The sequence below is a fragment of the Chionomys nivalis genome, chromosome 17 (genome assembly GCF_950005125.1).
Source record: "Chionomys nivalis chromosome 17, mChiNiv1.1, whole genome shotgun sequence".
NCBI classification, from domain to species: domain Eukaryota; kingdom Metazoa; phylum Chordata; class Mammalia; order Rodentia; family Cricetidae; genus Chionomys; species Chionomys nivalis.
In genome coordinates, this window is record NC_080102.1 from 61,236,336 (window position 1) to 61,308,424 (window position 72,089).

The 72,089-nt window shown below is 39.3% G+C and overlaps 1 protein-coding gene across 1 annotated transcript; it reads right to left on the reverse strand.

The window, feature by feature from the left end:
• Positions 1 to 34,814: 34,814 nt before the first annotated feature.
• LOC130888457 (mucin-like protein 2) lies at positions 34,815 to 37,936 on the reverse strand. The gene is made up of 4 exons (XM_057791339.1): positions 37,879 to 37,936; positions 37,141 to 37,179; positions 36,129 to 36,332; positions 34,815 to 34,867 (listed from the first exon to the last, which is right to left on the reverse strand). Exons 1-4 carry the CDS (start codon positions 37,934 to 37,936, stop codon positions 34,815 to 34,817), a joined length of 354 nt encoding a protein of 117 aa, XP_057647322.1.
• Between the last annotated feature and the right edge of the window lie 34,153 nt (positions 37,937 to 72,089).

Sequence of the window (72,089 nt, forward strand, 5' to 3'; positions counted from 1 at the left end):
TTTTTTGGTAGTAGAGTTTGTTTGTTTCCCTTCTTTAAGTTGTGCTGGTGAAGGGTCATTAGATGTCTGAGTTAATGTGGGCATTGTTGGACTCCCTGGGTTGTGATTTTCATTCAATTACTTTCTGTAAGGCTGGATTTGTGGCTACGTATTGTTTAAATTTGTTTTTATCCTGGAAATTTTTTTTTCTCCATTTATAGTGAATGAAAGCTTGGCTGGGTATAGTAGTCTGGGCTTGCATCCATGGTCTCTTAGTTTCTGCAGTACATCTATCCAGGACCTTCTGGCTTTCATGGTTTCCATAGAGAAGTCCGGTGTAAGTCTGATAGGTTTACCTTTATAGGTAACTTGACCTTTTTCCTTTGCAGCTCTTAATATTCTTTCTTTATTCTGTATGTTTTGTGTTTTGATGTCATTATTATATTACGAGGATATGTTTTTTTTGATCCAGTCTATTCGGTGTTCTGTATGCTTCTTGGACCTTCAAAGGAATATCTTTCTTAAGGTTGGGAAAGTTTTCTTCTATAATTTTATTAAATATATTTTCTGAACCATTGACCTGTACTTCTTCTCCTTCTTCTATCCCTATTATTCTTAGGTTTGGTCTTTTTATTGTGTCCCAGATTTCCCAAATGTTTTGTGATGAGAATTTGTTGGTTTTGCTGTTTTCTTTGTTCAATGTGTTTATTTTCTCTATGGTATCTTCAGTGTCTGAGATTCTTTTTTCTATCTCTTGTAATCTGTTGGTAGTACTTGTCTCTGTAGTTCCTGTTCGTTTATCCAAATTTTCCATCTCTATCCTTCTCTTGGTTTGTGTTTTCTTCATTACTTCCACTTCATTCTTCAAGTCTTGAACCGTTTCCCTTACCTGTTTGATTGCTTTTTCTTGTTTCTCTTGGTTTTCTTGGATATCTTTGAGAGATTTATTCATTTCCTCTATCTTTTTGTTTGTAATCTTTGATATGCCAGTTTTTCACCTCCTGTTTAAGGTCCTCTATTATTTTCATATAATTCACTTTTGAGTCAAATTCTTCTAATTCTTCTGGAATAGGGTGTACAATTCTTCTTATTTCGGTATTCCTGGATTCTGGTGATGTCACATATTTCGTTGCCTTTCAGGTTGTTGGAGGAATTCTTGCATTGGCACCTGCCCATCTCTTCCTTCAAATGGAACCAGGAGAGGCCTGGTGTCTAGGTCCAGACTTTGATGTGACTAACTCCCTGGGTGTAACTCCTCAGTGTAGGGGCAGGAACCCTTCCCTTCAAGACGGACTCCTCAACACCAAAACATGGACGCCTGGTAGAGCAATGACCCGGGGACAAAAGGGCAAATGTAGGGGGTAGGGCGGGGTCGAGTAGAACACAGGAGATCTTGCAGCACAAGCTGGAGGTGCCTGCATTCCCTTTCAGGGGACCTTGAGGCCTGCCTGCTAGTCAGGCACTCACTGCTCTGGGTGGGTAGCTTTAATGTAGGAGCAAGAAGCTGTTCCTCAGCAAAGGACCTTGCAGACAAGGCAGACTTGGGGGTGGGGTGTGTGTGTGTAGGAAAGAAAGCCCTGCAGCAGGAACTGGGGGAGGGGAGTTTGTGTTCTTTTCCGAGACAGTCCGCCCCTGGATAGCACACACTTACCCTTCCAGATGGAACTTCTCAGCACCTACACAGGGACACCTGGTAGCCCAATGAGCCAGGGACAAAGGGAAGCACGTGGCAGACAGGGCAGGTCCAGAAGAGCACAGCAGACCCTGCAGCCCCAGCAGCAGGGGCCCGCGCTCCCTCGTGGGGACCTTGAGGCCTGCCCGCTAGTCAGGCACTCACTGCTCTGGGTGGGTGGCCTTAGTGTAGGAGAGATTTTCTTAATTTATGTGGTCTATAATTCGATGTTGCCAAAGGTAGTGTGTGTACATATGTTGTGTGAGGACTGGGAGAATGGGGAGGGTCCCATGGAAGGCAGAAGTGGTTCCCTGGGCAGTGGGTGATAATGAACCTTCCTGGTAAGGTTCTGCTGGAGAGCCAAGGCTCTAGCCTGCTCCTTCTCTTAAGCTTCTGGTGCACTTCTGGCCTTCTGGCTCATTGTCTTTCAGGAATCTATTTGCTCCTGTGGGAAATCCTAGCTACTCCAACTCTAATTCTGCTCTATGTACTTCTTTAAAAACTTATTTTTTGAGATAACAATATAATTATATCAACTCTCCATTCCCTTTCTGACCTTTAAACCCTTCCTAATAAGTCCCTGGCTCTCTTTTTCATGCCTGTATATGTGTGTGTGTGTGTGTGTGTATATATATATATAAACAAATATACATATATATATATATATATATATATATATATATATATATGCATGTGTGTATGTATGTATGTATGACCTGGACAGTCTGTATAATGTTACTTGTATATGTTTTTGGAGTTAATCATTGATAGTAGATTATCAGCTGTGAAAGATGTCACATATACTCGCTCATCTGAGGTTCCTAGTTTCAAATTTTCAGCTGTGAGTCCCTAACCTTGAGTAATTGCATGAAGTTTTGGGAGGCTTGAGACAATATGAAGGGTGAAAGGTCACATAAAGGTTGGGAGTGGAAACCATGTGCAACTACAAGGAAGTAGTTATCTATCCTGGGGTAGGATTTTTTGACATTGTGTCAATTTTAGTGTTACCCACGCTCTATTAAGTAATTCCTCACCCATGCTTCTGTAAATAACCCAATAAGCATACTTGGTGGAATATGCTTTGGTCTGTCATTGGCATCCTATCTGGGTTAACTAGAGGCTCCCCAGCAAAAGTCACACAGTGGCTCCTCTGAGGCAGATCCCTCTGGTAGACTGACTTTGTCTGTGGTTCTTACTTGTGCATATTCCTGCTGTGTGTGTCCTAATACTCTGCAACCTCGACCAATCTCCTGAATAATGCCTAGGGCTTAGGGCTTGGGGCCAAATGGGTTGTCTCTTGGGGGGAGGCAGGCACCTAAAAAGATTTGGAGAAAGCTCCTTTAACTGTGTCTGTGTTCCCCCCATGACCCATCATTCCCACTTCCAGTCTGATTTTACTAGGCTGTTAAGAAAATAAACTGAAGAACAATAGTGATGCCAAGGGAACACTGAGGGACTAGAAGGGTCCTTGGTGGTTAAGACCTTAAACTGCTCTTCCAGTATTGTGTCCAAGTTGAGACCACCAGAATTCAGTCAAGTCTAGAATGCAAAAGCTAGGTTTATTCAGTGTGCTCTCCAGCCAGGCTGGGGGCTTGACCACTACTCAATGCAGCACAGCAGGGAAGAGACCCCCTCATCATTTGGGGTTGACATTATATAGGCAAAAAACCACAAGCCAGGTTTACTCAGGGTCAAGGGGGTTAGTTTTGCTGAGTACAGGCTATGGACATTTTGATGGTATCCATGGATTTTCTTCTTCTGTGGAAACAAGAGTGAAACTCCTTCCCCAACATAGTGCATCTCTTGGTTTCCATTGTGAAGTCAACACATTCTGGCTGATTTAATTCAGAAGTTTTTTTCTATTATTCAATGTCTCTCTGCAGCTATTGTTCCTTTCTCATTAGTGTTAAGAAAATTCAAGGTAATAAAACATTATGTGGGAAAAGATCTTCACCAATCCCACATCAGATAGAGGGCTGATCTCCAAAATATACAAAGAACTCAAGAAATTGGTCATCAGAAGAATAAATAATCCAATAGGATAAATGGGTACTGACTTAAACAGAGAACTCTCAACAGAGAAATCTAAAATGGCTGAAAGACCTTAAAGAAATGTTCAATATACTTAGCCATCAGAGAAATGCAAATCAAAACAACTCTGAGATTCCATCCTACACCTGTAAGAATGGCCAAGATCAAGAACACTGGTGACAACTTATGCTGGAGAGGGTGTGGGGTAAAGGGAACACTTCTGCATTGCTGGTGGGAGTACAAGCTGGAACAACCCTTTTGAATATCAGTATGGCTATTTCTCAGAAAATTAGGAAACAACCTTCCTCAAGACCCAACATTAACACTTATGGGTATATATCCAAAGGAAGTTCAATTGTATCACAAGGACATGTGCTAAACTATGTTCATAGCAGCATTGTTTGTCATAGCCAGAACCTGGAAACAACCTAAATGCCCTTCGATTGAAGAATAGATAAGGAAAATGTGGTAATTTACACAGCAGAAAAAATAATAACATTTTGAAGTTTGTGGCAAATGGATGGATCTAGAAAACATTATAGCGAGTGAGTAACCCAGACCCAGAAAGACAAATATCACATGTACTCACTCATAAGTGGATTTTAGGCATAAAGCAAAGAAAAACCAGCCACAACAATTCACAATCCCAGAGATAGCTTTGACTTTGTGGATCTCCTCTTTCCAGGAAGCATCATCCATATATTTTTGATAATGCACTGGCCTTATTCATTTACCAAGGTTGTTCCATTTTGAGTGTAAATACCCCACTCCCCTAGCCTATTGACTGTTCAGAAATCGTTCGCAAATATACTAGACAGTAATCTTAAAACTTAACCATCTTTTGCAGGGTCCCATAAAGAGTACATTTCCCCATGACAGCTGGAAACAATTCTAGAAGATGACATCCCCTCTCCCAAAAAAGTTTGTCCTCAGGGTTGGGAACACCGTTTAGGAATTGTTGATTATTACTTGTATAGGGTAGAGGATTGGGATAAAAACTATGTAGGTTCAGAGATAAAAGGATAATAATAGTGGGTAATAAAGTGAATACTTGTGAGCTATTATTTATGGATAATTTACATTGGTATAGTTTTTTGTATATTGATACAAGTTAAAATTATAATTGTTATTTCTGTTTACAATATTTGTACAACTATACAAAGTTATTCTGTCAAATTGTATTCACATACATTTCTATCTCTGTTCAGGACATTTTGCATATTGATACAACTTTTAGAATTTATTTTCATATAGCATTGCATATTATTCTTACCTCTGATCGAGATATTTATACACTGTTTACATTTTGAGGTTATTGTCCTCATTTGCTGTACATTTATTTACAGATTATTTAATAGTTGGTCATGTTTGTTATACATATAGTCAGATTAATTAGATTCTTTAGATACATAGAGATTGTATTCTACCTAGACAGGTAATCTTCAACCACTTCAAGGATCTGTAGAACATGGCATTTAAATAACTTAGGGTTCTGTTGACATGACACATGACTGCTCCCGACAGCACCAATCAATTCCTGAGAAAATGTTGAGCACCAAAGACACTCTACTCAGAGTTTGCTTTCTTTTTAGCACAACTGGCCTTTGGGCAAGGAACTGCACATGCCTCAACCACTGACAAAGTACATGGTATCTAGACTGGATAAGCAGAACACAAGAAAAAGGATTGCCAAGCCTTGCCAAGACAGGGTAAGATGGTTCTGAAAAATTCCCTGCCTCTGAAAATGGTCTGTCAGTTATGCTAGGCCTTAGCCGAAGTTGGTTGCTTCAACATTGCAAATGAGACTTTAGCTGATTTCTCAGGTAGCCAATCGTCTTCATCATATACTGCTTGATGGAAACACCAGCTTTAACTTCTGAATATACATTTATGCTTAATTTTAAAGTCAATTTCACACTTTATGTATGTGTACTGATGACTGGGAAATGTCGGTAAAGGGTTTTATTTTTAAACTTTATTTGCTGCAATTGAACACATTTCTATGAAGCAAGAAATAACAGAAACCTCTAGATTCAGGTATTGTAAAACAGTGCCATCCAGCAACTCATGGACTTCATATTTGTGTGCAAAGAATGACAATGGGAAATTTTGTTTTCTGTAATTAAGACATGTTTTCATCAAACGGGGATGTTTGTATGAGCAGCAAGAACACTGCAATTCACAGCATGTGACAGTCTCTAATTTGAGCCAAGGTATTCAGACAGCATTTGCTAGTGCTGAGTGACATAGTTGTGCACATGTTGTGTATTTAGAATCAAGAACACAGTGAGGTTGCTTGATTCAATACCTGTGATTGCTGCTTGAAACATCCCACATATTTAATTTTGAATTAATTTTTGGTTACTGTATATTTAGGAACTTACCATTATTGTCAAAATTTTCATGACCCTCATGTTCAGTTATGCTAACCCACATGGGGTGATCACCTATAGCTTAAGAAGTTTGAGTTAAGGGGTGTCGGTAACCTTTAGGGGGAAAAGTCAGGGAAATGGCTTCTCCTTCAGGAATCTCTCATTGATGCTTTTATTTTAGCCCCGTGAATTAGCATTATTCTCAGAAGCATGATTTCTATTATTGTAGCATGTATGGTATTTGAAACAAACCAGCATCTTTGTAGTGGCCTCTGCATGCTGGGCACTCTTATACAGGCTTCTGGCTTTGAAGCTGCCACTGCCCGAGATCAGGGAAATCAGGAACAACGATAGGCAAACAGAGCACAGGACACAGGTGACTCGTTCCCGAGTGCGCTAACCTTTTCCCGCCTATCTCTGCTGAGTTTGCAGTACAGCCACGGCTGGGCGGATCCAGTACCGTCTGACTTTACCTAGCGCTTTTGCGAGCAAGTTAGCAAAGGGAACTCAGGAAGGGCGGGCGACTTGGCCCCCACGCCATACTCGGCCGGAGCCTAGCCTGCGAGGCCACGCCCAGCCCCCCAGACTTGCTCCCGCCTAGCAACAGTGATGCAAGCACCTTTGTTTTCAGGAGCCCTCCCTGATCTACTAGCAGCAACAGCAGTGTGGTCAGTGCACAACACCACTCCGCACACGTGACTGCTCTGCGCCCCCTCCCCATGGGTGGCTGAGTCCGGCCTTGGCTCTGTCCGGTTTCCTGGGCTTCTCACTGTTGTTTATGCATTCTACAGCTACACTGTAATTCACACAGCATACGGTTTGTGGTTTAACTTCCGATTTTGAGTACTTATTTCAGATCGGCTCTGACTTCCCGGCCACGTGGACTCAGGTGCACCCGGTCACCTACTGGCAGGAAACGGTCATTACAGGTAAAAATTTCTTTTAATCACAATAAATAAGGATAAATAAAAATAAATACAGATTTGATTGAAAATGTCTGAAAACGTCACCGTTCAAGGCTTTCACAGCCTTTTTGACTATACCATGTGGGAGATTTTACAAGAGGTGTCTGACACCCAACATCTATGGATCTTTCTGGGATTCGTAGTTTTCCTTGGTACTATATGGTTTGATAATAGAAATATGATAAAGTCCTTACAAGACGAATCCAGGATTCTTAAGACAGGTTGAATGCTTAAAAACAATTGAGACTGACAGCAATCTCCTCAAGAATCAGTTTGAAGTTCTCCAGGAAGAGAATAGATCTTTGTCTAACATGACTCAGTCAACTGAGCAAAATTTAAAAAAGGTACAGTCTGATATTAAGGAGAAATTCGTTACTATGGAAGAAGGAACAGCTGATTTGGACCATAAACTTCAGTCCCTTTCTGTAGGAACTGAAACATTAACTGAGAGAATCAAAACTGCTGAATGTGACAATCAGATTTTGTCTAAAGGATATGACAGATTGGCTGACAGATTGTCAATGCAAGAAGGCACAGTTCATGCCATGAAAAATTATATCCAAAGATGAGATGTTATCTCTAATGGACAAACTTCATACCTTAGAATCCTCAGTGAAGGCTTTGGAGCATAATTCTGGACAGGAGATTCAGGCCTTGCAGAAGGCAATGTTAAAAAGATTTGAAAAGATTGAGGAAATTCTAGATTCTGATGAACAGGAGCAAACGGTACAAAGGCAAATTTTAACTCTATCAGTGAGTAAAACTCTCCGGGATACTTCCCATAAAACTTTACCTGCCTTTCCAGTATTGACAACAGAGAAAGTGACTGGTTCCAGAAACCCTAGGGTCATCAAGGAACATATATGGGAACCTATCCGTATGAATGATCTGAAAGAAATTAAAGGCTGTTATGAATTTTGGGATGCATGCCTCCTTTGTTAAAGAGATGCTAAAAACATGGTCTGTAACCAACAAGGCCACGCCCTATGACTGGATTCAATTGGCTTCTGCGGTCCTTGAGAGTGGACCTCAATTGAATTGGAAATGCTTATTCAGGCAAGAGGTTAGACTTTTAGAACAGCAGGAAAGAGCGAAGGGAATTGAGATTTCCCTAGATCAAATTTTAGGTGAAGGGCTCTTTTCTGACCCTCAGGAACAAGCTAATTATGATGACCACACCCTATCCATATGTACTACAGCAGCCTTAAGGGCTTGGGACAGGGTTCAAGACCCAGAACAAAGAATGGAATTATATATCAGAGTTAAACAGGGTCAGAGAGAACCCTTTAGTGACTTTTTACAAAGACTAACTAAAGCTGTACAAATAGGGATATCTGACCCAGAAGCAAGACGTATAATAATTGAGTCTTTGTCTTATGAAAATGCAAATATGGAATACAAAAGGATCTATAAAGATCAGATCAGCACCCTTGGAAGAATGGGTCTTGCATACACTGAATGTTGATACATTTGATTATGGCACTGAAGCATGGGTAGAAGAAGCAATTTCCAATGGTAAAAGAAGGCATCAAAATACCAAATGTTTTAACTGTGGCAAAATGGGTCATATGAAAAGGAATTGTAGACAACAGATTTCCAGAAATACTAATAATACATCTTCTAGAAATAACAGAAATAGGAGGACTCAGCCTTTAGGTTTATGTAGGAGATGTGGGAAAGGCAGGCATTGGACGAATGAGTGAAGGTCAACAAGAGATAGACAAGGCAACCTGTTACAGATGGGAAACGTGAGGGGAGCCCTCGCAGGCCCCTATGGCGAATGTGGTTCAGTCATTTCCAGTTACTGCAGAGAACATGCCTCGTCAGGAAAATTAGAAAGCCCCATATGTATTGTTACAAACAATAATGGCCTGAAGTATGAGTTCCATGTGTTTTGGCAAACTTCTATAAGTGATCAAAGACCAAAGCTAAGAGTGTGTGTAAATGGCATTTTTATTACTGGCCTGCTGGACACTGGTGTGGATGTAAGCATCATTACCCCAGAATCTTGGCATCCGTATTGGCCTCTTCAGGATGCAAATGTTCAGTTCCTGGGAATTGGAAACCTATCTCGAGTAAGGCAAAGCATGAAATGGGTTGAATGCATAGGGCCAGAAGGACAAATAGGAAAACTAAGGCCATATGTAGCCAATATTGCAGTGAATTTATGGGGCCGTGACCTATTACAGCAATGGAATACCCAAATTAACATTCCTGCTGCTTCTAGAGCCTATATTTCTGAGAACAATATTAAAAGATATTACAGACGGCAGAAACTGGCTGTTTGGGCTGTACAAGAACACAAAGCAATTGATGTCCCTTCAGAGATACCAACAGCCCTGCCTCTAAAATGGTTGACTGAGAAACCAATATGGACAAAGCAATGGCCTTTAGCTGAGGAAAAGTTACAGGCTTTCGAACAGCTGGGACAAGAGCAATTAGATGCTCGACATATAGAAGAATCTACCAGTCCTTGGAATTCTCCTGTATTTGTGGTTAAGAAAAAATCTGGTAAATGGAGAATGGTGACAGATCTAAGGGCTACCAACAAGATTATTCAACCTATGGGCCGTCTGCAATCTGGAATTCCTTTGCCCTCTTTATTATCAAAAGGATGGCTTCTCATAGCTATTGATATAAAGGATTGTTTCTTCACTATACCTTTACAAGAAAAAGATAGAGAAAAGTTTGCCTTCACAGTACCTACTTATAATAATTCTCAACCTTTGAGGAGATACCAATGGGGCGTTCTCCCACAGGGCATGTTAAACAGCCCCTCCCTGTGCAATCTTTTGTAAATCAACCATTGCAAATAATACGCAAGAAATTTCCCAAGTCTATAATCTATCACTATGTGGATGATATTTTGTTATCTGATTCAAACATGGATACCTTGGAAAGACTGTTTGAAGAAATAAAGATAGTTTTATCTAAATGGGGATTGCAGATTGCTCCTGAAAAGATTCAGAGAGGAGATTCTGTTAATTATTTAGGTTATAAAATAGGTTTGCAAAAAATTAAGACACAAAAGGCACAAATTAGGAGAGATTGGCTACGGACTCTTAATGACTTTCAAAGACTGTTAGGAGACATTTCCAGTCTACGACCAGCTGTTGGGATAACACCTGATCTAATAATTCATTTGAACAAAACCTTGGATGGTGATAAAGATTTGAACAGTCCTAGAGAATTAACAGCTGAAAAGGTACTGACAATGATTGAGGAAAAATTACAACAGGCACATGTGGACAGGGTGAATCTAGAGCTCGACTGTATTCATGTCATATTACCATCCAAAATTTGTCCTACAAGAATTTTAATGCAGAGAGATGATATTATCTTGGAATGGATCTTTCTACCACATAAACCAAGTAAGAAATTGAAAACTTATGTGGAAAAAGTCTCTGAGTTAATTATAAAAGGCAAGTTGAGACTTCGTCAACTAGCAGGCATAGACCCAGCAGAAATTATAGTTCCTTTCACTGCTGATGAACTAAAAAAGTTATGGGAAGATAATGAACCATGGCAAAGAGCTTGTGCTAATTTTTTGGGAGACATTAATAACAACTATCCAAAAAGCAAGAGGCTTAACTTTATAAAGAGAACTTCTTGGATCCTTCCTCGAATCATCCGTGATGCTCCAATAACCAGAGCCCGTATATTTTATACTGATGCCAATAAATCAGGGAAGGCAGGTTACAAATCAGAAGAATTGAGTAAGGTGGAACAAAGTCCTTATGATTCTGTCCAGAAGGCAGAATTATATGCCTTTCTTATGGTGCTAAGGGATTTTAAAGAACCTCTTAATATAGTTACTGATTCACAATATGCAGAAAGAGTTATTTTACATATTGAAACTGCTGAATTTATACCTGATGACACAGAACTAACCTCATTGCTTATCCAGGTACAAGACATGATCAGGAACAGGCTTTGCCCTATGTATATAACACACATCCAATCCCATACGGGTCTGCCAGGTCCTCTAGCACAAGGTAATGCAGAAATTGATCAATTGTTGATTGGTAGTGTGCTGCAGGCCTCTGAATTTCATAAAAACATCATGTCAATAGCAAAGGCTTGAAGAAGAGTTTCCTATTACATGGCAACAAGCTAAGGAGATAGTAAAGAAATGTCCTACTTGCTCTTTCTATAATCAAACACCACTGCCTGCAGGGGCTAATCCTAAGGGCACTCAAAGGAATGAAATCTGGCAGATGGATGTGTTCCACTTTGCAGAGTTTGGCAAATTAAAATATGTACACCACACCATTGGCACTTATTCAGGTTTTCAATGGGAAACTGCTTTAAGCTCAGAAAAAGCTGATTCAGTAATCACTCATTTATTAGGAAGTTATGGCCATCATGGGTATACCTACACAAATAAAGACAGATAATGGTCCAGCTTATGTTTCTAGGAAAATGAAACGGTTTTTTTCTTATTACAATATTAAGCATGTTACAGGTATACTGTACTATCCTACAGGTCAAGCAGTCATAGAAAGATCAAATCAAAATATTAAGGATATGTTAAACAAACAGAAAGGGGTGAAAAACACCTCCAGAAATAGGTTACATAATGCTTTGTTAACCTTGAATTTTCTCAAAGCTAATAAGAAGGGAACAACGGCTGCAGAAAGACATTGGATAATGGAAAAATCTACTGAACTCAATCAACCAGTTTATTTCAAGGATGTGCTGACCTCACAATGGAAGCCAGGAGATGTGCTGTGTTGGGGAAGGGGTTTTGCTCTTGTCTCCACAGGAGAGGAAAAATTGTGGATACCGTCAAAAATAATAAAGGTTCAGTTTGAAGAGGAGAAGCCCCTTGGAAAAGATAAATAACAATTCATTCACAAGGATGGCAATCATACTGATGGTAAGAAATACATATAGGTTGGGGGCAGGGGTCTTTTCTTATCTCCACAGGAAAACACTCATCTTCAAAGAATTTAAGGGACCCAGAATATTTCAATACTGATTGATGGAAACTAGTTACAACCCACTAAGGATCAGCAATAAAACTGAACATGTTCTGTAAGTATAATTTTTTTATATGTCTTATTAAACATTTCTTTATAAATAGGTAAGAGCTGGTTTTGGAGTTGGACTATGGCTCAGTCCCTCTTCAATTCCAAGCCTGTTGATAAGAAATATCTCAGAGTTTCTGTCTCAGGTCAGGAGCCATGAAATGGGACAGAATAAGAATAATTATATACTTGATAAACTTTCTTTGCCTTTCCTCATATCTGTGTCTTTCTTTATATGTCAGTATATGTCTTTGTAATTAATGTTTAAATTTCCCGCTATAAACAACAAATTTTCCTACAGTACTTTTTGAAGTTTCCAGAATTAAGATGGGGCCCCACAACATCAACTCAACCTGGTTATTATGACGTCATGATTTTTTTAGTGCTAAAATTAGACCTGTTTTTGGTACCAACTGCACAAGAAAGTTTCAAATGGTGCATAGTTTTGACAACACTCTGGCTGGACCTCCTCAAAACACTCAGAGGCTAGTTACAATTTTCTTAGGCCTAATGTTAATTTGGTAATTTTACCATCATTTGCTTTCACAGGACCCCCTAAGAAGAACGTTGCCCCCATGTCAGCTGGAAGCAATCTTAGAGGACAATGTCCCCTCTCCCAACAGAGCTTGCCCTCAGGTTTAGGGACATCATTTAGTGGTTGGTATAGGGTTGAGGGGATGGGGGAGATATTTTATGGGATTAGGGGTACTTTCAAAAAAAGGAGGGGATTAACTGGTTTGATGGGATGATTGGTATTTGTGAATTACTGTTTTTAGAAAATTGTATTGGTATTGATTCTTGTACATTGATATACTGAATATTGAATGTGAGTGCTTCTATCTCTACTTATTATATAAGAATATGCTTATACCTCTGTCTATATTGTATTGATATATTTACCATATTGCAATGCACATTTCTACCTCTGATATTATTTGTGTAATGACGACATTGCTTACATTTGGAGATCATTGTTCTCATAATTTGCACAGTTATTTATTCTCTTAGTCCTCAGATATTGAGAATTATAAATCAATAGTCATATATGTTTGTCATATTTATTTTTAGGATAATCAGGTTTTTTAGATGCATAGAGATTATATTTAGTATAGATAGTATAATCTTCAACCTCTTCGAAGAGCTGTAAAAAAATGGCCTTTAATCTAACTTAGAATTCCATGCCAACAAGACACAAACACTCCTGGCAACACCGCTCTACTCCTGAGAGAACGTTAAGCACCAAAGACATTCCACTGGGAGCTTGTCTTCTTGGCAGAACTGGCCTTTGGGTTAAAAAAAGCCCATACCTCAACTACTGACAAAGATACAGAATATCCATAAGTGGATGAAACAGGATTGTCTTATCTTGCCAAGATAGGGTAGGATAGTTCTAAGAAAGTTCCTTGCTTTTAATAATGGTATGTCAGTTATATTAGGCCTTAGCCAAAGTTGGTTGACAACATTGCAAACGAGACTTTGGGTGATTGCCCAGATAGTTAGTTGTCTCTGCATTTGTTGCACATTTTGGAAATTTCTCATTTGTTCTTCCTGGTTGCTTAAGTAATATTACTTCCCTTCTCAGATTTAACAGAGTTGAAGATTAGATAATTGTAGTTATTCTCTACATTATTTAGACTCCTTGAGTTAGTATGTTTAGCAAAAACTTTTGTTATATGTTTCTTGCTCAATATTGTTTGGTATATTTATTATTTGTTCCTATTGTATATAGTTGTATTTGGTTTAGTTCTGTCTTATTTAGACAAAATGGGGAGATGTAGGGGAAGCCCAGCCCAAGGGGGTGTGTTCGCCTCAGGCTAATGTTTACGTATAAATTTGGTGGGCGTGAGCCCCTCTGGTCCTTTTTGTACTTCTGGTTTCATCGCTGGATCCCTGGTGTTGTAAGCGATTTCCTCATTAAAGTTTACTGTTTCACAATAAGCTAGCCTGGTTATTACGCCACATCAAGTAGGGAAGAGGAGTGGGAGCAGGAGCAGAGCATTCAGAAACCATGGGCATATGGGGCCTTGTTTGTTTTACATTAGGTGTCAGCCCCAATTTAAAAGGATTTTTGTCAAAGGCAACCCAAGGGCATTTGGAGATAAGGCCTCAAATTGAAAGTGTCCATTTTTACAAGTCTATGCCAAATCTCAGAACTCAATGTCTACCACAATGTGTCCACTGTGATAAGACTCAAGTCAAAAACAGAGGGGTGTGAGAAATGCGTGGGCAGATGTCTCCATCCCACACAATCCTGGTCATGTGCCTGGCATGGCTGTGACTTCAGCAGACTATCCCAACAATTGTATGGGCCCTGGGCCTTACAGGCATGCACTTGGAAAAGGAGAACTCACCTAGATGAAGCCAATCTTAGCCTGGGCAAAGAGCATGGGAAAGAAGGGTGTTTTCCATCATGTAGCTCTGGGTCAGTGGGAAAAACAGCCCATCTCAGTGGAACCTCCAAATGTTAAGTGTTTTCTGGATGGACAAACCTCTCTGCTGATGCAATAATCCAAACTGGATCAAATCAGACTGAATTAGAAGAAGCCCAGGTTTAATGGATGCAAGCACTCCTGGGTGGAAAGTTTAAATAGCCTATGGAAATAGTCTTGATCCTCCCTGGAGAGGGGTCACTGTTTGGCGGGCTTTCTCAGAGGTGAAGTTTGGACTGAGGCAACTCCCTGGGGAGGTGGCTTGAAATGAATCTTTCCTGTTAACATTCCAAAATGGACGCCAGGAGCTGGGGTGAAGCCCCCAACCAGTTTCCAACTTAGTACTATCGACATCATGGCTAAATAATGTTTTATTGAGAGGGTCTGTCCTAGGCATTGAGGAATGTAGCAACACCTCTGAGTTGTGCTAGATATCAACAATGTTTCACAAGTAGTGACAATGTGAAATGTTTCTAGACCCAGCCCTGGGCTGAAACATGTATTGGGTTAATTATCTATCTTTTCCTCAATTGGAGAGTACAAATGTATTTCCATCCATTTATTTTCAGAGAAGAAGATCTATACTCCTCTTAACCTCCTTTTCCTCAATAATCTTTATCCAGCTGAGTACTTGTTTGCTTACAGGTAGATTACTTCTTGTAATGCTCCCAGAAAGTTCCTCTATCTGGTGTGGCAGCACCCTTTATTGTGTGTGTGAACCCTCTATTAATCTGGGAGGGGTGCTTCTCCTTCTTCTCCATGTTGGGTCTTGAAAGGGGGAATAGTCAGCTTCAAATACTTTTAGTTGATGGCAACTGATCTCAGACAACAGTCTCCCATTCCACTACTTCTTCCAATGGAGAAGATTGATGAAAATGCCTCTTTATGTCCTTCTCTGAATGCTTTTTTTTGGTCTTTTATGCTAAAGTTGAGAAAACTTCTCACTTTGCTGCTTTAGCTTACTATTTGTTGTTTAATTTCATCTATTTTGCCATTAGATCATCTTTTCATGAATTAATAAGCTCTTGAATAGCTCAAAGTGAAGTTGATCTATGTATTCCATTTTTTCTGCTATTTGATTTCTTTTTGTAATCTCAGTGTTTCTTCTTATACTATTTCCTCCAAACACTCAGTAATTTTTGTTTGTCACATGTCTTTGAAAGTCTGTGTGCTTATTCTGTCACCATCATCAGCCTCCAGTGATGGTCATCTTTCCTGAGAGTCAGCAGTTTTCGAGAGGCAATGCCACTGAAGCCACGGGCCCTCACTGTGTCTCCCAGTAAAAATAGGTAGAGGTTGACTGAGAAATGAACTATGAAACGCTTTTCATAGCCTGAACTCCTGCTTTTGGTATTATGAATGCCATGGTTCAGAATGCTAAAATCTTGACGACTACAGATTCTTTTAAATAACAACTAATAACAATAAGCTGCATTAAAAAGAAAAATTCTTTTGTTTTTATGTTTCTTAAATAAATGCTCTTTAAAAAGATTTTATTTTTGTTTTTAATTATGGGTAATTTTACATATGTGTATGAATATTAGTTGTGGTAGGTGCATTGCTCACAGAGTCAGAAGAGGGTTTAGGGACCTGCTGAGCTACATTACAGGAGACTGTAAACCACCTCTAAGAGACACTGGGAATTGAATTCAGGCTCTCTGCAATAGAAGTGTTTGCTTAACCAATGAACTATCTCTCTAGCACCAATAAATCCTCTAAAAATGCAAATGGAGATCAGAACGTTGGCCCTGATTACTCCTGGAGAGGTAAATGTTTGGTTCCCAGCTGGAGGGTGCTGATTTCCAGGCTCTACTCCCCAGAGGTACATCCTGGAGCACATATCAACCCACAAAAGCCACAGAGACCCAGGAACAGCTTCCTCACACTTGCAACCATTCCCTACCACATATGTTATCACTGGAGTCTTGTCCCTGACTGCACTTGGAGAGTTGCAGAGACCCTGGAGCAGCCTTACCACACCTATAACCATTCCCCCTGTATCTGTGACCACCAGAGCCTTGGTCCTAATTGCTCCTGGACAGGATCCCCCAGAGTCACATCAGCTACCACCAGAGGCATGGTTTGTCTGCACCTGGAAAGCAACCACCTAAGTCACAGATCCCACCTGCACAAATTGGAGGAAGAGGGAGCCCTGAAGTTCAGACCTCACATGCACCCATTAGAGGAAGAGATGTGTAATGACAGTATAAGAATACATTTAACAACTAATGAGCAATATGGAAACACCAGAAACTAGTAGTTCTACATCAGCAAGACCTGAATATCCCAATGCAGATGAAGCAGAAGAAAATGACGCTAAAAATAACTTTATGAAGATGATAGAGACTCTTAAAGAGGGAATGAAAAATTCCCTTAAAAATTGAGGAAAAGAAAAAACAAAAATTAGAGGAAATCAACAAATTTCTTAAAAAAAGCAAAGAAAGCCAAGAAAAAAAACCCAATTAAACATGATGTAGAAGGTGCTTCTATCTATGTTTTGCTTTCGTTGGTTAATAAAGGAACTGCTTTGGGTCTATAACAGAGCTGTAGGGGACAGAGCTAGGTGGAAGAAAACTAAACAGAATGCTGGGAGGAAGAAGGCAGAGTCAGAGAGAGATGCCATGATCTACCACTGGAGATAGATGTGCTGAAACTTTGCTGGTAGGCCACGACCTTGTGGTGATACATAGATTAATAGAAATTGGTTAAATTTATATGTAAGAGTTAACAAACAAGAAGCTAGAGCTAATGGGCCAAGCAGTGATTTAATTAATACAGTATCTGTGTGGTTATTTCTGGTCTAAGTTAGCTCGGTGGCCAGGAAGAACAAGTGCCCATTCTTACAACAATTGGCTCACCAATGTGGTGGGCTAAATCTATGTAAAACCTGAAAAAGCTTAAAAAAGACAAAAGAACAGAGTTAAGCATGACTTGGTAGTGGCATTTTCTTGGGTGGGCTGTTTGCTAGAGTTGGGCAGAGCCATGGCTCCTTTGGGACAGGATTTCCTGGTTCAGCCATAGTGGAAAAAAAAGCCATGCATTTTTAAAGTACAGCTTCCTGGGCCATGCTGCCAGCACAAACTCTGGCTATGGAGTATTTGAATGGCATTTTTGGGCCTGGGTATTTGTGTGCCCACTTGGGGTTGGGAGGAAAGTGGCTGAGACCTGGGCAGGCAGTGGGATCAGGTCTACTAGGCTGAAATGTTTCCAGGCTGTGCAGTGCTCTATGTGGCAGATTTGGTTGTTACTCAGATAAAAAGGGTTTATGAGCTGCATGCTAATTCTTGGGGTTGGAGTGCCTGCCTGGAGGCCCCAGACCTGACAGTGGTGGTGCTTCCACCATTTTAAAAATGGAGAGAGGCGGAGACAGCATCCAGAGCAGCTGCAACCAAGCTGCTTACCATTTTAAAAGCTCTTCAAGACAGTAGAGGATTACAGATAATGCAATAAGGATAGATACAAACATGAAAGAACTCTATATGCGTCATAGTGTTGGATAAATATATGTAGGAATGAGAGAGAAGAAAAAGTGTATAGAGAGTTGAAAAAGAAAAAAAGTCTTTAAAGAGACAGAGTATGGACAGTCATATATTAAAAGGAGTAAAGAAAAATAAGCCATGTAAATATGGACTATACACAGAGAGTCTGGATTATGTATATTATTGTGTTTTCTTTGAATTTTTTGACTGTGAAGGAGCTAAGTACAGAGAGACATTTTATTGTATGGGCTACTAAGCTAAACCAGCATGTATATTATAAAGGTATCATGATTTCCAAATTTGGGTTTAAGGATATGTTGCTTTGGAAAAGAGGTTCTTCTCTTGTTTCCACAGAGGATGAGAACGTTTGGATTGCTTCCAGACTAGTGTGTTTTGTTAGACCATGACCCCCTGAAAGGTCACCATGAACACCCTTAAAATTTTTCTTTGCTATCTTCTGACTGAGATGAACCTAGCACACAGGATACACCAAGAAAAACCTGATTAACAGCACCTTCAAACAGCAGGAGCCATATATGTCCATATTCATAAATATTATTTGCAAATGATTCTTTACATTTAAAGGGGCATATGCTATGGATCTTGGTTTATTGATACAAATTTAAGGTCAATTTTGTTATATGTATATGTATTTCTGATCTTGATTAAGGTATTGTGTTTGTGTAGCTCATTTAAAAATGTAATGTATAATTAAGAAATTAATTATAATAGTCAAGCTTATAGTCATGTTAGTTAGATTTTCTAGATGCACAGTTAAATGGGTATTCTTCAAATCTTTCAGAGACCTTCAGAATATGGCATTTAAAATATTTTTAGTAACTTAGGATTTTTCATGACAATGAAACACATTTGCTCCTGACAACACCAATTACTTTGAGAGGAAGATGGGCATTGGAGATGCTCCTTAGCCATTTGGGAAGAAACTGCTGTTGCTTAGACTGCTTAACTGAATATGCAGGACCCACAGAGAGATGACTGCTAAACTTGCCTAAAGGTGAGATGATCCTTTAGGGTTTCAGTTTCATGAAAGAGTCTGCTAGACATTCTGCAGGACACAGAAAAATGTGATGAACAAACTGCCAGCATAGGTGGAATTGTCTTTGAAATTTCCTGCTTCATGGAAAAGTCTGCTGGATACTCTGGGCCTGTAGACTGAAGATGGATGTCCTAATGGTATAGAAGAACTTGGGTGACTGTCCAGGTAGCGTGATGTTTCTGTTAATTCTAGAAGTTGGAAGTTGCTTACAATATACTTCCTGTTTACTTAGGTAATATTATATCCTTCTGGAGTCTTTGATGGAGTTGAAGAGTTTATAGTTATAGTTTTCCTTAGTTTTGATAAAAGATAAAGTAGATATAAACATGGTATTTGTAATTCTTGCTTGATACCTGTTTTGTTATATGTAGTTTTGATATATTAAAGTTAAAATCTTCCTTTTTGTTTAAACAGAAAAGGGAAATAGTGTAGGAGGTCCTTCTGTCTATGTGCTGCTTTCATTGGTTAATAAAGGAAACGCTTTGGGCCTATAACTATAGGGGAACAGAGCTAGATGGGGAAAACTAAACAGAATGCTGGGAGAAAGAAGGCAGAGTCAGAGAGAGAGAGAGAGAGAGGAGAGAGAGAGAGAGATGCCATGATCTGCCACTGGAGATAGATGTGCTGAAACTTTGCTGGTAGGCCACGACCTCATGGTGATACAAAGATTAATAGAAATGGGTTAAATTCATATGTAAGATTAACAAATAAGAAGCTAGAGCTAATGGGCCAAGCAGTGATTTAATTAATACAGTATCTCTGTGGTTATTTCTAGTCTAAGCTAGCTGTGTGGCTGGGAAGAACAAGTGCAACACAAACTGGCAAATGAAATGGTTCAAGGCTTGAAAATTGAAATAGTAACAATAAATAAAAACATAAATGGAGGTAATTCTGGAAATGGAAAATCTGGGTAAATGTCAGGAACTACAAGTACAAGCATAACCGACAGATTACAAAAAGTGGATGAGGGAATCTCAGGCATTGAGATATGATAGAGAAACTAGGCTCATTAGTCAAAGAAAATGTTAAATCCAACAAATTCTTAAAACAAAATATCAAAGAAATCTGGGTACCATGAATAATAGGGATAGAAGAAGAAGTCCAGTTCAAAGTTACAGAAAATATATTCAACAAAAGTCATAGATGAAAACTTTCCCATCCTAAAGATAGGCATGCCTATGAAAGTTGAAGAAGCTTACAGAAGACCAAATAGAATTGACCAAAGAAAAAAGTTCCCCTTGCCACATAATAATCAAAACACTAAACACGCAGAATAAAGAAAGACTACTAAGAGCTGCAATGGAAAAAGTCCAAGTAACATATAAAGGCAGACCTATTAGAATTACACCTGACCCTGAAATAAAGTAGGTCCTGGAATCATGTTCTGCAGATAATAAGAGACCATAGTTGCAAGCCCAGACTATTATACCCAGTCAAGATTTCAATCACCATAGATGGAGAAAATAAGATATTCCATGACAAAACCAGACTTAAATAATACCTAGCCACAAATCTAGGCCTAGACAGTACTAGAAGGAAAACTCCAAGCCAAGGAAATTAGCTACACCTACAAAAACACAGGCAATAGACAACCCCACCCCAGCAAAACCCAAAGAAGCAAAACACACACACACACACACACACACACACACACACACACACACACACACACAATACCACCACTACAAACAAAACCAAAAATAACAGGAACAATTACTGGTCATTAATATCTCTTAATATCAATGCTCTCAATTTACCTATAAAAAGACACAGGCTAGCAGGATGGATATAAAAACAGGATCTATCCTTCTGCTACATACAAGAAATATACCTCAACTACAAAGATAGACATTACCTAAGAATAAAGGGTTTGGAAAAGATTTTCCAATCAAATGAACCTAAGAAAGAAGCTGATGTAGTTATCCTAACAGATTTCTTAGCCCACAGGATCTTCTGAAGCCTGGCAGGCCCTGAACTAAACAGCAAAAGTCAAATGCGACCTTCAGCAACCATGGAGGACCCAAAAAGAGTAGCTTTGGGTGCCAACCAAGTAAGTTCTCTGTCATTTTTTAAATCAATAACTCAAGTAAAATCTTATCCTTCTCAAAGATCTCTGATACTGTTTGATAGCTGAGAGGTTTTGCCAGGTTAAAAAAAAAAACAACCTCACCAAACAAATTTCAGATCAAATTTCTCTCTTATGCTGCCTTCCATTGTCTTAAAAAATACTTTTCATTGTACAAAAATATGTCACAGTCATTATATAATGTACGTGTCTAAAGCTTCTGTTTTCACAAACACAAACAATTCTTGTGAGTTCCAGGGAGCAGAATTAAAGGATCCACCTTGTTAAACAGGTCAGATACACCTCCCTCAATTCCCTGGTCTTAAAAATTTCTTTTTCCTTAAATTTAACTTTGTTCTTTGTTCTGCCTATACCTTAAACAGGTATAAGAAACACCAGATATTTCCATGCCACAAACACCGGACAGGAGCAAAGTCACCAGCTATACCAGGATGTGGCCAGCACCCAGCCTTCTCAGGTCCCCCTCCAAAGATGATGCCCACAAATAAGCTGGAAGCAGTCTTGAGAATCTGCTGCCCCAATTCTGTCAATCTGTGGTGTCTAATCTCTCACTTTTTATTATAAGAAAGAGCTGGGAATGTTATGATTGCTCATCACTTTAAGAGAGAAGCCATGCCCACTCCCTGCAGCCACTTCCTCCTCTTGCCATCTTGGCTTCTCTGGCAGTTCCTTTTCCCTCTCCCCCTTCTACTCTCTCTCTCTCTCTTTGTCCTCTTTCTCTCTCTCTCCCTCTCTCCCCCTCCCACTTCTCCCCTTTTGCCTTCCCCTCCATAACTCAACTAATAAGTATTTAACCTCATTCTACATGTCATGTCTATTCACGTTTCTGTCTCCTGACCACCCACCATGTGTCTCCTTGCCTGGGACCAGCCACCGCTCGGGGACTGGCAACAGTCTCTGCCTGGGACTGGCTGCTCCCAGGGCCCGCTGCCTGCCACCACATGACCTGCTACCACCATTTAGGGACCTACAGCATTTCTGCTGCCTACTGCCACTGAGGATCTTGCAGCATTTTTAAAAAATCATAACACTTCTGCTAGGCTAAAAGTATTAAGCAAAGTCTGTTTTCCATTTAAGACCTGGGAAGACTGCATGGGCCATTGTGACATACCATGGCAGTAATATTCTCCAGAAGAAAGCACAGGGTCAAACTCTGGTTCCCCTCTCTCTTCCACCATAAACCTCTTAGCACGTATAAGTTTAGAACTAAAAAGAGAGGACAGTTTCCACATTTAAGACCTATTTCCTAATTTTCAAAAAGGGTCAGGCAATAAAACCAGCTTTGTTTGAGTAGCACATCTGGGTGAAACATTCAAGTGTTGCACAAGAACCATATGGTAGGATTCTGCCTCCTAGAGATGTTTACAATTCTGGACCCTACTGTGTGGATGATGCAGCTAGTCAGAGCTTCCCAGCCCACTGAGTAGAGCTCGCTGTATCATTCATCCTATGCCGGGAACAAAGACCTGTATTGGTTATAGTCAAGCCATCTTAGTTCAAAGTTAAGTAAGCTGTTAACCAGAAGCCTCTGTAGGGCAAGTTCCGGGCTAAGGAAATAACCCAGTATTTCCTTATCTCTCCCTGTGAGTTAAGAATGCCTACAGACACGTAGGTCCGGGGCCTCAAGAGTAATTAGCATTCCCTCTGTTACTTAACATTTACAGACCCTCAGTATTTCCTTATCTCTTCCTGTCAGCTAGCAATGTCTGCAAACCTGACATTCCAGTTAGAACAATTGCATAGCATCCTACTCACTCCCCTGATTTTTTGCTATATAATGCTCCTGAGAAAAAATAAAATTTGCAACTTGATCAGAATACAGACTTGTCCATTTTCTCGTGTTTTTCATCTCTCCATTTCTCTTCTCCAGGGTCCAGGTTCCTGAATCATGTCTCACTGGTCGGGACAGTTCTACTTCATCTTAGAATGTTTTCTAAGTTTGCTGTACAAGAGACTTAGAAGGATTTCTATCACTCGTTAAGTCTAATGCATGAAAAAGATTCTGCCATGTGACAGGTTCTCTGAGAGAAACTGGATTCTTGTGGCTCTGTTCTTGCCTTTGTCTACTTCTTCTTTTTTTTTTTTTTGATTTTCAAGACAGGGTTTTTATGTAGTTTTTGGTGCCTGTCCTGGAACTAGCTATTGTAGACCAGGCTGGCCTCAAACTCACAGAGATCTACCTGCCTCTGCCACCCCCCCCTGGAGTGCTGGGATTAAAGGTGTGCACCACCACCGCCTGGCCTGTCTATTTCATTTTTATAATTCCCATGATTCTAAGCATACAAAAGATACATGACAGAGGAACACATCTGTGGCATGATTGTCAAATGAATGAGCAAATGCAAGAAGAGATATCTTTTCAGTTTCTTTCTTTAAAGACAAAAAAAAGAGAAAAGTATTTTCCTTCAAAGTATGAAGATGGATGTTATAGGTAATTCAATGTTAGCTCAGAAATGAGTATAATAAAGGGTTATTTATTTAGGGGTAGACTCACAGATCATAGTCCTTTGCACAGGCAGGGCAAAAGGCACCCAATCCAGGAGTCAGGAGAGAGAGAGAGAGTACACACAAGTTTTAAGGCTGCCTTCATAGTATAAGAGACCATGCCCAAGTGGGCTGGTATCTTAAAGGCTATTGGCTGAAGTATTTTCCACAACACCTCCCCATTTGTCTAAATAAGAGAGTTCTAAGGCTAATACAAAACTATATAAAATTAAAACAAATATCAAGTATAAAAAATAGAATTACAACCAGCATAAACAATATCGAGCAAGAAACATATATTAAAATCTTTCAATAATTATCCTATCTTAAAGGGTCTAATTCTTATATTAGAAATATATTGGTCAAATCATGAGAGGAAAGAAACTATGACTATCTAGTCTTTAAGCACTTCAAAGACCTGAGAAGCATAATAATATTACTTGAGTAAACAGGAAGTACAATCAAGTAACTTCCAAAATGTGCAATAAATGACAGAGACACTGGATACCTGGGTAATCACCCAAAGTCTCATTTGCAACATTGGAGCAAAAACTTTGGCTAAGGCCTAGAGTAACTGACAGACCATTTTCAGAGGCAGGAAAATTATCAGAACTGTCTTACTTTGTCTTGGCAATGTTTGACAGTCTTTTTTCTTATATCCTGCTTGTCCTGTCCAAACCCTCTGCATTTTTTTCAGTGGTTGAGGCATGGGCAGTTCCTTGTCCAAAGGCCAGTTTTACCAAGAAGAAAACAAAGTCCAAGTGGAGTGTCTTTGGTGCTCAACATTCTCTTGGAAACAGATCAGTGCTGCCAGAAGCAATCTTATCTCATGTAAACAGAACCCTAATTTATTTAAATGATATATTCTACAGTTCTTTGAAGTGGTTGAAGATTACATATCTATGTGGAATACAATCTCTCTGTACCTAAAGAACCTGATTAGTCTAGCTATAAGTATGACAAACATGAATGACAATTGACCTATAATTCTTAATACCTATATAGCTTAAAGACTAAGACTTCATATTATAATATTAAACAATTTTGAAACAACTTATCAGCAAATGAGGACAATGACAACAAAATATAAACAATGTATAAGTATTTTGATCAGAGGTAGAAATGTATAGAGCAGTATAATAAGTATATCCTAATTTGTATTAGTATACAAAATGTCTTAAGCAAAAGTTGTAGCATGCATGCAAAATAACTTTGCCTAGATGTACAAATATTATAGACAGAAATAGGAGCATATTCAATATAATTTGAATTTGTATCAATATACAAATGAATCTATACCAATGCAAATTGCCTATAAGTAATAGCTCATAAGCATTCACTCTATTACTCACTATTATTATTAATGTGAGTGAGCTCACATCAATGTACCTATTATCCCATCCAATTTTACTTTTTTAAAGATCCCCGAGCCTACATAATTTCCACCCAAGGCCCCAACACTATACGAATTATAACCAACCCTTAATTGGTGTCCCTAACCCTGAAGAAAAACTTTTTTGGGAGAGGGAATGTTGTCTTCTAGAATTACTTCCAGCTGTCATGGTAGCAATGTTCTTTCTATGGGATCCTGTAAAAGGAAAATGATGGTAAAGTTTCAATATTACTGTCTGGTATTATTGCAAATAGTCTCTGAGTAGTCAAAAGGGCGTTTCTGAGGTTCCTATTCAAAGTTCTTGCCAGAATGTTGTAAAAAGGTGCACCATTTCAGCTAAGCAAGTTGGAACCATCTTGAGTATCTGGCACTCAAAACTAGTCTTAAAGTAGCATTATCAGCATCATGATGTCATATCAACCATGTGGCATCATTTTTGTTGGGTCACATCTTCTTCCTGGAAGCTTCAAAGATTACTGCAGAAAAATTCATTGTTTAATGTGTAAAACTTAAACATTATTTATATAGACATTTATTCATGCAAGGTACAATAGAGACAAAATAGGCATGGAGAAAAGTAAATTTTTTCCTAAATTTATTCTTCTTACTGTGCCATACAAAATAGCTTCTGACATGAGACAGAAACTCTGAAATGCTGAATTTTTCTTTTAACAACATGCTTGGATTTATAGAAGGATAGCCATTGTCCAACTCTAAAGCAAACTTTGATTTTTAAGTAAGTCATGACTATTATTCTACTGGGCAGCCTACACACACACACACACACACACACACACACACACACACCCTGCAGATAAACTGTCCTCATCACAATTCTTTTTACTTGGTGATCCTTTCTGAATAGTTATATTTTCCTCTTTAGGCATTCAAACATCCAGGGTCTCTTGATTTTTTTTTTTGAAAATAATTATTTTCCTGCAAAGACAAGAACGGTCCCTGCTCCAACCCTTATGAGGTTTTCTTACCACATGTATAGTTGTCATCTCTGTATGGTTGACGCCTCTTTCTCAAGAGGTTTCTCTTTTTCAAACCAAATCTTTATTAATTTTGATAGTATCCATAACTTTTCTTCTCCCATGGAAACAAGAGTGAAACCCTTTCCCCAACATAGCACATCTCCTGGTTTCCATTGTGAGGTCAACACATCCTTGAAATACACCAGCTGATTTCATTCAAAAGTGTTTTTCTTGTTCTATTATTCAATGTCTCTCTATAGCCATTGTTCCTTTCTCATTAGTGTTAAGAAAATTCAAAGTTAATAAAGCATTATGTAATCTATTTCTGGAGGTATTTTTTTATCTTTTTCTGTTTGTTTAACATATGCTTTAAAGTTTGATTTGTGCTTTCTATAACTGCCTGATCTATAGGATTTTTTGGTATACCTGTAATATGCTTTATATTATAATAAGCATAAAATTGTTTCATTATCTTAGAGACATATGCTGGACCATTGCATTATCTATCTTTATTTCTTCAGTTATACCCATGATGGCCATAACTTCTAATAAATATGTGATTACTGAATTAGCCTTTTCTGAGCTCAAAGAAGTTGCCCATTGAAAACCTGAAAAAGTGTCAATAGTGTGGTGTACTTATTTTAATTTTTAAAATCTGCAAAGTAGAACACATCCATCCTCCAGATTTTATTCCTTTGAGTACCCTTTGGGTTACTCCCTGCCCATAGTGGTGTTTGGTTATTTAAGAACAAGTAGGGTATCTCTTTATAATCTCCTTAGCTTGTTGCCATAAAATAGAAAACTCTTTAAACCTTTGCTATTGACATGATGTTTCTTTTTATTACATTCTCAGGCCTTCAGCATATTTCCAATTAATAATCAATCAGTTTCTGCATTACATTGTGCTAGAGGATCTGGCAGTTCCATATAGGATCAGATGTGTGTTATGCATATGGGACAAAGCCTATTCCTGATTATATCTTGAACCTGTTTAAATAATGAAGTCAATTCTGTATCATCTGGTATAAATTCAGAGGTTTTAATATGCCAAACAACTCTTTCTGCATATTGCAAATTAGTAACTATATTGAGAGGTTCTTTAAAATCCCTTAGTACCATCAACTCTGTACATGGAGCAAGGAGCCCAGAGCTTGCAAGCATGGAATAAAAATTGGAACCTGTTTAAGTTGCTGGGTGGCAGGGATGGAAGGGTTTTGGCAAAAAACTGCTTAGTAGGTGAAATCAAGACAGGCAGGTGGGGGTGGGAGATCTTCTGGGCCATGAACCTCTTGGGCCTTTTAGGCCGGTCCATCCAGTAGGCATAGAGTTGGGATTCACATGGACTCCAGATGAGGATGGATGTTATAAAGTAATCCTATACTTCTCAGAATTGAGTATAGTAAAAGGTTATTTATTTATGAGTAGACTCACAGATCATAGTCTTTTGCACAAATAGGGAAAGGGAACCAATCCCAGCTGTTAGGACAGAGTGTGTGCCAGCTTTATGGCTGCATTTATAGTATAAGAGACCACACCCAAGTATCTTAAAGGCTATTGTTGAAGGAGTTCCCACAGCAAAAGTAGGTAGAGACTATGGCACAAAGCAGAGTTGAGTACTAAGCATATTCTTGCACTATTTCCTGGCTATATGTAGCTTCTGCTTTTCTATTAACTTCTGGGGTCTCCATCCAACTTCAGAAATACTTTTTGAAGAGGAAGGTTGATGTAAGGCAAATGAGGTTTAGATCAGAACTAGGTCCTTGAGAAAAATGGGGTGGTGTGGGAGGATTGTCAGCATGATATTCCTGGCAAGAATGTCATGATGACCATGAAACTAAAATCCTGAGTGCCTACCTAGAGCCTTCACCCCTACTGGCTATTGTTCATGGTACTGGAAGGTACTCTGCATGCCACAAGAGGATAAAGATAAACTCCAAGACAGCTACCAACACTTTGATTGGCAATGGTGGCCTTCCTACAAGATACATTGGCGCAATAGTAGCACAAAACTACTTTTAGTTGGGGGTAACCAACTTATATCTGATTGGACTTGAGGTCTACCCCAGGAGATGGAATCCATATCACACTTCTCTGGTACCCAAAACCTGAAAACACACAGGTCATGGATCTAGGAAAAACCAAAAACTAATATTATGATGAAGGAAGTTGGTAAAAAATGACTTCCAATGATATTATTCTAAATTTATAGATCAACAGCTTGCTCAGCCATCACAAAAGAAGCCTCCTTTTGCAGTAGATGGGGGAAATAAGGGAAACCCATAACTGGACAATGTGAAATTATGACATTAGAACACTGAGTTCTAAATGGGATCTCTTCATCAAATCCCTGCCCTCTATATATTCCAGAAGAAGGGAATGTGGACTGAGGAAAAAATAGATGAGAAGCAAAAGATAGAGTCAGGAGGGCATCCAGTGAGTATGGTGATCAGCCCCAAGTTTATTTCTCACAGTCTTTATATGCCCCAGTCCAAAAGAGGAATGCACAAGACTTCCATGATACAAAAGAAAAGCAAGTACAATTACCTTCTTACATCTCAAAACACTTGGTAACCATGACCCAAGTCATCTTGTTGACTGACCTAAAAACAGCTTGGTATTGTCATCAAAACAGACAGGTGGATAAATGGAATCAAATTGAAGACCCTGATATTAATCCACACTCTTATGACCACCTGATTTTTGACAAAGAAGTCAAAATTGTACAATGGAAAAAAGAATCTTCAGCAAATGGTGCTGGCATAACTGGATGTCAGTTATGTCATGTAGAATAATGCAAATAGATCCATATCTATACCCATACACAAAACTCAAGTCTAAGTGTATCAAAGACCTCAACATAAACCTCTTTACACTGAACCTGATAGAAGAGAAAGTGGGAAACAGCCTTAAATGCATTGGTACAGGAGACTACTTCCTAAATATAAACCCAGTAGCACAGATTCTGAGAGCAACAATTAATAAATGGGGCATCCTGAAATTGAGAAGCTTCTGTGAGGCAAAGGATATAGTCAATAAGACAAAATGGCAGCCTACTGAATGGGAAAAGATCTTCACCAACCCCACATCTGAGAGAGGGCTTATCTCTAAAATATTCAAAGAACTCAAGAAATGAGACAAAAAAGTATCAAATAATCCAATCAAAAATGGGGTACAGATCTAACCAGAGAATTCTCAATAGATAAATCTCAAGTGGCTGAAAGATATTTAAGGAATAGCTCAATATCCTTAGTCACCAGGGAAATACAAATCAAAACAACTGTGAGATACCATCTTACTCCTGTCAGAATAGCTAAGATAAAAAACACTGGTGATAATTTATGCTGGAGAGGATGTGGAGTAAGGGGAACACTCATCCACTGGTAGTGGGATTGCAAACTTGTACAGTCACTTTGGAAATCAGTAGCTGGTTTCTCAGAAAATTGAAAATCAGTCTACCTCAAGACTCAGCAATACCACTCATAGGAATATACCCAAAGGATGCACACTTATACCACAAGGAAATTTTCTCAACTGTGTTAATAGCAGCATTATTCATGATAGCCAGAACATGGAAGCAATCTAGATGCCCCTCAGCTAAATAATGGCTAATGAAAATGTGGTACATTTACACAATGGAGTACTTACTCAGTGGTAAAGAACAATGACATCTTGAAATTTGTGGGCAAATGGATGGAACTAGAAAAAAAACATTCTGAGAAAGGTAATCCAGACCCATAAAGACAAACATGGTATGCATGCACACATAAGTGGATATTAGATGTAAATCAAAGGATAACCATGCTATATTCCACAGTCCCAGAGAAACTAGGAAACAGGGGGACTCTAAGAGGAACACACATGGAGGGCCCCAGGAAAAAAAATAGTTAAGTTCTCCTGGGTAAACTGGGAGAGGGATAGAAGAGAAGGGATGGTAGATAAGAACATGAGGGATCAAGAAGATTGAGTTGGGGAAAGGATGGAGGAGGAGAGAAATGAACGACATATCTTGGTAGAGGGAACCATTATGGGGATAGGGAGAAACCTGGTGTTAGATAAATTTTCAGGACTCCACAAGAATTACCCCAGCTAAGACTCCTAGCAATAGTGGAGAGGGTATCTAAAAGGGCCTACTCCTTTAATCAGATTAATAACTACCCTAACTATCATCATAGAACCTACATCCAGGAACTGGTGGAAGCAGATGCAGTGACTCACAGCCAATTACTCAGTTGAACTCCTGGAGTTCAGTTGAGGAGGGGAGGAGGGATCATATGAGCAAGGAGGGTCAAGAGCATAATGGAGAAAACCACAAAGACAACTGACCCAAGGTTGTTGGAACTTATGGACTATGGATGGACAGCTGGGGAACCTGCATGGGACCAAACTAGACCCTCTGAATGTGGTGACAGTTTTGTGGCTTGATCTGTTGGGGAGGGGGGTGAAGGCAGTGGCACTAGGACCTATTCCAGTTGCATGAACTGACTCATTGTAGTCTATTCCCTATGTTGGTACACCTTACTCAGCCTTGATATGGGGGTAAAGGGACTTGGTCCTGCTGCAAGTTGGTATGCCAGATTTTGTTGAGTCCCCAAAGAAGGCCTTACTGCCTCTCAGGAGTAGATGAAAGTTGGGAAGAGGAGGAGAGGGGTATAGAAGAAAGGGAGGGAAACTGGTTGGTATGTAAAATAAAAAGTAAAAATTTAAAATAATAATAAAATATTTTAATATATATTCATGTCTTGAGTGGTCCAATTTCTTTTCTTTCTTGGTATTAGCATAAAAACCGAGAGGTTGACCAATGGAATTGAATTGAAGACCTGGATATTAATCCACACAACTATGAACACCTGATTTTTGACAAAGAAGCTAGAATTATACAATGGAAAAAAAGAATGCATCTTCAACAAATGGTGTTGGCATAACTGGATGTCAACATGTAGAAAAATGATAATAGATCCACATCTATCAACATGTACAAAAGTCAAGTCCAAATGGATTAAAGACCTCAATATAAATCAGACCACACTGAACCTGATAGAAGAGAAAATGGAAAGTAGTCTTCAATGCATGGGCACAGGAGATCACATCCTAAATATAACCCCAGTAACAGACACTGAGAGCAACAATAAATAAATGAAACCTCTTGAAATTGAGAAGCTTCGGTAAAGCAAAGAACATAGTCAATAAGACAAAAAGGCAGCCTACTGTATGGGAAAATATCTTCACCAACCCCACAATATACAAAGAACTCAAGAAATTAGACATTAAAATTCTAAATTACCCAGTTAAAATGGGATACAGAACTAAATAGAGAATTCTCAACAGAAGAATCTCAAATGGCCAAATGATACTTAAGGAAATGTTCAACATACTTAGCTATCAGGGAAATGCAATTCAAAACAACTCTAAAATACCATCTTACACCTATCAGAATGGCTAAGATCAAAAACATTAATGATAGCTTATACTGGAGAGGATGTGGAGTAAGGGGGTCACTCATTCATTGCTGGTAAGAATGCAAACTTGTATAACCACTTTGGAAATCAGTATGGTGGTTTCTCAGAAAATTGAGAATCAGTCTACCTCAAGTCCCAGCAATACCACTTGGGTATATACTCAAAAGATGCTCAAGCATACTACATAAGCATTTGTTCAACTATGTTCATAGCAGCACTATTTGTAATAACCAGAACCCGGAAACAACATAGTTGCACCTCAACTGAAGAATGGATAAAGAAAATGTGGCACATTTACACATTAGAGTACTTCTCAGTGGTAAAAAACAATGATATCTTGAATTTGGCATGCAAATGTATGTAATTAGAAAACACTATTCTGAGTGAGGTAACCCAGACCCCAAAAGATGAATATGGGGGCTGGAGAGATGGCTCAGAGGTTAAGAGCATTATCTGCTCTTCCAAAGGTCCTGAGTTCAATTCCCAGCAACCACATGGTGGCTCACAACCATCTGTAATGAGGTCTGGTGCCTTCTTCTGACCTTCAGGCATACACACAGACAGGATATTGTATACATAATAAATAAATAAATAAATAAATATAAAAAAGATGAATATGGTATGTACTCACTCATAAGTGGATACTAGCTATAAACAAAGGACATTGAGCCTACAGTTCATGATCCTAGAGAAGCTAAGTAATAAGGTAAACCCAAAGAAAAACATACATAAACCCACCTGGAAATTGGAAATGGACAAGATTGCCTGACAAAATTGGGAGCAGAGGGGTGAGGGGAGAAAGAAGAGTAGAAGGGGAAGAGGAGAAAGGGGGAGGGTGGAGGAGAATTTTAAGGAAATGGGATATTTGAGGTGGAGGAAGGACAGAGATGAGAGCAAAGGAAGAGATAGATATCTTGGTTGAGGGAGCAATTATAGGTTTAGCAGAAACCTGGGTCTAGAAAAACTCCCAGGAATCCACAAGGATGACCCCACCTAAGACCCTAAGCAATAGAGGAAAGGGGGCCCAATCTTGATTTTCCCTGTAATCAGACTGATGATTATCTTAAATATCACCATAGAACCTTCATCCAGCAACTGAGATCCATATTAGAGCACTGGACTGAGCTCTCAAAGTTCAGTTGAAGAGTGGAAGGGTGAGAATATGAACAAAGAGGTCAAGAGTATGGTGCGTTTGCCCACTGAAACAGTTTACCTGAGCTAAAAGGAGCTCACCAATTCCAGCCAAACTGGGAAGGAACAAGCATTGAACCAAACTAGTCCCTCTGAATGTGATTGACAGTTGCATGGCTGGGGCCAACTGAGAGGCCAGTAGCAATGGCACTAGGATTTATACCTACTGCATGTACTGGGTTTTGGGGATCCTAATATCTTTGGATGTGTACCTTGCTCAGCCTAGATATAGCAGGGAGGGCCTTGGACCTTCCACAAAGCAATGTGCCTTACATTCTCTGAGGATTAGATGGGGGTGGGGTGGGAGGATGTGGGAGGAGAGGAGGGAGTGAGAACTTGGATTGGTATTTTTTTAAAAAAAATCGAATAAATTAAAAATATAAGTTAAAAATAATAATTTATTTTTATTTTATATGTATGAGTGTTTATCTGCAAATGTATATGTACCATAAGTATTTGTGTGTCTACGGAGTTCAGAAAAGGATTTTGGAGCTGAAATTACAGATGATTATGAAACACTGTATGGATAGTGGAAACCAAACCTAGGTTCTCTGCAAGAGCAGTAAGTGTTCATGATCTCTCATGAACTATCTCTCCAGCCCCAAGAGTCATAGTTTTAATGATCAAAAATGTGTCCTAAAGTAGCATCAACCAACTGAATGCCACTTTGGTGGTTAAACAATCTGACTAACCTATGTGTTATGATCAGCAAGTCAAAAGTAAAGGCAAAGTCTTCAAATCTGCAGACATAGGGTTCTGGGAAACAGATCTAGAGACTCAGCTGATGGATGTTGGTAGACAAGGAAAGTGAAGATAGATAGGCTCTAGTCGATGTTTGGTTTCTATTCCCAGAAGACATTGTAAAGAGAAAGGTGGGAAAACATGGGGGCAGGTATCAAATCAGGACCAATAGGAGACAGGGACCCAATGAAACACCCAACCAAGAGTCTGTTTACCAGAGACCTAATTTATAACCCCTCCCAACCAGATGGGAGCTGTTGACAATACATATGTTACCCTTTCTTTTTCTGTATTCAGGTCTTCTGTCTTTCCCAGGCTTAAATTTTATATCCATATTATTAAATGAACTTATTAATCCCCTAGCCTACTACTAGCACTCCCATGACAAATGATGAATATGATTCTAGTTGAGCCAATAAAACAAGTAAGGGACCAAGCTATTATCACATAAAACATCTATCCTAACTATGTGTTTTGTTTCAAAACTTGCCATGATGACTACCAGGAGGACAGTTATAACTGAAAAAATTTGGGAGACTTAATCACTCTAGTCAGTCAAAGAAGTAACATGCTAGTAAAAGTTTCACTGAATGAGAGCTTTTGTGAAAACGTTAACATAGCCTTTGTTCTTGAGTCGGGAAACAGGAGATTCTATCAAGGAAACAGGCCATTTCTGTGGATTCAGTGCTTTGGGGGAGGGTAAACAGTGTTAATATCTGGAATTTTAATGAGCCTTTCTGGAAAAAAGAACTTAGTCTATGAAACAAAACCTGTGATTGGTAATGGAGCAGGGCCCACTCGGTGGTCTAGAGACTGAGGGATGCTTGATGTCACACATTAAACTTATTTAGTGCTCAAAACAGAATTGTGGAGGAAACTCAGCATTTTGTCTCATTTACTCACTGCCACTGAGGGACCCCATCTGATGCTATTGTTTTATGAGTTTGGTCAACCCCCTGAACTCACTTGCTACCTTGATTCAGTCCTCAGACCTCCAAAGCCCAGTTCCCTATGTCAGACCTGTAGCCAGATTCAGGAGCTTTGGTCATCACTGTCACCTTTAATTCGCTAAACAAAAATAATTCAGAAGAATTTGGAAGAATAAAACTGAGCACTTAAACCAAGGAAGTGTTTGGTATAGGAAAGCGCAGGCCTTAGTAATATGCCTAATAATTATGTCTAATTTAATAACATAAAACAGTCTTTCAGATAAAATTATAGAGTCTAATCATTAAAAAGAGCTCAAGGAAGTATCAGAAAATAGTTGACATTTCCAATGGATTCCCTAAAAAATATAAAGATCCAAACATGAAAGACAAAACCATTTTGGTGCTGCTCATAACTATCATTTATTTGATGGACAATAAAAGTTTGGGATGAGGGAGGGAGTGGAATCAGGGTAAATAGTTGGAGGAAATCGAATCAAGGATGCTCTAGTGTAGTCCAGAAATATCAATAGCAGAAGATACAACTCATCCCAGGAAAGATAAATCTTTCTTCAGTTTTTCAATAATTTTACTGATAACTGTAAAAAGAGAAAAAAAAAGAAGTTATTTTGAGACTTCATGTTTTTTTTTCTTTTCTTTTTTTTTTTTTCCCTGAAGAGGGACTACTAGCACTACTAAGTTCAGCAGAAGCAAAGGAAATATGGAATTTTCATCCCTCAAAGGTAAAACTCACAGATGTGGTAGCAAAAGTCTGGAATCCCAACCCTCAGAAGTTAGAGGCAGAAAGGTGAAGAATTCATGGGTAGTCTGAGCTACATAGTGAGGCACTGTCTCAAAAATAAATAAGCCAATCAACTTTCATTTCCCATCCTAAATATTTGGATATGTAGCCTAGGTTGGTGTCATTAGGTTGAATGTTTTACAGAGTTCAAAAGTAGGATGATTCGGATTAATTTTTTTCTCTTAGTACGCAAAACAATCTAGTTTTTCTGATAAGGAAATTATGATCATACCCTCACTCAGCATCTACACAGCACATATCAATGATCAAGATGTCAAATAACATCCTTGACAAGACAAAGGAGAAGAAATTCTTGGAAAAGATTCCTCAGCACCTCATCCTCTGAGGGCAAACATCAACCTCTGTCACTACCCTTTCTCCCAGAGAAAAGCTGCTCACCGGAAGCCCATCATTCTTTCATTTTACAATGTTTATTTTCTAGGATAATTTCCTAGAGAGAGATTTGATTCACATGATATATCTGAATTTTATAAATATGAATTTTATAAATAGAAAATAAAATAATTATTATTTCTTTAAAGTTGAAGGGGTAGGGAAAACTCCAAATAGAAAAATACTCCCAGAAATCTCTTGATTTATGTTGGAGCAGTCATCCATGAAAGACCTCATCACAAAATCCTTTTCTATTTTTATTTTTATAATAGCCTTCAAAGAAAATATAACTTTTATTTAAGAAAAAGAAAAGCTCTGCACAGTTGCCAAGCTACAAGACATTTTACCCTTTCAATGTTTTCTGCTTAATACACATATCCTTTCAATGAAGCCTGCTACTGCAGGAGTGATGTAGTTAAAATTGATAAACTTCTGAGTTTAAATTGATCAAACAGATAAAATTGATAGACTTGTCAACCTGATTTTTCTGGCACTTATACAGACAACACAGTGGGTTTAGAAAAGAAGGACGAAGCAAAGGTCCGCCCTCCTTCTCTTTACTCAACCCCACGTCTTCCTTAAAGTACAGCTCCCTCTGACCATGGGAACCTAAGGAATCTAAGAGTCACATAAGGAACAAAATTAAATGATTTTTTTTTTTTTACCGGTTTTTCCTTTGTCAATGATGTTTTCTTTGGGCTTTTCTTCAGTGACATCTTCATTGCCTTCTTCTGCCTGGGTTTCTTCAGGGGCAGCTTCAGTGACCTCATCAGTAGATTCAGCTTCTGCCTCAGATTCAGTGGTGCTGGTTTCAGCTGCTGCCTCAGGTTCAGTGTTGCTGGTTTCGTCTGCAGCACCTGTAGAAGCAGCTGAAATTAGGAGGAAAAGCTCCAGGTGAGATACTGACTCTTCTTTAGAATGATAATGATCCCAACCAGGATTGTGCATCCATTCCTTATTCTCAACTCATTAAGTCTGTCATATATTCAGTTTATCATATATGTTATTGATTCATCTTTCATAATCTCATAGCTTCCTTGGGCAATGACACTGATCCAAGACACCAGCAAGTACTTTGTGACAGGAATGGGCCCAAAAATTAAAACCAAGCTAGTCACAGACACTATTGACACATATTCCCAAGCAATAGCTTCCAGTGCCAATTCCAAGAAGGGAAACAAACATTATTCTGAGACTGACATGGCTATGCCATTGCTCATGCAAAGCTCAGACCCTTGCTTCTACCTCAGCTCACCCTGGCATATGTTCCCAGGCCCTCACTACACACACCTTTAGGAATTTGTTGTCTGTTCCAACGGCAATTGATTTCTTTCTACACACGAGCTATATATTCAGTCCTTCAGCTTGTGAAAGGCTTTCCCTGTGCTCATATATAATCACAGTATCAGACCTCGTGGCTCTGTACATACTGCATAAGAACAATAAATACCTAGAGTTCTTCTAAGTCCAAGTTAGAGACTAATTATTTTTTATATAAGAAATAAAACTGTATCTTTATATTCAAAATAATTTTGTAATAAGGAATGCAATTTTCTTTACTAAAATTTTCTCAAAACTCAGAACATGCACATGACATTGGCTTCTATGAGTCTGTGAAGGGAAAATAGAAAACGTAGAAAGGTGGTAAAGACTCGGGTAACTTAGACCTAGGCTCACCAGTATCAGAAGTGCCAGGGCTCTCTGTGGCTGCGTCCTCTGAAAGAAAAGAAGCAAATAAGACAGAAGAACTTAAACAACATTTAATGGGATGGAGAATGTGAGCACTGCTACAGACATTCACAACTGGAAAGCCTTGGTCATGAGCAGACAGATTGAAGGAAGTATATGCACAGATAATAGAAAAACCTTTGAAATCTAATATGTAGTCAGTTTTGCTTCCCTGAAATAAGTCTTTAATCATTTTCTCAAGTGTAACTTATTGACAATGCACTTGAGTGCCACATATACAATAGAGAAAAGACTAGACTGAATTAGGAATCCCATGGAGTCAACTTACCTACCACATGTCAAAATGTACATGGATGTCAGTAAGACTGCTTAGTAAATAAAAGCCCTCCTCTTACAAGTTGGATGATATGAGTTAAATTACATAGTTGAAGGAGATAACCGATACCTGAAATCTGTCTCTAACCTCCTGACATGCACCATGATATGTGTTTGAGACCCTGACATCATCTCCCCCCTACTGTCACATACATAACACCATATACACACAAAATAGTAATAATTATAATGATGATAATGAGAAAAAAAAACTGCTTAAGTTTAAAAATTGCAGGTAAAACACCAGATACTAGATAGGACAGGGAGTAGCTGCATGTAGGCATCCATAAATTTATGTCTCACAGAGTACATATCTTATATATTGTAAGTTAGGTAAGAATTGTTACTTACGGCAAGAGACCAGGATAGTAGAGACACCAAGCAACATAACGAGTACCAGGAGCTTCATGGTGACAAGTGGAAGAGCAGGAAACACAGAAGCTCAAGCTCCAACACTAGGAGAAAAGGAAGACTGTTGATTCCAGGGTTCCATGTCATGGGATTATATGTGGAGAGCGCACCAATCAGAAGCTGCCACAACCTGGTGAGTAACAGGAAACAATTGGAAGCAGAACAAATGAGAATCAACCACACAGCCAGAAGTAATTTAGAAAGGTCATGCCTTCCAATGTTTGACAAATTTTTAATTCTGACAACTGAGGTTCCAGTCAAGCTGTTGTCTAATAAGTAAATTCTGGGTTTCTCTTGTTTGAGATTGGGGCTTCCATACTTTTAAATTCTTTCAGCAAGTTGAAGATGTTCATATAGTCTTCCTGTTGTCTTCACTGCTCCTATCAAACCAGCAGAAATGAGAAACTTACAGAATCTTCATCTTTATGTCTCCTTCAAGGGAGTAATCATGGTAGAGCAGCTGAATCCAAGTGTTATCCAGAGCCAGACAGGCTATGAAGTCTTCAAGTCATAGTGTTCCCACAGTATATTCAGTGAGGGTCTTCGGATCACACAAAGACACAATTCTTGCAAAACATTCAAAATCTAAGAGCAAAAGGACAGGAAATAAAATTAGCATTTTTAATGCCCATATGCACTGAGTCAGTCATTCACTAAGTGCTCTCTCTCTCTCTCCCCCCTCTCTTTCTTTTTTTAAAATTTCTTTTGTCTTTAACATGGGTTCTTTCATAGCCAAAGCTAGTTTCAAATGCCACACCCTCTTACCTCTATCTCTTAATGTTGAGATTAAAGGTATATGTCACCATACCCAGACTTAAAATTATGTCTAGGCACTATGATAGCTACTAGGGAAATTGTAGAAAACCAAGCACAAAAATATTTCAAGGTATACATACTTTAAACAACAATAACAACAGCAAGAATCCAAAAGCCAAACCAAATCAAAACTAAAGCAAAAAACCTAGTACATTGGAAAAAAAAGAAACAAATAAAGAGAGGAGAAAAAAATTCAGTGTGGCAAATATGAAGGAAAATATTATATTACATCAGAAATATGTGTGCAACATTAAAGGAGGGCAAACGACTATGTGAGGGGAGGGAAAGATCTAGGAGGGATGGAAGAAAAGAGGGGGCCATGGAAACTATGTGTTATGAGAGTGTATGTGGGGACTGTGTGGAGAAGAGAGGGCATCATTGAGGGAGTCAGAGAACAGCTGTGGGTGTGAAAAAAGAACAAATCCAGGGCTTCTGAGTGAGGTGGCAAATTAGGGGTAGCCTAAAGTGTGCGCCATGAGAGAAAATAGGATTATGATCAGTAGTTTTTATTTCTACCAGAGATTTTGAGAATCTCTGCAAGAACCAGGCAGGGGTGGAAGTGAACTGTGCCCAGCTGCAACGTGCATCTATGCAAACTGCCAAAGAGGTGCTCTGCCTTCTCTACCCACACCACTCTGCAGCACACAAATGCGACAGGAACCAGCTGGAGAGAGATGGAAAAGCTGTGGAAATGCAACCAGGAGCTGAAACAAGATGACAAGATGGAGGGTGTACTGCAAAGGTGCAGTCTGAATTGTGCCCTGCCATGTTTCTAGTTCTGCTTCTCTCCATTCGGCTACCTTCCCCCATTTGGCTTAGTTCAATTAATACAAATAGCTCTAGCTATTTAGATGGGCACAGATAATACAATTTTGTTCTTTTTATGGTGAAATAATATTCCATTTTGTGTATTTTCTTTATCTACTTATCTGTCAAGTGATTCTGGATTGCTCATCTTTCTTAGCTGTTATGAAACAAAGCTACCACAATAATAAGAGTGCGGGTATCTCTGATTCACAGATTTCATTCCCTTTGGATATGCTGCAGTTGTTTGATAGCTGGTTCATGAGGTATTTGTAGTTTTAGGTTTTGAAAATCCTCCTGACTGTAGTCTATAATGGTTTTACATACTTGTATTCTTATTGTGTATTGTAGTTCATTTCCCCCTGCACATCCTTGCCATAATTTGGTAATTATGAGATGGGATATTAACCATTTTGAGAAGGAATTATGTCTCACTGTTGTTTTGAATTTTATTCTCAGGTAGGGATATTGGTTATATTTTAATAGTGTTGACCACTGGTATATCATCTTTTGAATATGCCTATTCAGATTATTTACTAATTTTTAATTATAATATTTTATTGTTATTGATTTTCCAATTCCTTTTGCAGTCTCTATGTTATTCTTTTGTGAGATGGTTTTAAAATGTTAGCTGGGCAGTGGTGGCACACCTTTAATCCCAGAACTCAGGAATCAGAGGCAGAGGCAGGTGTATCTCTATGAGTTCAAGGCCTGCTGGTTTTACAGAGTGAGTTCCAGGACAGCCAGAGCTGAACAGAGAAACCCTGTCTCAGAAAACAAAACAAAACTAAACAAAATTATTTTCTCCTGTTCTGAAGCAGTGGGAAGGCTCTCTGGGAAGTGCCTCTCCACGTTCTGTGTCTTCCTCCATGTTCTGCAGTCAAGCTTCACTCCTGCTCGACTTGACTGCTCCTATAGTTCTTGCATCTTTTGTCCCAAATCTTGCTCAAAAGCCTGGGCCATGTTTTGGTCTCTTTTCTTTTCTTTTCTTTTCTTTTCTTTTCTTTTCTTTTTTTTCTTTTTTTTTTTATTTTCGAGACAGGGTTTCTCCGTAGTTTTTTGGTTCCTGTCCTGAAACTAGCTCTTGTAGACCAGGCTGGCCTCGAACTCACAGAGATCCGCCTGCCTCTGCCTCCTGAGTGCTGGGATTAAAGGCGTGCGCCACCACTGCCCGGCTCTTGGTCTATTTTCTTTATAAATATCAAAGAATTTTTATTGGCTTTGAGATACCAAAAACTGTGCAAATATATGTTACTAGGGCAAGTTATTCTTTAGAATAAATATTGTTTTAAATTTTATTATTTTTATTATTGTGTGTGTGTGTGTGTATCAGGAGACAACTTGCAGGATTCAGGATCTTGTGGATCAAACTCTTGTCAGACTTGTAGCAAGCATTCTTACCCTCTGAGCCATCTCACTAGACCAGAGCCAGTCATTTTCAACATGTGAAATCTGAATTTTTATATAAAATAAGTTGTTATTATTTTTATAGTATACCTTTGGATAATGCTTATGAAATGATAAAATTATATTAACATTTATTTAAAAGTTACATCAGCAGTTGACTGCTATTTTTTAAAAAATATGCCTTCATTTTTATTTTTAAAAAGTATGTGTTTGTACACAAGTGTTTGCAGATGCCTGCATAGGACAGAAGGAAATTCAGATTCTGGAGCTGGAAATACACATGTCTGTGAGCCTCTGACTTGATTATTAAATCTGAACTGCAGTCATCTGGATGAGAAGTACCATTGACTTATCTTTACATCACTGAACTTGTTATTCTTAAAAAACAAAAAGCAAAAACCAAGTAAACAAACAAACAAACAAACAAACAAACAAACAGTACTGATAATGTCTACTCTATAGACTCTTAGGTTTAAATAGAATGGCCTTAAGTTCAATTTATCTTATTTAAAGAAATAGTTCAGAAATAAAACCTGAAAGATAATGTACTATGTGAAAGCCTATTATGACAACTAAACACATTTTTTCTATAGCATGAGTTTGGAGGTCAGAGCTGAGGTCCTGATTTACAGCAATGTGCATGGGGGACTGAGAGCACACAATATCTTTACCTGCAGAATGAACACGGAAACAGGATTTGGAAAGGCAGATCAACGCATTTTGAGAACATTCTTAATGAAGAGATGACAACAGAAACCTGGCATGGTTCATGAGGAAATCTTCAAGTCATTGAATTTGCCAGTCAGAACAAATTCAGTTTGGTTAAGGTCAAGCAGACTCTGCATTGAGATCAGGAGGCATAATTCTGTTATCCTCTGCATGCAGAAGAGAAGTTATTTCTAAGAAAGACATTCTGTAAGATCATCTCAACCACTGATCTCATCTTATTGTTCCAATGTATAGAAACAATGATTGTTACCATTTTTCTGCCTTTGCTTAGGTGGGAGAGCAGGGCCTTAGTCTGATCAGTTCAGTAGCTGACAGCCCGGATCTGCCTTCTGATAGCAAAGCAGACAGTTCAGCATGAAACACAACAAATTAGAATAAAATATTTTACCCACTCATTTTTATGTATTCATTAAAAAAACCTCTTATATATCTACTATTTATTAATTTATACACAAATACCTGACACTTTGGCAAATAGTCTTTTCAATACCTTGTAAAGTCCTACCTAGGTATAAGCACTGTAGGCAACAAGGCTAAGAAAATGCACTTCATTTTTATGAAAAAAAAGGAAAGAAAATAGTTTTTTTTTCTTTGCCCATTTCTCTTGTTTTCTTCCAAAATTCAGGAAAATGGATATCTACAGATATTTCCCGGGGTCAATGACTTGCATGACCTCTGTGGAGTGATTTATAGTGATGGTACAGAGTGGCCTCTGTATAGAGTCAGGGCAGGAACTCAGGGCTCAAACCTGGAGGAAGGACCTGAAGTAGAGGCCAGGAAGGAGAACTACTCTTCACAGCCACCTTACTTTACTTTCTTATACAAACCCAGAGTCACTTGCCCAGGAGTAGCTCTGTTAACAATGGGCTAGGCCCTCATCTATTAAAATATGTCCCGTAAACATATTGCAGGCCAATTTGAAGATAACATTTTACAAGTTGAAGTTCCCTTTTCCCATATATCTCCAGTTTATGTCAGATTGACAAAATGTCACTCACTCAAAAGCAGTGTTTGTGGTGGTGACCCGGGTGCCCATGTTCTGTGATATGTGAATGAACTGCAGTGATTGGTGGCTATGCTTTGCTGGGGTTGTCTGACAACTTGATTAAGAGGCTTAGGTTCCAGTTCATCTGAAGAGGGATTTGGTTTTCACAGCTGCAGCTGGTCTCTTAAAGACAGTTTTGAGTCCAGGTGATATAAGGATACCTGGCCAATTTGAAAATATGTCTGGTTCAATGTCTGGATACTTTTAGTTTTTTTCCTTTGGGCCCCAATAAAAAAATTTCTATCCTAAGCTGTATAGCCTAGCATTAATTACACTTTTATTTATCTATTTTTTGGAGGGTTCATGTGTGTGCTACAGTATGCATGTCGAGGTCACCTTGCAGGAGTCAGTTTTTCTGTTTTCACTGCGTGAGTCCTGAGAATCAAACTTAAATCCTCAACCTTGATGCCAAGCACCTTTACCTGTTGAACCATCTCACTGGCTCACACAATGAAGTTCTTTACCAAACTTTAGCACACGATGTGGTCTGTTATATATATTTAGTCAATATATGGTGATGTGATTTTAGTTCTTATGCAAGTCCCAAATCATAAATTTGTACATGTTTTTCAGTTTCATGTTCCTTTGAGAAAAGCCATGCTAACTGATAAAAGCTGTCCCAGGCAATATTCTACACGTAGTATTTCTGATGACTGACCCAGGAAACAGTTTGTTTCTGTCTTTGCCTAACCATTAGAGATTCTCTTTCACATATCCAAATGTAAAAGAAAGATTGTATTTTTTTCTGACCACTTTAATCATATTGGCATGATTAATTTTCTTCAGAGATTAAACATCTCTCACATGTTTCCTAGGACAGAACTTTCTCTTTGCCTCCTGTCTAGCTGACAATTCCCAGAATCGTTGGTCTTGCACATCGGACCCTCCATAGTCAATCACTCCCTGTCAGGATTAACTTTATATTGATTCATCTTGTAAAAACAGAGCAGCGCTTTCTAGTTGAAATGAATTCCTTCTTCAATATGAATTTAAATACATTTGAAAGATTTGTTTTCTCTCTTGTTGCTCTACTGGGGACAGTTTTGCCATTATTAAATGAGGCTCTTCCTCAAGATTATGGAGATTTGCGATGGATGGCAAAGAAACGTTGCTTCCATTCTTAGGGCTATTTGGCATCTGTGTCCCTCCTATCTGAGGAGGGTGGGCTTGTAGGACTGGGTGCACAGACAACATGCAGAGGGGCTGCCTTAGAAAAAGGCAGGGGTGAATGCACCAGAAAATGGTAGCCTTGTAGTTCGTTCACACCGATCACCTGCCTATGTTCCTTATCTACTTTGTTCCTTTTTAGATTTTTGTTGTTTATTTGATTTCTTGGATCAAATACTGTTTTGTCACTTATTTCGTGGCAAGTTCTAGGTTATACACAACAGTGACTTTTATATGCTCAGAATGTGTGATTGAGAGATTTGGAAATGTCACCTAAGGCATTTGTTGCCTCTTGACTTGTCATGACACTATTTGAAAAGTTGAAGGTGGAAATCATTTGGAGGCAACTTCAAACATATTTCTATTGTGTAGTCTGGGGTGACATTACGGTTGAGCTCGGATTTAAGTCTTCAGTGTAGTGTGTGTAGTGTAGTGTGTGTAGTGTAGTGTCTGTAGTGCAGTGTGTGTAGTGCGGTGTCTGTAGTGCGGTGTCTGTAGTGCGGTGTCTGTAGTGCAGTGTGTGTAGTGCAGTGTGTGTAGTGTAGTGTGTGTAGTGTAGTGTCTGTAGTGTAGTGTCTGTAGTGTAGTGTCTGTAGTGTAGTGTCTGTAGTGTAGTGTGTGTAGTGTAGTGTGTGTAGTGTAGTGTGTGTAGTGTAGTGTCTGTAAGTGTCCTTTATTTGAAGCATCGATGCCCTTTGGAGGTTTCATGTGCTCACTGAAGAGCAGATCCAGTGTTTCCTTAGATCATTAGATATTTACCAATAAATTTCTGTAAAACTGAATATTTTCTACCCCAAAATTTAACTACACACTAAGTTAATAATTTATTATTATTATTGTTGTTGTTATTATTGTTGTTTTGGTAATAAAATCTTCCTATGTAGTTCAGGATAATGGCTATCACTGATATGGATTCTTGTGCCTCACACTCTAGATCTCAGGCATTATAGGCACATATATCACAAAATCTCAAGATTTTGCAAATATTATTTTGCTACAGAACCTGTTGTTTTCAGTAAGAGCTATAATTCCAACTTTGAAGTGAGCACCGAGCATCAAAATTAGTTTCAAACTGCCAGAATGTTCTTAAGTATGAAAGCAGGTCACTAAATAATTATCTCAAAATGCAGAAATAGTCATCAGTCAGTGTGACGAGAAAGCACTGATATGGAAAGTGTTAAAGGACAGGAAGGTGAACAGGAAGGAGTACAATTCTGAAGCATTTTAAGGCCATCCTGGCATTGAATTTAGAATATTTACTCAGGGAATAAAGAAGGTTATTCTTGTGATATGGTGACAGATGTCCAAAAGGTTCAGGTGAGGGCAAGTAACCAAGATGTGAGGGAGAACAATGAGTTGCCTTATGCACTCCAGGAGAGCCCGTCAGTATGTTCAGAAGGATCTTTTCTTTGTGTGTCCCCCTGAAATCGGCTCATGTACTGAATACTTGTTCTATAGCTGTTGCCCCTGCTACGAGGTGTTTGGAACATATGTATTACCTTAGCTAAAGGATTCTCTAATGAATTCATAGCTACCTGGACTGCTAGGTAGGGTATGTTGGAGGAAGTGTATAGTCAGACTTTTCTTGTCCTAACCGACAATTCCCAAATAATTGACACAGAGTTTTAATATTAATTATAAATTCTTGGCTCAGGCTTGTTACTAGCTAACTCTTATACTTAAACTAACCCATATTTCTTATCTATGCTTTGGTATGTGACTTGGTACTTTTTCTTAGTACAACATGCCCATCTTGCTTCTCTCTGTGTCTGCTGGCCACCAAACTCCATCCTTCTCCCTTCCAGCATTTTCCTAGCCTGACTTTCCTGCCTAATCTCTTTCTGCCCAGTTATTGGCCAATCAGCTTCTTTAAGAAAGCAATTGCAGCCGGGCGGTGGTGGTGCACGCCTTTAATCCCAGCACTTGGGAGGCAGAGGCAGGTGGATCTCTGTGAGTTCGAGACCAGCCTGGTCTACAAGAGCTAGTTCCAGGACAGGCTCCAAAACCACAGAGAAACCCTGTCTCGAAAAACCAAAAAAAAAAAAAAAAAAAAAAAGCAATTGCAGCAACGTATAGTCACACAGTGTAAAGGAATATTTCACAAAGTAGTCATTAGGGGTGTGCCTTTTAAGAGTCTATTATGTGCCCAGGGCCTCTTTTGCTTACCTTATGTATCCTATACCACACGGTTCCCTCCCCTGCATGGTATTTTGCCTCACTTCAGGTCCAAAGCATTGGAGTTTGCTGACCTTGGCCTGAAACCTTTGAAGCTGTTAGTCAGTGTAAACCTGTTTGTTGCACTATTTTTCTCAGGCATTTGTTCCAGTAAGAGAACACAACCTAGCACAAGGAGGAAAAAATAGTGGAATATTCTTAGAAAGACAGAAAAGCATAGTGTGATAACACAAAAAGATTTTAGTCCTTTGAATATTGACTCCATGGGAGAATATTTGTCATTTTTTTTTTTTTAGAGTTTTTTGTTTCTTTGTTTGGAATAACCATTTAAAACTTATGGGAGTAAAGTTGTCTATGGTGATATAAACCTACAATCCCAGTGCTTGGGAGGAAGAGAAAGAAGGATAGCAATGAGTTTGAGGCTAGCTACATAGACTCAAAAACAAATAGAATAATTGAGATTCAACAGAAATGGTAAATGGGTAAAAAAAAACCTGTGTGGATGATGATAGATCTAGGAAAGAATGACAGTTACAGATTGGGAAGTAATTTTCCTTAACTTTTAAGATTTCATGGTAGAACAATCTTTTGTATAGAAAATTACTTTCCTGATTCTCAAATAATGGACTAGGACCTGGAGTTTTGGGAAGGAAGTACTCTGAAATTTCACTACAAAAATTGGATTAAGGTTTACTAGGATATCTGAGTAATGACTGAATAACTTCCTCCTGAAAGGGCATGAGTCTTTTCAATAAATTTGTATAACTAGATTTATGCTGATTGTATGATCCTTGAGACCAGGTGAACATTTTGCTATTTACATTAACTATTACAACAAATTTTCTATCTTACAGTATCTGCTTTGTGGCCAATAATTGAATTAAATCCTGATGCCTGTACCCAGAGTCAGCATCAGATACAACAGCTTTTTGGAGAATTCATTAGATTCTTCCCACTTTACATACCAAGGGTCTCTCATTCATTTGGACTATGGGCTATAAACATAAACTATGTTTGTAAGGTCTCTATGGCAAGACCTGAAGTAGAACAAATGCATAGTTACCAATATATCCGACAATAATAAAGCATTTCTGTAGATAAACACAATCAAATCTTTCCTCAGTTAACCATATTTGTTAGATTCCTGACTGCCTTCCCTCTTTGTCTATTTAATGTCATCAAACACAGGCTTGGCTTCTACTTCTAAGACGTTATCCATATCCTGCTGAATCATCGCTCTGTGTAGACCTATGCTATCTCATGAATACTTTAGACAATGCTCTCCATCTTTCTCTCTGGCCTATACTTAATATTTAAATTTGAATGAATCTTGCTTCATCAATTATTACTTCAGTCACACATTTATCAAGTGCATACCTAGTTTTGATATTCTTTTAGGACTTGTGAAACATTTTTAGCAAATCAACCTTTATCGTCTTAGAGCTTAGTTACTCATGGACACAAAACTGTCACTATGCTATTAATAAGCAGGTACGATATGTTCCATCTCACTGTGATCAGGAAATAACATCATCACACATGAATTGCTTAGGACTATGAGTAGGCATAATCAAATTGAGATAACATATACTGTTCATAGAGAAGACAAAAAACTAACAAAAATAATGAAGCAGATAAACAAATACCAGGTAATAATAAGTACAACCATAAAACCTACTGTAACCTGGGTAGACTAGCTTAGAAGCCATTGAAACTTACTTGGAGAGAAGATGGCATTGTAACAATGTGTGACAAAGTTACCAATAGTAACAAATATTAGGTGTATTCTAGATCTGAATGTGGTGTTTGATACTCACACTCAGATTCTAGCCTGGTGTGTATCCCAGCTTTTTTGATGTGAGTACCACGTAGTTAGCTTTTACTTTGTACTAACATTGCATCTTACTTTTTCTCTTATCCTCCTGTCTCCTAGAAATCCTTCCATTTTTATATTTTTGTTATTATTTTATTGTCACGATGAGTCTATATCTTCTTAATCTTTATTTTGTTAAAACACAGGCACGTGTCCTTACCTCATTACAGTACAGGGTAGCTTTTGTGTGGTAGAAGAACAAAAGCCACAGCTGATGTATGTCTGTCCCTCCTCACTACTCACCATGGCGTATCTGAACAAGTGTATACTGTATGTCTGTCCCACCTCACTACTCACCATGGCATATTTTGCTCCTGACTATCAGACTGAAAATAATCAAAGATAACATCAGTTTTTCACAGATTTTTTAAATGTGCTTTCACCGAGAGCCTTCTGTAAAGCAAAGAACACTGTCAATATGACAAAACAGCAACCCATAGAATGGTAATTTTTTTTTAACCAACAATGTGGTTACTCCACATCTGACAGAGGGCTAATTTCCAAAATATATAAAGAACTCAAGAAACTGGACATCAACAAACCAAATAATCCAATTAAAAATGGGGTACATATCTAAAGAGTCTAAAGAGAGAATTCTCAACAGAGGAATCTCAAATGTCTGAGAAACACTTAGAGAAATATTCAACATTCTTAGTCACCAGGGAAATGTAAATTAAAATGACTCTGAGATTCCATCTTACATCTCAAAAATTCAAGTGTCAGCTCATGTTGACAAGGGTGTAGAGTAAGGGGAACTCCCACCATCCATTGTTGGTGGGAGTGCAAAATTACACAGCCTCTTTTGAAATCAATGTAGTGATTTCTCAGAAATTGGGAATGGAACTACCTCAAGATTCAGCTATACCATTTCTGGGCATATATCCAAAGGATAGTCCATCCTACCACAAGGACACATGTTCAACTATGTTTGTAATGGCCTTATTTGTCCCTCAACTGAAGAATGATGAAAGAAAATATACACTTAAACAATGGGGTATTACTTGGGAGTTAAAAAAAATAACATTACAAAATTTACAAGCAAATGGATGGAAGTAGAAAAAAAAATCATCCTGAAAGAGATAACCCAGACTCAGAAAGACAATATGGTATATATTCATTTACAAGTAGTTATCAGCCATAGAGTAAAGGATAATCATGCTACAATCCACTGATCTAGAAAAGCTAAGTAACAAGAAGGGCTCAAGAGGAGACACTTAAGTCTCTTTGGAAAGGAGAAATAGAATAGATTTTAAAAGAGGCCTGGGGGTAGATGGGGACAGGAACAGGAGAGATCGGATGGTGGGGGAGATGGAAGGAGAGAGTACTGGGAAAGACAACTGGAATTGGGGGGCATTTGGGGGTAAAGTAAGAACCTGGAAACTCCCAGGAGTTTATAAGGGTGACCCTAGCTAAGACTCCTCATAAGGGGAGTTACAGAGTGTGAACCAGCCATCTCCTGTAACCAGACAAGAATTCCAGTGGAAGAATGCCAACCCATCCTCAAAACCTTCGACTTTCAATTTGTCCTGCCTACAAGATGTGGTATAGTAAAGGTGGAAGAGAAATAGTAGGAGTCGCTAATCAATGAACAGTTCTGCTTGAGACCCATGCCACGAGAGTTAGATTACCCCTGACAATGCTTGGAGGGCCAGGAATCAGAGGCTGGATAGCCTAGCAACCTAGGATAGAACCAAATACTACCAGGGTGGGGAAAGCCAATAAAACTGTTTCTAATGATGGTCTACTATACTCATAGGCAGGAGCCTTAGCATAATGGTCATCAGAGCGACCTCATCCAGCGACTGATAAAAATAGACGTAGAGACCCACAGTCAAACATTAGGCTGAGCTTGGGAAAATCCTACAGAAGAAGATAAGGAAGTATTGTAGGAGTCAGAGGGGACAAAGAGCCCACAAGAAAACCCACAGAATAAACTAACTTGGACCCATAGGGTCTCACAGAGACTGATGCAACAGAGATCCTGCATAGGTATGACCTAGGCTCTTTGCATATATGTTATGGTTGTGTAGCTTGGTCTTCTCATGTGACTCCTAATGGTGGAAGCAGGGGCTGCCTCTGACTCTTGCCTGCTCTTTGAACCCTTTTCCTCCCACTGGGTCTCATTGTTCATCCTTAATACGAAGAGAGGTGCTTAGTTTTATTGCAACTTGATATGTCATGTTTGGTTGATATCCCTGGGAGAGCTGCCCCTTCTGAAGGGAAATGGAGGAGGAGTAGAGGGAGGAGGGAGGAGGTGGAGCTCCAGTAGCACAGGGCTCAAAGGGAATCTACAGAGTTGATGTATACTAAGACTTTGTTTTATCTGAGGTGGTAAAGGAAAAAAGACACTCACACTCTTTCTTGATGGTTTCCTTCTTTATTCTTCTGTATTTTTTATTCTCTATTCTTATCTCTATCCAAAAGTGTCCCTTGTTTTCCTCTAACTCTCTTGATATTTTCTCCTATTTCTCTCATTCTTGATGCTTTCTTTCTGTATTATTTTTCTTGATTTTTCCTCTACAGCTTATAAACTCCAATAAAATCTTTCAGAAAATAAGAAATTGCAATGTGGTTACATTCTGTTTCTCAAATTATTATATTGAATACAGGTAAAAACATATTTTTCATCTTCCTTACATGATTAAAACAAAATTGTGCTAAGAACCCACATATATTTACATCTAGGTAACTTGGTACAGATTAACAAAATATGAGTAAGAAGAGGGTATTTTTTAATCCAATTCTTTTATTGGCAGGCTGCATATTATGCTTACAAAGAAAGGATCAATTGCTTTATTACTTATCTTGAAAGGTAATCTTATAAGGAATCTTAAAGATACCACAAACTTAAACCTTTATATATGAAAAAGAGTTAGTTCTACTTTAAATCTTTAGGGAAATACCCATTCATCAATTGTTGTGGGACAATGGTCTTTTATCCTGTCATTTGTATTACTTTAATAAAATGCTGATTGGCCAGTAGCCAGTAAGAAGTAGAGGCGGGGTGACCAGGAAGGAAGTAGAGGTGGAGCAACCAGAACAGGAGAATTCTGGGAAGAGGAAAGAGTCAGTCTGCGGTCATCACCCGGACACAGAGAAAACAAGATGAGACTGCCTCGCTGATGAAAGGTATCAAGCCACATGGCTAATACAGGCAAGAATTATGGGCTAATATGTTATAAGAGTTATAAGAAGCCTGAGCTAGTAGCCCAACCAGTTTATAATTAAGGTAGACCTCTGTGTGTTTCTTTGGGGATGAACAGCTGTGGGACTTGGTGTGATAGAACCTCTGTCAACAATCAATATTTTTTTTGTATCAGGAAATTGAAGGTAGAAATGGGTATAAGGACTTAATCATCACCTTTGGTCATACACCAGTCCTCAGAAGAAAGTACATCAGCTTATGATAATTTGGTTGCTTTGTTCTTGTTCCCTGACCTTAATGAGTTCCTCATTCAACTATGTGACTTTCTAAAACTGTAGATTGTCTTCTTGGGTTTTAATCTCAAAGTTATTTGACAAAAACATATTAGTCTAACTTTAAGTTATTTTCAAAGCTTTGTTTCAGCTATGATGCACTCTGAAACCTGCGAACACATCTCCCAATATTAAGGTTAAAAGAATTTAAGCTAGCTAGACTACCAAGACTCAATTGTTTTTCTTAATCATTAACCTAAGCCACAGTCTGTGTGGCTCCTCAATAGAAACTCATATGTGCTAGCTGTGTGACACTTCCTTGTTTTATTTTTAATCATCAAAAACCTCTATTTAAACTATTATTATTATTATCAGTTGGACAGTACAATTTAGAAAGGAATCTGTCAGGAGCCATTTTCCAGGGATGATGGCGGGGACCATTGTCCTGGGGATGTTTGTGGAGAGCCCCATACCCCAACTGTATTGAGAACTGTTTGTTGGCAGAGCCCACCCCACACCCAACTATCTTGAGAGCTATCTGTTAGCGGAATCTGCCCCGAATTCCAACTATCTAGAGAACTGTTTGTGGTTGGAATCACAAGAGGAACGATTCCGCTTGCATAGAGAACACTAGGTGTGTCGACTCGTGACCTCCTGACCGACAACTCGTGACCAAGTGTCGACTCGTGACCATGGCTGCAAGACCCTTTCCTGCCCTTGTCATGCCCCTGCCCCCATCCCAAGCCAAATTCCTCATTCAAGGGCTATATAAGCCATAACCCATTACGTTAATAAATGGAGACCTTGACAAGAACTCTGCTTGGTCTCCTTCCTCTTTCCCTCCCATGTCTTTTCAGATAGCACCTCTTCGGGACCCTGGAATAACTGACCTGCCAGGCAGGTTACAACCCTAGAATAACTAACCCACTGGGCAGTTACAGGAATCATCTTCATAATAATCCACAGGTAAAAATTCCCAGTAGAACAGGATTTTTCCATGATATAAACGCACTACTTTATAGTCATTGTGGATCTCCCCACACGGTCACACCATGCCAAATACTAGAGAAAGATGACAGTGGTAAACATGTAAAGACATAGCAGAAACAAAAGACACTCTGTAGTCTGTGGTCTTGGGGCCCTTTCTATCTGAGATCAGAGATTTACATTTTGGTGGACTGTCAACCTGAAGTCAATTGCCATCTGATGGAGGGAGGAAGGAGGGAAAATGCTGTTGGGATGCGCTATATGAAAGAAAAACAAATAAAACATGTGTTTCAACATCTTGGCTTCTGATTATTACTAATTTTATTGGCGTTGAGATGGTTAGTTTGGTACAATATATAAAATCACACACACATAAATGTCTTGGCTAAAACAGCTGTGAAATGCTACTCACTATTTGTACAGGGGTACATTAAAAAGAATATCAATGACTTCACAAGTCAATCCTTGCAAATAAACAGAAATTACCCATCAACAGATGAAGGTGCTACAAACTCTGCAAAATGAAGACACTGTCAATAGCTCTATCAAGTGGTGTGAAGTATGCAAAGAAATAAAACCCATAGTATGTCATATACTAGAAAATATGGTTATTTTTGACAAGCATCTATTTTATGAAATATAATCTTGAATTAAAATTTTTACTTTAAAGTTATTAATTGGTTTACAGTGCAGTACATTAACATGGGGCCTTTTCATATATCCTTCATTGTTGTTAGTCTGCTCTCACCATCTTCTCATCTTCTCCTGCCCTCTTATACCTTGTCACCACCAAATTGCTCCTTCTCTCCTCCTATAACATATGCTCTACTATCCACTTTCCCTTAAGGCATTTCCTATTCTCATGGTCCTTCCTGGTTTTCTTGTTTCTACAGGTACACTGTTTGGTGATATTTTGTTTGTGCTTTAACAGTCTGCCTCTGCCTCCCGAGTGCTGGGACAAAAGGTGTGTGACACCACTGATTGCCCTTTATGGCTAACTAGTGGCTAGCTTTGCACTCTGATCATCAGGCAAATTTTATTTGTTAAAGCCAAACAAAATATTACCAATTTCCCCCTTTTTGTTTAAATATAAGAAAAATTATAAACAGTAAGTACAATAACTATATACAATATAGACAGAAATGAGTATATCAGCAATGTCTAGTCCTTTAACATTTGACAAATTCAGAGAAAATACCCCATTAGCTATCCTATCTTGGTGAGACTAATGCATTGTACCTAATTCACTTTGTATTCTAACTTGCATTAGCAACCCAAACTTATTCTTTTGTATCTCTCAACCTTATACACTTTACATTTCTTTGGTGAATTTCTTTTCTGAACTTAGTAAACAAGGAAAACTATAACTATCTCAGAGACCCGAGAAGGAAATAATAATAACTGAGTAGGCAGGAAGTACAAGCAGGTGGTTTTCAAAAAGTGTGAAAAATAACAGAAACAACTTACTGCCTGGACAACCACCCATGTTTCCTCTGTAACACTGGGGCCTAGAACCTAGAATGTTCGACAAACTTTTCTATGAAGCAGGATATTTAAAGACTGTCCTATCTTGTCTTGGCAAGGTTTGGTAGTTACTCTATTTTGAGTCCTTCTTGTTCAATTTGTACAACATAATGTCAGTAGTCAAGACAAGAGCACTTTCTTGCCCAGTGGCTAACTTTGGTACAAAGAAAGTAGACTCCATATGGAATTTCTTTGATACCCATCATCCTCTCTGAAGTAGATGGAGCTGCCAGGAGCAGAGATGTCTCATGGTCATAAAAAAGAACCCATGTACACCGGCCCGCGCGGACGGAAACAGCGGAACCCCGGCCCGCGCGGATGGAAGCGGCGGACCCCTGGCCTGCGCCGATGGAAGCGGTGGATGGGTAATAGTCCAGGCATGAAATAGTGAAGCCCACACTGAGAGCAGTTCGCCCCACTACAATTAAATCAAGTAGGTTTTTGGGGGCCTGGCCTGTAGAGAGGGAGGCCTTTTATTGGCGAGGTCCACGGGCGAATGGGGAGCCGGGTCCTGTCCCTGAAGACCCTCCTGAGTGGGGAGAGTGTTCTGGGACCGCGCCGGGACACAGGAAACAGAGCGGGAGCATTCTCAGACCCCCTTCACCCCCCTGGTAAGCCTGCAAAGGCTGATACACTCTGCGGGGGCTGCTCCTCCTCTGCTGTGACCTCTCTATTTCTGGCACATCCCAGCTTGTGCCCAGGGCCCTCTTCCACTCCCCCTCCCTTCTGCGGGGCTGCGGGATCACCCAGTATAGCCAGTTTGGGCACTGGGTCGGGAGCTTGGGGCAGAGGACAGCGGGAGTTTCTCTGTTTTGGTGGCTGGCCTACAGAGGGGTAGGCCTTTTGTGGATGAGGTCCTGGGCAAATGGGAACCCTGGTCCTGGTCCTGAAGATCCTTCTGAGTGGTGAGAGCGATCTTGGCCCACGGTGGGAGCCAGGAAACGAAGCGAGGGCACTTTGTAAGCGGAGCCCTTGGCCAGCAGGGAAACCTGTTCTTGACTTAAAAGACCCATTAGATAGCATTGTTAGGAGGAGATAGGCAGGCGCCAAGGCAAGAATTCACCCAACAATATGAAAAACAACATGAAAACACCAGAACCCAATGATCTTACAACAGAAAAACTTGATCACCCTAACACAGAAGAAGGGGAAAAAATTGACTTTATGAAAGCAATAGAGTCCCTTAAACAACATGTAAAAAACACCCTTATAGAAATAGATGAGAAGTATAACAAAAAGTTTGATGAAATGAGTAAATACGTAAATGATGCCCTGGGAAACCAAGGAAAATCGATCAAACAGGTAATGGAAACATTTCAAGAATTGAAAATGGAAATTGAAGCAAGGAAGAAAACACAAAATGAGGACCAGTTGGATATGGAAAATCTAGGTCAACGAGCAGAGGCTACAGAAACAAGCATAATCAACAGACTACAAGAGATAGAAGAAAGAATCTCAGATTCTGAAGACAACATAGAGAAAATAAACACACTGATCAAAGAAAACAGCAAAACCAACAAATTCTCATCACAAAACATTCAGGAAATATGGGACACAATAAAAAGACCAAACCTAAGAATAATAGGGATACAAGAAGGAGAAGAGTCACAACTCAAAGGTCCAGAAAATATTTTTAACAAAATTATAGAAGAAAACTTTCCCAACATAAAGAAAGATATTCCTTTGAATATTCAAGAAGCATACAGAACACCAAACAGACTGGATCAAAGAAAAACATCCCCTCGCCATATTATAATCAAAACACAAAATATACAGATTAAAGAAAGAATATTAAGAGCTGCAAAGGAAAAAGGGCAAGTTACTTATAAAGGTAAACTGATCAGACTTACATCTGACTTCTCTATGGAAACCATGAAAGCCAGAAGGTCCTGGATAGAGGTACTACAGAAACTAAGAGACCATGGATGCAAACCCAAACTACTATACCCAGCCAAGCTATCGTTCACTATCAATGGAGAAAACAAGACATTCCAGCATAAGAACAAATTTAAACAATATGTAGCCACAAATCCAGCCCTACAGAAAGTAATAGAAGGAAAATCACAACACAAGGAATCCAACATTGCCAACACTGCCTACAATAACTCAGGCATCTAGCAACCCTTCACCAGCATGACTCAAAGAAGGGAGACACACAAACTCTACTACAAAAAGCAATAGGAATAACCGGAGTAAACAACCACTGGTCATTAATATCACTTAATATCAATTCACCTATAAAAAGACACAGACTAAAAGATTGGATATGAAAACAGGATCCAACATTCTGCTGTTTGCAAGAAACAAATCTCAACCACAAAGACAGGCATCTACTCAGAGTAAAGGGATGGGAAAAGGTTTTTCAAGCAAATGGTCCTAAGAAAAAAGCAGGTGTGGCCACAACAATGCTACCCCCAAAAAGCCGACAAACTCATGGAAACTGAACAGTCAACTACTGAACCACACCTGGGTCAAGGAAGAAATTAAGAAAGAAATTAAAGTCTTCCTTGAATTTAATGAAAATAAAGAGACAACATACTCAAACTTATGGGACACGATGAAAGCAGTGCTCAGAGGAAAGTTCATAGCACTAAGTGCCCACTTAAAGAAAACGGAGAAAGCATACATTGGGGACTTAACAGCACACCTGAAAACTCTAGAAAAAAAAAAGAAGCAGAAGCACCCAGGAGGAGTAGAAGACTGGAAATAATCAAACTGAGGGTGGAAATCAACAAAATAGAAACACAGAAAACAGTCCAAAGAATCAATGAAACAAAAAGTTGGTTCTTAGAGAAAAATCAACAAAATCGACAAACCCCTATGCAAACTAATTAAACAACAGAGAGAGAACACGCAAATATATAAGATCAGAAATGAAAAGGGGGACATAACCACAGACACAGAGGAAATTCAGAGAATCATTAGATCTTACTACAAAAGCCTGTATGCCACAAAACTGGAAAATGCAAAAAAAATAGACATTTTTTTTTTAGATAAGTACCATATACCAAAGCTAAACCAAGAACAGGTGAACGATCTAAATAGACCGGTTAGTCATGAAGAATTAGAAATGGTTATCAAAAATCTCCCTTCCAAAAAAAGCCCAGGACCAGATGGTTTCAATGCAGAATTCTACCAGACCTTCCAAGAAGAGCTAATACCTATACTTCTTAATGTATTTCACAATATAGAAACAGAAGAGTCATTGCCAAATTCCTTTTATGAAGCTACAGTTACCCTGATACCAAAACCACACAAAGACCCAACCAAGAAAGAGAATTACAGGCCTATCTCACTCATGAACATTGATGCAAAAATCCTCAATAAAATACTGGCAAACCGAATCCAAGAACACATCAGAAAAATTATCCATTATGATCAAGTAGGCTTCATCCCAGAGATGCAGGGCTGGTTCAACATATGCAAATCTATCAATGTAATCCACCATATAAATAAACTGAAAGAAAAAAACCATATGATCATTTCATTAGATGCTGAAAAAGCATTCGACAAAATTCAATGCCCCTTTATGATAAAGGTCTTGGAGAGATTAGGGATAAAAGGATCATACCTAAATATAATACCATCTTACACCTGTCAGAATGGCTAAAATCAAAAACACCAATGATAGCCTTTGCTGGAGAGGTTGTGGAGAAAGGGGTACACTCATCCATTGCTGGTGGGAATGCAAACTTGTCCAACCACTTTGGAAAACAGTGTGGCGGTTTCTCCTGAATTTTGGGATCCACCTACCCCTGGACCCAGCAATACCACTCTTGGGAATATACCCAAGAAATGACCTATCATACAACAAAAGTATATGCTCAACTATATTCATAGCAGCATTGTTTGTAATAGCCAGAACCTGGAAACAACCTAGATGCCCTTCAATGGAAGAATGGATGAAGAAAGTATGGAATATATACGTATTAGAGTACTACTCAGCATTAAAAAGAAATGACTTCCTGAATTTTGCAGGCAAATGGACGGAAATAGAAAACACTATCCTGAGTGAGATGAGCCAGACCCCAAAAGAGGAACATGGGATGTACTCACTCATATTTGGTTTCTAGCCATGAATAGGGGACGTTGAGCCTATCATGCGTGATCCTGGAGAAGCTAAATAAGAAGGTGATCCCAAAGAAAAACATTTAGGCAATGAAAGGAGACAGAGACAGAGCTCACATTGGAGCTCCGGACTGAAATCTCAAGGTCCAAATCAAGAGCAGGAGACAGAACAGGAGCAAGGAACTCAGGACCGCGAGGGGTGCACCCACACACTGAGACAATGGGGATGTTCTATCAGGAACTCACCAAGGCCAGCTGGCCTGGGTCTGAAAAAGCATGGGATAAAACCAGACTTGCTGAACATAATGGACAATGAGGACTACTGAGAACTCAAGAACAATGGCAATGGGTTTTTGATCCTACTGCACGTACTGGCTTTGTGGGAGCCTAGGCAGTTTGGATGCTCACCTTACTAGACCTGGATGGCAGTGGGTGGTCCTTGGACTTCCCACAGGGCAGGGAACCAGGATTACTCTTAGGGATGATGAGGGAGGGGGACTTGATGGGGGAGGGGGAGGGAAATGGGAGGTGGTGGCGGGGCGAAGGCAGAAATCTTTAATAAATAAATAAATAAAAAAGAACCCATGTTATTAGAACATCTTAAATGCCAAATTCTTCAGATCTCTGAAGCATTTGAAGACTACATGTCTACCCAAAACATATCTATTTGACCCTAAAAACATACCTAACATGACTACAAGTTCAATTGTATTAGGTGACTGACTACTAACCTGTATTTCCTTATTGTCCTAAATAGTCTTTCAAGGACTAAAATCTTATATTACATTGTTAAATGAGTTGCATAGATACAATACCTTGAAAAAGATTAGAAATATAGGTATAGTATGTTCTAACAAAACAAACTTAAATTTGTATCAATATATAAAATCTATATCAATGTAAAATATTTAAAACTAGTAGTTGCTTGTTGGGTTTAAAAATAGATTCAATAATTTATCTTTTTACCCTATTTTTATATTCTCCCTTTTATTTTTAGAGTAGAATCTAATCTACCCTTATATCCTATCATAGCTCTATCCCCTTTTTTTTTTCTTTTCAGAACAAGAACCTTGAGTCTAAACTCCTTTGTTCAACTTTTTTCTTGACCATTAACAACTTGTAATGAACCCCCCTTAACAATGTCAAATATCCATAACCCACTGAAGGACCAAAAACTACCCCACCTTTTGAAGGCATGAGTATTATGTTCTTAAATTTGCTTCCAGCTGTCAGGGGGCAAGGGCATCTTTAGAAATCCTAAAAAAACAAACAAACAAACAAAAAAACAGGATTAATTGTCAAGGGAGACATAGCTGTATCATTTGTTGTCTGTATAATGAGAACATGTAGAGCTCTTTTCAAGTCCTGGAGAGAGCAGTTGTGAGGCTGGGCCATCTCAGCTAGCCATCTCAATATTATTCTGAGCAGTTTGTAGCCCAAAGCTAATCATTATGTGGTGTTTGTCAGCTTAGTGGTATTGTCATTGTCCTGGTGGAATAATTGTTGTGGGGCCCCATCATCTTTTTGAAGACTTCTAAGATTTGCTGTTAGGTGTAGTCATGGTTTACTGCAGAAATCTGAAAGAGATTCAAACCTGAAATCATGTACATAAAGTTAAATAAAGCCTTATTGTAGAATTAGCTAGTAGTACTCTATAAGACCAATAATATCATGACAAAATGTTTAAGAAAATATATGTTATTCTTATAAAGTATTATCTTTATGATAATACTTATACCTTAAGAAAAGTTTTAAAGAATCATAATAAAACCTAAGAATTATGAAATTAGTGACAATAAAATAGTCCCTAAATTTTTGTTTTCCTTCTGTCCTGTATCAGGTGACTCTTCTGATATGAGACAGAGATTTTAGATTTTACTTTAACAAGCATGCTTGAATTTAGAGAAGGAGAGAGCCACACTCCAATTCCAAATCCAACTTTAATTTTCAATTAAAATGAGATTATAAAAAGACCATTTGCATTATATATCTGTAGAGAACAACAGAAATTTATAAAATTTATAAAATTTTACCCTGTTGAGAATGTGATATATCAATAGGCCAATTTACTCTTTTTCTTAGGCCATTTTAAAAAATGATTTGTCCCTTTTCTTTAGATAACTCATTTGTCCAAGGGTCTTCAGATTCCTTAGGTGGATACCTTTATTCTCCTGAAAAAACAAAAACAAAACCCCTCCCCAACTCTAACTTAGGGGAGTTTCCTTTTTGACAAGTTATAACTGATCAAATGAGAAGCATTTGTTAGTTGTATAAGTTAGTTTAGATTGAATGGTCATGTTGTTTGATGAACTATCATCTTTTTTAATTAAGAGGTATCTTTTGTTCAAATTAAATCTGTCCCAATTTTGATGGTATCCATAGCTTTTTTTGTCCTGCAGAAACAAAAGCAAAACCCCTTCCCCAACATAACACATGTCCTGGTCTCTAATCTAAGGTTAGTACATCTTTAAATTATACTGGTTGATTTAATTCTGTATTAATTATTTTTTTCTATTATTCAATGTCTCTCCTCAACTGTAGTTCCTTTCTCATTAGCATCAAAATTCAAAGTGAATAAAGCATTATCCAATCTACTTCTGAGGGTCTTTATTACCCTTTCTGGAGCATATCCTTTGGAGTTTGATTTGATCTTTCTGTAACTACCTGCCTTTTAGGATTGTGTGGTATACCTGTAATATGCTTTATATTGCAATAAGTACAAAACTGTTTCATTTTATTAAAGACATATTCTGGAGCATTGTCAATCTTAAATTGCACTGGTATACCCATGATGGCAATGACTTCTAGCAAATGTGTTATTACTGAAGCAGCCTTTTTCAAACACAAAGCATTTGCCCATTGTAATCTTGAATAGGTATCCATGGTATGGTGTACATATTTTAATTTTCTAGATTCTACAAAATGGAACACACCCATCTGCCAGATTTCATTTCTTTGAGTATCCTTTGGGTGACTTCGCAAAGGCAGTGGAGTTATGTTGTATAAAGAAACAAATAGGACAGTTCCTTATAATTTCCTTGGCTTGTTGCCAAATGATGGAAAAACCTTTTTTTTTTTTTTCCCAAATTGTTGCTATTACCAGGTAGTGGTGGCACACACCTTTAATCCCAGCACTCTGGAGACAGAGGCAGGTGGATCTCTGTGAGTTCAAGGCCAGCCTGGTCTACAAGAGTGAGATCCAGAACAGGTTCCAAAGCAACCCTGTCTCAAAAAAAAAAAAATAAAAAAATAAAAAAAAAAGACAAAAACCCCTCTGGCTATTGACAGTATTGACAGGATGTTTTAATGGAATTCTGAGCCCCCTAGCACATTTCCTATCCAGTTGATCAATGTCTTCATTACCTTAAGCTAGAGGGCCTGGCAGACACAGATGGGACTGGATATGTGTCATATATCTGGGATGATTCCTATTCCTGATTATTTCTTGTAACTGAAGAAGTCAATGCTGTATCAGCAGTTTTAATCTGTAAAACAACTCTTTCTACATATTGACAATCAGTCATTATGTTAAAAAGTTCTGTAAAATCCATTAATACCATGAGAATAGCATATAATTCTGATTTTGGACTGAATCAAAGGGGCTTAGATCCACTTTACTTAAATTTTGTGGTTGTAGCCTGTCTTTTCTGGCTTAAAGTAGCAATAATGTTAGCTTCTAGATTGAAGAGGCACAGCACATGGAGCCACGAGGTCAGTAATCAGCATGTCCTAAGTCATTTTGTTTTATGATACTGCTCTTTCTATGAGTGTTGTCCCCTGATTTAGCAGCTTCTTATGTATGTTTAAAACACTGGCAGTGAAATTGAAGAAAAGCATTCATGATGCAGATCACTGAGACACTATGACACCTTTACACATTGGGCTTTCTACGGCTGGTACATGTATTCTTGAGCACCTTGTGTGCCATCATAGGGGTCAGCACTTCTGGCCATGACCATTACTATTGTCGTGGAATAAAGTCTTACTATAATTTTCTCAGTAAGAAGAGAGAAGTACATCCCTATCCTTCAAAACAAGGAGTTGGTGGAAGGAATATAAAAACAAAATGAAAGGGGAGAGTGCAGTGGTACGAGTCTGTGGAATCCTGTTCATAGATACTCTTCTTGCAAGACGACATTTACATTTCCTGTATTCTAGAATACAGCAGATCAGGCTCTATAACCACTCTTGTAAAGTGTTTGCTAAATTTAGCAGTTTCCCTGGTAAGGCTGGAGTGCACACAATCTGCTAAGGTTCTTAGCCTGATCTTGTGCTGTCTAAGCCTTTAATCAGTTCTACTGTTTCAACACAAGGTCCCACTCTGAATTTAAGGTGCCTAATGAGCAGGGAGGAGAATGTTTTTTTGTGGTGCAGGTGCCTGTGAGTCACTGTTAATTCTTGAAGCAACCCTGATAATTCATTTATTTCACAATGCTAGTCTTGTCATAATTTTTTCTGCCTCTTTATACCTTCCTTATTTGCTATGCAATGACATGTCTCTTGCCTACCTAGTGAAGTTAAAGAACAATGACCAATGCTCTGCAAATAGCCTAGACGGTTACAATAAAGGTAGGGAAGGCAAAGACTGAACAGGAACGACTTTCAAGCGTTTAGTGATGTATAACTGAGTAGAAACCTTTGGGTTGCAGAGTTCTTTTCTATTCTGGAATTGCAGGTGTTCAACATTGCTCCTTGGTTGTTCTGACTGGCTTTAGAACTTATATATGATGTGAATGTATTGTAAGTGTTATAGCTTAGATGGAAAGGTATCCTGGCAGTTGAGAGCCAAGAAATACGACTGTAGGAGCCAGCCATGATAGCTAAATATGAACAGATCACCCAAAGGAGGTTCTTTACTTCCAACCATTATCACCTGCTAGTGTAGGACTCAGCCATTGATAAATTTAATAAGAGGCCTGAGTCTCCATAGTTTACCCTGAAGCAATACCTGATTGCAGAAAGGACCATAAACTAAGACTACCCAAGAACAGATCATCCAAAGGAAATGCCTAATGTTCCAACTGCTGTAGATAGGATCATTTGCCATCAACACACTCACCAGGACACCCCTAGACAAATGTCAGCCAATCAGGGGTCCTGAACCTCAGAAACCCCTCACCCCCACCTTTACTATTATAAAAACCCAACTCTAACTGAGCTCGGGGATATCTGTTTATTCCAATATGTTGGACATGCAGAGAGAACAAGTTTGCAAACTTGCATAAAATAAAGGCTCTTTGCTTTTACATATGGGACACGGTCTCCCTGTTGGCTTTTGGGGGACTTTGCGGATTTGGACATAACACTACAAAGTTACACTGCACAACAAACTTCATACAAGAGATTTATTGGGAGTGAAAAACTCAGAAGGGTAGCTGCTTTTGCTTGGGGGAGAAGCAGGAGAGAACTGGACAGAACACAGGGCTCATATAGGGTTTTGGGGGTGGAGGGCAGAGTCTTCCAGGGTAGCCTGGAATTGGAAGGATTATACAACCTGATTTTAGGTTCAACTCAGGAATTGGTGGAACTTTTTTCCTGTAGTGTGGAGCTTGGCCACTTTTCTACCTTGGGGCTGGGAAAGGCAGTTGAGGTCCTTAGGAAAGCCAGGGGTCAAGGAGAGCTCGGGGGATGGCAGGGGACTGACCTGTGGAGCTCCTCAGAATGAGAGCCTGGCTGCTCCTGTGTCTCAAAAGGCCTAGCCCAGAAAGACTCCAGGGGTGGGACTTACAAGGAGTCTGTGAGAGCAGCAGAGAAAGGCCTCCTGTCACCGAGTTGGTGCAAAGAGTCAATGTGTAATTTCTGCTTCCGTGTTTTCAACAAGAAATCAAGTAGGTAGTGTTGCAGAGACTTAGCTACTAGCACTAACCCCCAAACCTGGCTTACTCTGGAGTTAGCACCCAGCCCTAAATCCATCCTTTGTGTTACAGATAACTTTTGTTGTCCTATGTGAATCTTGTCTGAGAGTTTCCCATGGATACAAAGCCTGTGCAAAACTTGGTTAGGGGTCAACTGGGAAAATTTTACTACCTTCTGAATCAGGTATTTGCACTTGGCATTGTGTTTTTCAAACTTTCATTCAGGTTGTTTTGAGTATATGGAAATCAACTGGCCAAAGTGTAAATATGGGGGCAGGGTGGGGAAGACAAAATGCCCCTGGCAAAGGGAAAGTTCTTCAGTCCACCAAGGCTGGGGACCCAAGTGTTTCTGAGTCTTCATTTCATAGACCCGCATGAATCACAGACCTGTGCCATGACATCTTCGACAAGGTAGATATATGATGTTCAGTGCTGAGCCCTAAAGAGTGACACCCACCATACTAGAGTGTTTACTGTTGCCTTTTTTGGGGATGTATTCAGTTTCTGTAAATGCCTTTTCCCCATAGATTCCTTTTTTGTCTATTTTTGTTCACTAAAATTACAACTTCATATTCTACATCTAGCCATACCATTCTTATATCTTGAAAAGCTTTTACGGCCCAATAAGCCTCTCTGCCAATGCAATAATCCATATCAGAGCGAATCAAACCCAATTAGAAAAAGCCCAGGTTTAATGGATGCCAGTGCTCCAGGGTGGCCTTCCAGGCCCCCCAGAAAGACCAGGAAACCACGAAGAGGGAAAAACAGAACTGAGAAGATCATGTGATCATTCTCTAGGGGGCAGTTTAAATAACCTGTGGGAGTGGTCTTGACCCTCTCTGGGAAGGAGTCACTGTTAGGAATATTTCTTAATATTAGCTCCCTGCCAACGCAAAAATTCCCAATCAAGCCAAATCAAAAAAAATCGAATTAAGAAATATCCAGGTTTAATGGGAGATCTGCGCTCTCAGGTGGTCCCAGGAAGTCATGGGAACGCGACCCCCCCCCCCCAGGAAGAAAGGGAGACCACATGTTTCTCTTTTGAGATCACTTAAGTACCCTGGGGAGTGATCCTGACCCCATCCCCAGAGAGGGGTCAGGACCTGGCCTGCTGGGATTTGAAGTCCAGACCAAGCCTGGGGGGCTGGGATAGATGTGAGGGACTGGGGCCTACGCTCCCAACTTGACAGTCACCATTTGGCGGGCTTTCTCAGAGGTAAAGTCTGGACTGCAGCAACTTCCAGTGGAAGGGGCTTGGGGTGGAAAGTTCCACCCAAACATTTTAGAATGGATGCTAGGGGATGGGGTAAAGCCTCCGACCAAACGTCCCAGACTCCTTGGATATAGGGGTGTCAGAGGGCTGGGGTGTTGCTTCCAACTAAACACATCTTTCTTGAATTATTTCTTTGAAGATAACTCTACTTCATATATGTATACTGGATTCTACCTTCCCCCGTCTCCTTGCTTTTCAAAAGCACTGTATTTTTCTAAAACATTATGCCTGGAAATTTTTTTGTGTGTGTACTTTTTTTTGGGGGAGGGGTTAAGACATTGCTCTGCCTTGTATACGAAGCAATGTTCTACCAATAGATATTGGCGCAGTTGGGCGCCCATGACATGGGTACTGGTAACCAAGCTGTGGTTCTGCATGTACAACAAGCAATCTAAAACACTGAACTATCTCTTTGTATCCACCTTTACTACATGGCATATTACAGACCATTCTTCAAAACAAGAAGTCTAGCAAATAGCTAGATTTTAATGTCTTTAGAAATATTACTTTTTTTTCTTTTTTTTATTAATTAATTTATTTAATTATTAAAGATTTCTGCCTCTTCCCCGCCACCACCTCCCATTCCCTCCCCCTCCCCCAATCAAGTCTTCCTTCCTCCTCAGCCCAAAGAGCAAGCAGGTTTCTCTGCCCTGTGGGAGGTCCAAGGACCACCCACCTCCATCCAGGTCTATTAAGGTGAGCATCCAAACTACCTGGGCTCCCACAAAGCCATTACGTGCAATAGGATCAAGAACCCATTGCCATTGTTCTTCAGTTCTCAGTAGTCCTCATTGTCCATTATGTTCAGCGAGACCGGTTTTGTCCCATGCTTTTTCAGTCCCCGGCCAGCTGGCCTTGGTGAGTTCCCGATAGAACATCCCCATTGCCTCAGTGTGTGGGTGCACCCCTCGCAGTCCTGAGTTCCTTGCTCGTGCTCACTCTCCTTCTGCTCCTCCTTTGGATCGTGAGACTTCAGTCCAGTGCTCCAATGTTGGTCTCTGTCTCTGTCTTCTTTCATCGCCTGATGAAGGTTAATATTCAGGGGGATGCTTATATGTTTTTCTTTGGGTTCACCTTCTTATTTAGCTTCTCTAGAATCACGAATTATAGTCTCAATGTCCTTTATTTATGGCTAGAAACCAAATATGAGTGAGTACATCCCATGTTCCTCTTTTTGGGTCTGGCTTACCTCACTCAGGATAGTGTTTTCAATTTCCGTCCATTTGTATGCAAAATTCAAGAAGTCATTGTTTTTTACTGCTGAGTAGTACTCTAATATGTATATATTCCATACTTTCTTCATCCATTCTTCCATTGAAGGACATCTAGGTTGTTTCCAGGTTCTGGCTATTACAAACAATGCTGCTATGAACATAGTTGAGCATATACTTTTGTTGTATGTTTGGGCATCTCTTGGGTATATTCCCAATAGTGGTATTGCTGGGTCGAGAGGTAGGTTGAAACCGACTTTCCTGAGAAACCGCCACACTGCTTTCCAAAGTGGTTGCACAAGTTTGCATTCCCACCAGCAATGGATGAGTGTGCCCCTTTCTCCACAACCTCTCCAGCAGAGGCTATCATTGGTGTTTTTGATTTTAGCCATTCTGACAGGTGTAAGATGGTATCTTAATGTTGTCTTGATTTGCATTTCCCTGATTGCTAAGGAAGTTGAGCACGATCTTAAGTGTCTTTTGGCCATTTGAACTTCTTCTGTTGAAAAGTCTCTGTTCAGCTCAGTGCCCCATTTTATAATTGGATTGATTAACCTTTTACGGTCTAATTTCTTGAGTTCTTTGTATATTTTGGATATCAGACCTTTGTCAGTTGCGGGGTTGGTGAAGATCTTCTCCCAGTCAGTGGGTTGCCTTTCTGTCTTAGTGACAGTGTCCTTTGCTTTACAGAAGCTTCTCAGTCTCAGGAGGTCCCATTTATTCAATGATGTCCTTAGTGTTTGTGCTGCTGGGGTTATACGTAGGAAGTGTTCTCCTGTGCCCATGTGTTGTAGAGTACTTCCCACTTTCTCTTCTATCAGGTTCAGTGTGTTTGGACTGATATTGAGGTCTTTAATCCATTTGGACTTGAGTTTTGTGCATGGTGATAGATATGGATCTATTTTCATTCTTCTACAGATTGACTTCCAGTTTTGCCAGCACAATTTGTTGAAGATGCTCTCTTTTTTCCATTGTATACTTTTAGCTCCTTTATCGAAAATCAGGTGTTCATAGGTTTGTGGGCTAAAGTCAGGGTCTTCTATTCTATTCCATTGGTCGACTTCTCTGTTTTTATGCCAGTACCAAGCCGTTTTCAGTACTGCAGCTCTGTAATAGAGTTTGAAGTCAGGGATGGTAATGCCTCCAGACGATCCTTTATTGTATAAGATTGTTTTGGCTATCCTGGGTTTTTTGTTTTTCCATATAAAGTTGATTATTGTCTTCTCCAGATCTGTGAAGAATTTTGATGGGATTTTGATGGGGATTGCGTTGAATCTATAGATTGCTTTTGGTAGAATTGCCATTTTTACTATGTTGATCCTCCCAATCCAAGAGCAAGGGAGGTCCTTCCATTTTCTGGTGTCCTCTTCAATTTCTTTCTTCAAAGACTTAAAGTTCTTGCCAAATAGATCTTTCACTTCCTTGGTCAGAGTTACCCCAAGGTATTTTATGCTATTTGTGGCTATCGTGAAAGGTGATGCTTCTCTGATTTCCCTCTCTGCTTCCTTATCCTTAGTGTATAGGAAGGCAACTGATTTTTTGGAGTTGATTTTGTATCCTGCCACATTACCAAAGGTGTTTATCAGCTGTAGGAGTTCTTTGGTAGAGTTTTTGGGGTCGCTTATGTATACTATCATATCATCTGCAAATAATGAAAGCTTAACTTCTTCCTTTCCAATACGGATCCCCTTGATCCCCTTATGTTGTCTTACTGCTATTGCTAGAACTTCAAGCACTATATTGAAGAGGTATGGAGAGAGTGGACATCCTTGTCGTGTTCCTGATTTTAGTGGGATGGCTTTGAGCTTTTCTCCGTTTAATTTAATGTTAGCTGTCGGCTTGCTCTAAATAGCTTTTATTATATTTAGGTATGCCCCTTGTATCCCTAATCTCTCCAAGACCTTTATCATAAAGGAGTGTTGAATTTTGTCGAATGCTTTTTCAGCATCTAATGAAATGATCATATGGTTTTTTTCTTTCAGTTTATTTATATGGTTGATTACATTGATAGATTTGCGTATGTTGAACCAGCCCTGCATCTCTGGAATGAAGCCTACTTGATCATAATGGATAACTTTTCTAATGTGTTCTTGGATTCGGTTTGCCAGTATTTTATTGAGAATTTTTGCGTCGATGTTCATGAGTGAGATAGGCCTGTAATTCTCTTTCTTGGTTGGGTCTTTGTGTGGTTTTGGTATCAGGGTAACTGTAGCTTCATAAAAGGAATTTGGCAATGACTCTTCTGTTTCTATATTGTGAAATACATTAAGAAGTATAGGTATTAGCTCTTCTTGGAAGTTCTGGTAGAATTCTGCATTGAAACCATCTGGCCCTGGGCTTTTTTTGGAAGGGAGATTTTTGATAACTGTTTCTAATTCTTCGTGACTAACAGGTCTATTTAGATCGTTCACCTGGTCTTGGTTTAGGTTTGGTATATGGTACTTATCTAAAAAAGTGTCCATTTCTTTTGCATTTTCCAGTTTTGTGGCATACAGGCTTTTGTAGTAAGATCTAATGATTCTCTGAATTTCCTCTGTGTCTGTGGTTATGTCCCCCTTTTCATTTCTGATCTTATTTATTTGCGTGTTCTCTCTCTGTCGTTTAATTAGTTTGGATAGGGGTTTGTCAATCTTGTTGATTTTCTCCAAGAACCAACTTTTTGTTTCATTGATTCTTTGGACTGTTTTCTGTGTTTCTATTTTGTTGATTTCTGCCCTCAGTTTGATTATTTCCAGTCTTCTACTCCTCCTGGGCGCGTCTGCTTCTTTTTTTTCTAGAGCTTTCAGGTGTGCTGTTAAGTCCCCAATGTATGCTTTCTCCGTTTTCTTTAAGTGGGCACTTAGTGCTATGAACTTTCCTCTGAGCACTGCTTTTATCGTGTCCCATAGGTTTGAGTATGTTGTCTCTTTGTTTTCATTAAATTCAAGGAAGACTTTAATTTCTTTCTTAATTTCTTCCTTGACCCAGGTGTGGTTCAGTAGTTGACTGTTCAGTTTCCATGAGTTTGTCAGCTTTCTGGGGGTAGCATTGTTGGTGGCTTCTAACTTTAATCCGTGGTGATCTGATAAGACACAGGTGGACACTGATATTTTTTTGTATCTGTGGAGGTTTCCTTTGTTTCCAAGTATGTGGTCAATTTTCGAGAAGGTTCCATGAGCTGCAGAGAAGAAGGTGTATTCTTTCCTATTTGGGTGGAGTGTTCTATAGATGTCTGTTAAGTCCATTTGATTCATTACCTCCAACAATTCTCTTAATTCTCTATTAGTTTTCTGTCTGATTGACCTGTCCATTGGTGAGAGAGGTGTGTTGAAGTCTCCTACTACTAGTGTGTGTGATTTGATGTCTGCCTTGAGTTTTAGCAATATTTCTTTTACATAAGTGGGTGCTTTTATATTAGGGGCATAGATATTCAGGATTGAGACTTCATCCTGCTGAATCGTTCCTGTTATGAGTATAAAGTGTCCCTGTCGATCTCTTCTGATTGATTTTAGTTTGAAGTCAGTTTTGTTAGAAATTAGTATGGCCACACCTGCTTTTTTCTTAGGACCATTTGCTTGAAAAACCTTTTCCCAACCCTTTACTCTGAGTAGATGCCTGTCTTTGTCGTTGAGATGAGTTTCTTGCAAACAGCAGACTGTTGGATCCTGTTTTCGTATCCAATCTCTTAGCCTGTGCCTTTTTATTGGAGAATTGAGACCATTAATATTAAGTGATATTAATGACCAGTGGTTGTTAACTCCGGTTATTCTTACTGCTTTTGGTAGAAGAGTTTGTGTGTCTCCCTTCTTTGAGTTGTGCTGTTGAAGGGTCGCTAGATGCCTGGGTTATTGTAGGCAGTGTTGGCAATGTTGGATTCCTTGGGTTGTGATTTTCCTTCTATTACTTTCTGTAGGGCTGGATTTGTGGCAACGTATTGTTTAAATTTGTTCTTATCCTGGAATGTCTTGTTTTCTCCATTGATAGTGAACGATAGCTTGGCTGGGTATAGTAGTTTGGGTTTGCATCCATGGTCTCTTAGTTTCTGTAGTACCTCTATCCAGGACCTTCTGGCTTTCATGGTTTCCATAGAGAAGTCAGGTGTAAGTCTGATCGGTTTACCTTTATAAGTTACTTGGCCTTTTTCCTTTGCAGCTCTTAATATTCTTTCTTTAATCTGTATATTTTGTGTTTTGATTATTATATGGCGAGGGGACGTTTTTTTTTGATCCAGTCTGTTTGGTGTTCTGTATGCTTCTTGAATATTCAAAGGAATATCTTTCTTTATGTTGGGGAAGTTTTCTTCCATAATTTTGTTAAAAATGTTTTCTGGACCTTTGAGCTGTGCCTCTTCTCCTTCTTCTATCCCTATTATTCTTAGGTTTGGCCTTTTTATTGTGTCCCATATTTCCTGAATGTTTTGTGATGAGAATTTGTTGGTTTTGGTGTTTTCTTTGATCAGTCCGTTTATTTTCTCTATGTTGTCTTCAGAATCTGAGATTCTTTCTTCTATCTCTTGTATTCTATTGATTATGCTTGTTTCTGTAGTCTCTGCTCGTTGACCTATATTTGCCATATCCAGCTGGTCCTCAGTTTGTGTTTTCTTCCTTGCTTCCATTTCAGTTTTCAATTCTTGGACTGTTTCCATTACCTGTTTGATTGTTTTTCTTGGTTTCCCAGGGTATCATTTACGTATTTACTCATTTCTTCAAACTTTTTGTTATACTTCTCATCCATTTCTATGAGGGCGTTTTTTACATGTTGTTTAAGGGACTCTATTGCTTTCAAAAAGTCAGTTTTTTCCTCTTCTCCTGTGTTAGGGTGTTCAAGTCCTTGTGTTGTAAGATCATTGGGTTCTGGTGTTTTCATGTTGTTTTTCAGATTGTTGGGTGAATTCTTGCCTTGGCGTCTGCCCATCTCCTCTTACCGATGCTATCTATTGGGTTTGATTTAATTGTAGCGGGGCAATCTGCTCTCAGTGCAGGCTTCACTGTTTCTTGCCCGCACTATCCTGCATCCAGTGCCTCCGCCGCCCGGGCCTGCCTGCCGGTGCCTCCGCGGCCCGGAACTGTCTGTGCGCCGGTGCTTCCGCCGCCTAGGCCTGACTGCCGGTGCCTCCGCCACCCGGGCCTGCCTGCACGCCGGTGCCTCTGCCGCCCGGACTTGCCTGCCTACCGGTGCCTCCACCACCCGGGCCTGCCTGCCGGTGCCTCTGCCTCCCGGGCCTGCCTGCGCGCCGGTGCTTCTGCCGCCTAGGCCTGCCTGCCGATGCCTCCGCCGCCCGGAACTGTCTGTGTGCCGGTGCTTCCGCCGCCTAGGCCTGCCTGCCGGTGCCTCCGCCACCCGGGCCTGCCTGCCGGTGCCTCCGCCGCCCGGAACTGTCTGTGCGCCGGTGCTTCCGCCGCCTAGGCCTGCCTACCGGTGCCTCCGCCGCTTGGGCCTGACTGCCGGTGCCTCCGCCGCCCGGGCCTGCCTGCGTGCCGGTGCTTCCGCCGCCTAGGCCTGCCTGCCGATGCCTCCGCCTAGAAACATTACTTTTAACACAACAATGCAATTATGTTGTTCCAAGAAAGCCTTTAGAGAAACGTGTATGGATATGACATTCTGTGGTGTACCTTTGACAGATTTACCCCACAGATCACAACATAGGTAGCAGAATGCTTCTGCCATCATATATGCATACAGTAGAGAAGCAACAGGAACCAGAATGCCGTTCTTGGCAAAGGCTCCTAAATTTAGACTTGAAAACTAATCTGTAGATATTCTTGTCACAGATAATTTGAAAACTAATTGCCAGTTTTCTTAAGGAGTTTGAGCAAACTCT

Coding starts and splice junctions, on each gene's coding strand:
- LOC130888457 (XM_057791339.1), bottom strand. CDS start 37,936: ATGAAGCTCCTGGTACTCGTTATGTTGCTTGGTGTCTCTACTATCCTG. Junction 37,180..37,878: donor TACTATCCTGGTCTCTTGCC/GTAAGTAACAAT, acceptor CTTTTCTTTCAG/AGGACGCAGCCACAGAGAGC. Junction 36,333..37,140: donor CCCTGGCACTTCTGATACTG/GTGAGCCTAGGT, acceptor TCCTAATTTCAG/CTGCTTCTACAGGTGCTGCA.